This window comes from Perognathus longimembris, chromosome 25, assembly GCF_023159225.1.
Source record: "Perognathus longimembris pacificus isolate PPM17 chromosome 25, ASM2315922v1, whole genome shotgun sequence".
NCBI lineage: Eukaryota > Metazoa > Chordata > Mammalia > Rodentia > Heteromyidae > Perognathus > Perognathus longimembris.
In genome coordinates, this window is record NC_063185.1 from 25375991 (window position 1) to 25448079 (window position 72089).

A 72089-nucleotide genomic window follows, 5' to 3' on the forward strand; every position below is an offset into this window, starting at 1 on the left:
GCATGCTAGGCCGCACACAGGTGGCCAATAGATTTACAGTCTGTCTCATAATATCTATTTGAAGTAACCTATCATTCTAAGCCTACTCATAGCAGGTTCCCTTGAAGCTCCCAGGCCTCAGGTGGTCAATCTACATAACTTAACATAGTAAAGGGGAGCTTCCCTGAATTGGGTGGGGAGGGCTTAGTAGAGATGGAGTTGGCTTCTGCTCTTATCTGAGCTGGAGTCAACCTGAAGTCCCTCCACAGTTAATGATGGCACTGGGCAGATCTGGCCTCCCTATTACAGAAGGCACTTTGAAGATTCCTCGAAACACTAAATATAGAACTTCCCTATGACCTAATGATAGCACTTTGGGGGCATCTACCTAGAACATTGCAAGTCAGGATATGGTAAAGACATTTGAACATGCATACTCTTTTTTTTTTTTTTTTTTTTTTTGCCAGTCCTGGGGCTTGGACTCAGGGCCTGAGCACTGTCCCTGGCTTCTTTTTTGCTCAAGGCTAGTACTCTGCCACTTGAACCACAGCGCCACTTCTGGCCGTTTTCTGTATATGTGGTGCTGGGGAATTGAACCCAGGGTCTCATGTACACGAGGCAAGCACTCTTGCCACTAGGCCATATCCCCAGCCCCATGCATACTCCTTATGGCACTATTCATGACAGCCAAGGCATAAAACTAGACCAGATGCCCTACAATGGATCAATGAGTCAAGAAAATAAGATACTTGGATACATACAGATAGATAGATACAAAGTTTACTCATCTGCTAGAAGGAAAAATGTTATGTCATTTGCACTATTTACTTCTCAAGTAATCCTCTCAGTGTAAGCATTCATTTGCTCTGGTTTATTCAGATAGGCTTGGTTTTGGTTCTGAAACCTTGTAGTGCTTATCCTGTTGGAATATTTTTGGCACTGGGCATGTAAAATATGAAAAATATGAATAAATTGTTGCAGCAGGGTCTTAATAATTTAAAGGAAAAGATCCTTCCCAGCTTTACCACAGTTGTTCTGTGAATGAATTTCTAGTAATGCTTCTTGGAATTTTCCTGAAACAGAATCTCTCAATGTAAGGGGATTGTCCTTGGGAATGTAGTTGTGTGCCTGGTGATATGTTACTTTATGTGGTTGGGGCTGTCTTGAAGCGTCTCTAGTAGGGTAAACAACTGTAAATCAAAACAAAACAAAAACAACTGTAGAAAACTGCAAGGTTCAGCTGACAGCTCTTAAACGGAAGTAACCGAATTGTCTTTCCTTCTTATACACATTACCAATGAAAAAGGATTTCTACAGCTCAGATGGTTTTCTGGACTTGAAAAGATCATTTGAAACCATTAACGGGTTCGAGAAATAACAGTCACCCCCCACCCCCTAAGATTTCCCACCACAAAAGTACTGAGCAGTATGGAGAGACGCTGTGGATATGTTTCTAAACTAGAAATGTCTTCTGAAGGCCAAGCCTTCCTATAGTTGGAAGAGCAATGCCTGCCCCACACTTTCTCTGCTTGCACTGAACATGGAAAGAGACTTTGCTCTCCATGGGGATTCTTACTTCTTTCTCTGTTACAAACCCATCTTCTTCACCACGGGTATTAATATTTGTTTTCACCTGTTTTGCATAAAAGGTAGGACAAAGTACTATGGGGTAATCAATGCACAGTTCACAGCTGTAAGGTCCTCCCCCGAGGGCTACGTGCTGATAGAGGCCCCACCTGGTTGTCTCCGCCTGGTTACCTAGGTGACCCGCACACCTGGGGGCGGTTGCCTCCCCGCCCCTGAGGTCACATCCGGGCCCCACCTCCCCATCCGGGCCCTACAGAAGGCCTCGCCCGGGGGCGGCTCGCTCTCAGTCCCACTGCGTGCACCGTGCGCGTGGGCGCCGGTCAGCGGAACGAGCTCTCCTCGCCGGCCCCAGACCGCGTGGCGCCCTCCATTCTGGCTCCTGCTCTTCACACCCAGCAGCTATCAGGTAAGGAGTACGCCGAGACGGAAGGCGGAGGTCCTCATCCTCCTTAGAGGGTTCTGGAACTTCCGGGCGGTTCGTGTCTGGGGGAGGTGGAGTGAACTTAGTTTCACCGAGGCTCTGAGCTCCAGGTGGGAAGCCCACACGGAGCCGCCGCGGCTTCTCCCGCGTTGTCCCGGGTGTTCACCCGCCGCCTCCCCGGCCCGGTGTCTTCTTTATGACCCGCATTTGCACAGCGGGTGCCGCCGGGCGGGGCGCGGGGACCCGGGTCTGGAGGGGCGACCCCCACCCCCATCCCCACCCGGACCCGGGGAGATCAGCCCTCCCCTCGCCGCGCTTCCAGCCAACCCCCCCGCACCCGGCTCCTGGCGGTCGCGCGCCCCGAGCCGCCGGCACGGACCTGTGGGACGGCGCGCGCCGCACCGAGTCCGGGTCCTCCCGGTTCCGGGGCGCAGGCTCGGGGGTGCTGGCCCTGCCCACCCGAAACGCGCCTGAGAGTCGGGCGGACGCGGGAGCGGACGGTGCGGATCCCGCTCAGGGACGGGCGGCGCCGGGCGAGGGCGCACCGCCCCGGGACTGGAGGCCTCTGGGCGCCGGGCGCCGCCCCTCCCCGCCCGGGGCCGGCAGGTGCGCGCGCCTCCTCCACCCGCCCGGCTCTCCCGGAGCCGAGCCCAAGGCCGGCGCCGCCCGGAGCCGCGCTCCTCGCCTCTGGCGCCGGCCACAGCTCCTCTCCCTTCTGCCCGCACAGCAGGCGGCCCTGGCCTGGCGCGGGGGTCCCGGGCCGCCCCGAAGGCAGCGCCGTTGACCACCGCCGGGGAGATGGAGATGAGACGGAAAGATGGAAGATGGAGAATGAGACGGAAAGGGGGTGAAGTGGACGTCTGCTTTTGGTGAGTCAACACGCTGCCTAAAACCATATGCTCTTGAAAATGACCTTTGGCTAGATAGGCAATATTTGGGTTGCGCTTCAGGCGTAGGGCTCGGTGTTAATGGTAGGGTTAAAATTTGATTAGGGTAACCATACCCTAATCCATACCCTAAGCCACTCAGGAATTCTGTGCCTTACTTGAAACTTTTCATTAACTAAACCCACACGTTAACTGTGCCTAACACAGCAACCCTAACCCAGTCCTCAAAGCTGGGAGAGGGAACTGGTTTGCTGGTATGGTTGTTGTTCTTTACTCCCTCTCTGGCCTGTTTCCCGACAGTGTTGAGGGTATGTGTGGGCTGCAGGCCTTTGTAACAGCTGGCTGGCTGCCTGCAGACTGCTAATGCTCTGATAAACACTCCAAGATTCCCTCCTTCAGTATGTGGCTTCTTAGATAATTTACACATATCTAACAGTATGACTGGGGTTAGGGGTCCGTTGTTGATGTCAATAAGGACTGGTGTTAGTAGGGCTACTCAAGAGTGAGCGTTAGCATAAAGATTTAGTTATGGTTTGGAAATAGATTAGGCAGGTGTTGGGTTTTCCATTAACCTTACAGAGCAGGTTAGTGTTAGGGACTAAGTTAGGGTCAGGCTCACTATTACAGAAAGACAGTAAATGATGGTTGAGGAATGGGTCAGGCTTAGGGAGTGGGTTAGGGAAGGGGATAGGGAATGTGGTAGACAAAGGATGAGGTTGGGTAGCCTGTTAGGGAAGATTTTAGGATTAGGGTTTAGGAAGGGTTGAGGGTTAGGGATTGGGTGAGAATTAACTTTGTGGAATGAGTTTGAGTTATGAGATGTGTTATGGAGTGGTTTACAAAACAAGTTATGGAACAGGTAAGTATTAAGAACGTGTTAAGGAAGGGGTTAGGGGAAGAGTTAGGCAATGTGTTCAATATGAATGTGTTAGGTACACAATTGTATGGATTTTGGTTAGTGAATGGCTTAGGGTGAGGCCTAAGGTTGGCGAGTAGCTTAAGGTGTGGGTTTGGGGTGGAGCACGTTAGGGTGTGAGTACTGGCTAGAGTTAGTGTGCATGATGGGGATCCATGTTAGGGTATGGGTAAGGGAGGTAGGGTTAAGGTTGGATTGAAGCTGTATTACATTTAGGGTACATGTGAGTTATGGTTAGGACATGTGTTTTGGTATGGGGTAGGAGATAGGGTAGGGCTTAGAGTCTGAGTGGCCTCAGTATCCTCCCCAGGGTCTTGGTTTACTAGCCCTGCTCTTTCCCATGCCCTCCTTTCTGGTGTCCCAGGGTTTGTCTTCTCCCTGTATTTGTCTTCATCTTGTGTTTCCCACTTATTATGGAAAAAAGTCCATTTCCTCTCACTGGAAGGCCTATTTTTGTGTAAGCATACAATTTAAAGCTTAAGTCCAGCGTTCTAGTTTTGAACAAAGCCCATCTGTACTCTCATAAATACCTCGGAAGAACCTAGATAGGTGAGGATGAAGCTGTGAGGACAGGTTGTGGTTTCCCCTGGACACTGTCATTATGTTTAAAGGCCCTGTACTCTTCCCTATGGTAATATGGCACCTTCTAGGGTGTCCTGGACCCTTGGGTGGTCTGGTTCTCTATGGTTCACCTCTCAGGAACAGTACAGTGATGGAGGGTTAGGTCTGTGGAGAATATTTGGTGGAGTTGCTGGTACCCCGAGGGACCAGCTTCCTTTTTGTGGTATGGCCTTATGTGCCCCCACGGAAGGATCCCGAATTTGTTTCCTGTCCTGTGTGTATATTGGCATAAGTATCCACTGTCTGTTGCTGCTTCTACAAGGCTGTGGGAAGCTCTCCATCTGGTGTCTTCCTTGTCTTTGGCACCTGTAAACGTTTGCACCCTGGTACAGACTACTGAGCTAGGGCTGGGGAGCAGAGAGGGACTTGAAGGGACTCCAGTTCCTGGACTGAGACCAGGCTGACATCTTGAGTATATAGAGTCTTGTGGGTATTGGTGACACTTGTGTAGTGGATTTGGACAGACATGAAAAGAGCTTCCTAGAGAAGAGATGGCTGCTGTTGTCAGAGTGGGTGGGTCTAAGCATGCTTCCTGAATCCTAACCTGCACCCTGTCATCTGCTTCAGGCAGGGGCTGATAGAGCCTCTCTACAGCCTGCTAGGAACACCCGGCCAGGAACCTGGGAGGCCATCACTGCTTACCTATAGCCAGTGCACCCCTGGCAGTCCTCTGTCCTGGATGAGGAGGAAAGCACTAGACCTGCCCACCCAGGGGTTCCTGAGCTCCAGGGATGTGTTGGTAGCAGAGGGCAGGTATGGGTGGGGCAGGAGAGGTGGGAAGTTCTCTTGTCTGCCTGCCCCAGGAGGACTGGATCCCTTTCTCCCACTATGCTGGCTCCTCCAGAGTCAGAGGGAGGCAGCAGTGACTACTGCATTTTAGGGTGCGGTGGTGAGTTCCATCTGTCTGTGTTCCACATGGAGAACCCCAGGCCCATTCCATGCCTGTGGTCTTTCCTATATACAGCAGAGCCCAGATACCCAGTAAAGTGCTACTTGTAAGGAAGCTGCCCACAGTCAGAGATGCAGACTGCTTGAGGACACAAAGTGCATTTTGCTCTATCCTATTCTGGACAGGCAGCAGGCTCTCCTGAAAGTTCCAGAACTCTGACCTGGCCAGCTGCTTCATGTCCACATTGAGGTGTTTCTGTGCCTGGGCCTCCTGAGAAGGATCACTTGCACACTATATAGAAGCCCTTTTGTTGATGGAGTAGGAGCCCCTTATCAATCCTCAGTTCTGTGGGGAAGGGTCCCTACCCCTAACATCCTGATACCCAGCCTCTTTCCTCCCTTTCTCCCTTCTGATTTGGCCCCAGGCCTTTCTGAGAAGACTGTGGATACACATCCTGTTTTATGTTTCCCCCCTTTAAAGGCCCAGCCCAGGCTCTGTGAAAACAGGTGAGATGACATGACTAGGTGGAACAGCCTCTTCATGCATCTTCCTGTGTCACATTCCCAACTGAATTTACAAGGGATGTCTTGGCTCTTCCAAACCATAGATGATCAAGCACTAGGTCCTGCAGACACAGCATCACTAGGGTAGAGGCTGGCGAGATTCAGAGAGTTATACCTCTTACTTGTCTTAATTTTCCCACTGCCCCTGAGATTGAGAGCTGAGGCCAGGGATGGCAGACAGACTGAAACAACCCCCTGGCAGTAGCCATGGCCTGTGAAGGGCCCTGCTTCCCACAAAACCATATTGGGTGATCTAGAGGGAGGCACCCATGGCCTGGAGAGAGTGTAGAAAGAAGACGACATTTCTGTGTTATTTCCCTAGGGTTGCTATGACAAGGCACTGCACACTGGGAGCTCTGGAGCTCTGGGAGATCTTTCATAGCTCTGTAGTCCACCAGTGTGGAAGCCAGGTGTGAGGTGCAAGGGCATGGTGTGTTCCAGGTCTTGTCCAGGTTTCTAAACCTGTGAGAGAATATTTCTAGAGTACTTCTTCTGTTTGTATTTCTGTGACTGAGTTTCCACCTGTTTTTTTTTTTTCCAGTCCTAGGCCTTGAACTCAGAGCCTGAGCACTGCCCCTGGCTTCTTTTTGCTCAAGGCTAGCACATTGCCACTTGAGCCACAGCACCACTTCTGGCTGTTTTCTATATATATGGTGATTGAGGAATCAAACTCAGGGCTTCAAGTATATGAGGGCAAGCTCTCTTGCCACTAGGCCATACTCCCAGCCCTAGTTTCAGACTTTTTTTTTTTTGCCAGTCCTGGGCCTTGGACTGAGGGTCTGAGCACTGTCCCTGGCTTCTTTTTGCTCAAAGCTAGCACTCTGCTACTTGAGCCACAGCGCCCCTTCTGGCCATTTTCTATATATGTGTTGCTGGGGAATCGAATTCAGAGCTTCATATATATGAGGGCAAGCACTCTTGCCACTAGGCCATACTCCCAGCACCAGTTTCCACCTTTTAAGAGTCTATGCAATTACAGGATCAGGGGTCACTTCACCTGGACTTCATCTTCCATTGTACACGTGGGATTAAACACACATAGCAGGTTGTTGTGAGGTTTTTATTTTTTTGAGCAGGACACTTGCTCATGGTTTGTGCTGACAGAACACTGATTTCCATTTATTGAGAGATGACAACCATCAGAAACCATTCTGAAGTTGGCATCACTGTAGGTCAGGGACATTGAGCACTGTAATCACAGTCATCTGAGGAGGCATCAGGGAGAAGGTGACAAGGACGTGGTATGAAAAGATGGTAACTGAGTTTATGTTAGGAGCTGAGTAAACAAGGTGTGTGGGACACAAAAATGCTGACTGCCTGGCCATGCTCCAGGTAGCACTGGGCTGTGGAGGGAATTGGAAGCTATGCTGAGGTGGCACCATGGTGTCACCAGGCAAATGACTTCTTAACCTCCAGGAGTTATCCTGTGTTAGCCAGTGCTCTGTTTCAGACAAGATCCCCACCTAGGCAGCCACACAGACACCTGTGTCCTCCTTGGCTCCCATGAGGCAGGATGCAGAAGGAGATGTGTCAACACCCATTTTAGCCATAAACGATGCCACTTCGCTGGCTGTTTACTCATTTCCTGAAAAAAGGTTATGAGTGATCCTACTCAGTTAAAATGTCTCTTTTGACCTTAGTCATAAAAGGACCCCATGTGTTAGATGAGAAACGGGGTTCTGTTTTCTCCCACCGATTTTCCTTATTTTCTGGCTGACATAAACTCTGCCATCACTGCATAACCAGCTCTTGGTTTTGTTATTGGTTCCATAATTTGTAGAGGGAGAAAGAATCGCATTTGTGTCAGATATGAGTAACAATGGGAAGCAAATTCATCCTCTGTGTATTCTGGGAACTCAATTTTTTCAAAGATTGAACTAAAGTTCACATGATACAGAAGGACTTGAACACTTTAGTGATGCACACTGCCCATGTTGTGTGTCTATTTGTGGTAGACACTTGGCTTGTTTCCATTGAATTGCTGTTGTGCTTAATGCTGCTAAACATTTATCTATTCACACATTTCTGTGTGAATGTTTTCCCTTGTGTCAGTATATGTAGAAATAGAATTGTTGGATCCTATGTAAATTCAAGTGTTAGCTTTTGTTTCACATGTGCCAAACTGTTTTCCGCAGCTGCTGCACATTTTCTCATTTCTATGATCAATATCCACGTCTTTATTTTTTGTCACCAATACTTGATCATTTTTACATGTTTTTTCTGTTTATGAAGTGATGCCTTGTGGTTTCGATTCTTATTTACCTCATGGGTAATGATGTTGACCAAGTTCTTTCTTTTGGATTTTGGGGGTTAGGGTTTCACTGTGTGGTCTTGAACTCATGATCTTCAAGGCACACTAGATGGCTGCAATCAACCAGCAGAGCATGGGGCAACTTGATTTTGGAGTTCTGCTCACCTTTGGTGTTGCTAGGGTTATATGAAGGCTTGTGTGAAGCCACTGGTGTTGGAGGGCAACTGAATCTGTGCAGAGAGGCTCACCATATCCAATGGAGGTGCAGGTTCACAGAAAATCCACTAGCCATCAAAGAAGAGTCCAGTAAATTGAACTGCTTCAAAGGAAATCAGTACAAACCTCCTAAGATTTCCAAGAGAAGCTCCCAAAATCTCCAAAGCACCCAAGATAGGCTGCCAAACTCTCCAGAGACAAAACACCCATTAATTCCTAAGATCCGAGATTCAATAAATTTATAATAAACCACTGAATGACCTGAGAGACACAGTCCAAAGATGTGAACAAGGAAAGAAATGTAGAATGGTTGAATCTCCATAGTGTATTTTAGGTATTAGTAAGGAAACTGCCCAGTAGTTCTGAGTTCATCTACCATTTCTACATTCTAAAATATATTTTAGTGTTTGCTATTGAATCATGGCCACTCAGACGTGCTAGCCAAGTCTTGTTGAATGACTTTTATATTTTGTTAATTTCCACATTCTCAGTGTAAAATTTGGGAAGCCATTGTAGAATTAAAACAGATATCTAATGCTGTGACCCATTTGTTCCACCTTGTATTTCCCCAATAGTTTGACTCTGCCCTATGCTCAGTGACTCCCTCAGTGCTTCAATGAGAAGGCACCCAAGAGAATATCAGTAGGAACCTGTGGAAATTGTCCATACAGAGTCAGAGTGGGGCTCTATGGCGCTGTCCCAAGTGATAGGGCGCCCTCTGCTGTTTACTTGGGAAATGACAGGTGTGACATGTGAACATGTGTGGAACAGTGTTTTTTTTTTCCTTAATTCTGTGTGGTTGCTGTTGATAGGGATTGAATTTAGGACTTGGGTGATGTTCTTTAGCTTTTCTACTTAAGATTGTGCTGCACTGCTTGACCCACAGCCCGTCTTCTGGCTTCATTTTGTCTAAGAGTGTGTGTGTGTGTGTGTTTGTGTGTGTATTTGTTATTTTGTCTCTGTGTTTTCCAGCATGAATTTCATCTTTAAAGATCTCCTTACTCTGTTTCTAGAGTATTATTTGGGCAAGCAGGGATGAGGTCAGAGTGAGGGATGGAAGAAGGCAGGGAGGGAGAGTACAGGTTTTTCATTCGTTTTTTGTAGTTTACAAGGGAGCATGAAGCTCCCCCATAAACTAATCTTGGATGGAAGCTTTTTGTGAAGATAGCGCTTGTTGCCTATGAATTCCTGGCTGTTTTCCATGGCTGTTTGCCTGTCTTCGTGTTCTAGATTTATGAAAGGAAAGAAATACTGGTTGATGAAGTCAGGAGAAGATTGAATGTTTTAATTTAAATTCATCCTTCACCAACTAGATTGCTGTAAAGGTCTGACAGAGTCCCATATGATAAAAAAGGTATTTCCCCCTTCTACCTGGAAAACAGAGAAATGAATAAACATCACTAAAAACCCAGCCTGCTTATTCTTGTTTTGTTTTGCTCTCTGGTCTTGTCTGTCCTCTTCTCTCTTCTCTTTCCCCTTGCCTCCTCATCTGCCAAGTCTGATTGTGACAGTAATCTGGGATGAATGGAAGTGGCCATGTGGTGCCCTTAGCCGCCGTCCCTAGCAGGTGTCCCCTCAAGCCTGTTTGTGCCCGTGGGTTCGATAGTTCTAGGGTTTGGAGAGACCCTGAAGGCTTGTGGACTGTCCTGCACCAGGCCCTGGGTTGGAGCAAAGGCCTTCTGCTAGGCAGGCTTGGCAGGAGGTCCGCTGGTGGGGCCTCAGGAAGCTAGAGGTGCAGGGGCGGGGCTTATGGGGCATCATAGCAGGAGAAAGGTGGGGCAAGAGCCAGGGAGCTAGAGGTGCAGGCCTGGAGCTTATGGGGCATCACAGCTGGAGAGGGGAGGGGCAAGGGCAAGAAAGCTAGAGGTGCAGGGGCGGGACTTACAGGGCCTTACAGCAGGAGAGGGGCAGAAAAAGCTGAAGGAAGTGAGAAGTCAAGGGGCATGGCCCTGGCACTGGACTGGTTTAGGTGGGTTCTGCCTGGGATTGGCAGTCCTGCCAGTAGCCCCCATCTTTGGGTTTGGGCCTACAAAGCTGGTCAGACTCACTGTGGTTTGGTGGTGGGTCTGAGCTTCTGCACACTCGTCCCATCAGGCACCATCCACTTTTCTGTGTGGGGAAGCCTGGAGGAACGCTGACCCTGCACAGATGCGGCTTATATGTGGAGAAGACCTGACGCCGGTGCACTGAGTTGACCTTGAGGCAACTTCGGAAGACAAGCAGAGCTAAGCCAAGCTTCCTGCCAGGTGGGGCCCAGGGCATGGTTGTGGGGTGGGTGTGAAAGTGTATGGAGAAGCGCGGCCTGTTCCTCCTGTTTGCTTGTTTGTGTCCTTCCTGATGTGGCTTTGGTGAGGCTAGGCCTCTGGAGCCGACTTGGAGTCAGTGCAGAACTGTTAGCTGGTGCTTTTACTCTTGGCAGGCCCAGGCCACGGTTGTTGGGTGGGTGTGAGAGTGTGTGGAAAATCGCGGCCTGCCTCTCCAGTTTGCTTGTTTGTGTCCTTCCTGAAGTGGCTTAGGTGGTGTGGCTAGGCCTCAACCCACGCCTCCAAAGCAGGCTTCCAGTCAGTGTAGAGCTGTTAGCTGGTGCTTTCAGTCTTGGCAGGCACAGGCCATGGTTGTGGGGTGGCTTATGGTGTTGAGCTTATGGGCCATCACAGCAGTAGACAGGTCTGCTAAAGCAAGGAAGTAGAGGTGAAGGGGCGCTGCTTATTGGGCTTCAATGCAGGAGAGGGGAGGGGCAAGGGCCAGGAAGTGATAGGTGCAGGGGTGGGGCATATTGGGCATCTTGGCAGGACAGGGGTGGGGAAACCGGAGGAAGTGAGCGGTCAAGGGGCGTGGCCCTGGCACTGGACTGGTTTAGGTCGGTTTTGCCTGGGACAAGCTAGTCACTCAGCTCCTTACTGTGAGGTCCTATTTAGGCCTACAGAGCTGGTCAGGCTCAGCGTTGTTTGGTGGTGGGTCTGGGTTTCCGTACACCCGTCCCATCAGGCAGCAGCTGATTTTCTGTGTTGGGAAGCCTGGAGGAATGCTGCACTGATGGGGCTTGTTTGTGGAGAAGGCCGGACCCAGGTGCACTGAGCTGACCTTGAGGCAACTTCGGAAGACAAGCAGAGCTAAGCCAAGCTTCCTGCCAGGTGGGGCCCAGGGCATGGTTGTGGGGTGGGTGTGAAAGTGTATGGGGAAGCACGACCTGCCCCTCCTGTTTGCTTGTTTGTGCCCTTCCTGAAGTGGCTTAGGTGAGGCTAGGCCTCAAACCAGGCCTCCGGAGCTGTCTTTGTCAGTGCCGAACCTTTCTTTAGCTGGGGCAGGCCCAGGCCATGGTTGTGGGGTGGGTGTGAATGTGTGGAGGAGTGCGGCCTGCCTCTCATGTTTGCTTGTTTGTGCCCTTCCTGAAGTGGTTTTGGTGAGGCTGGTCTCAAACTAGGCCTTCGGAGCCTTTAGCTGGTGCTTTCAGCCTTGGCAGGCCCAGGCAATGGTTGTGGTTGGCTGTGAAAGTGTGTGGAGGAGTGGGGCCTGAGGTGCACGGGGCAGGGCTTATGGGGCATCACAACATAAGAGTGGAGGGTTAAAGATGAAGTGAGAGGTGAAGGGGCAGGGCCTATGGGGCTACACAGAATAAGAAGGGAGGGGAAGTGAGGTCAAGGGGCGTGGCTTGGGCGCTGGACTGGTTTAGGTCAGTTTTGTCTCCAACAAGCAGACCTGCCAGGTAGCTGGGAAGAGTTTTCTCTGAGGGTCCTCTAGTTGTGTTTGGGCCTACAAAGGTGGTCAGGCTCACTGTGGTTTGCTGGTGTGCCTGGGTTTCAATACACCCATCTCATCAGGCAGGAGCCACTTTTCTGTGTGGGGAAGCCTGGAGGACAGTGTGCAGATGTGGCTTGTGTGTGGAGAAGGCTGGACCCAGGTGCACCAAGCTGACCTTGGGGCAACTCCGGAAGACCAGCAGAGCGAAACCAAGCTTCCTGCCAGGTTGGGCCTAGGGCATGGGTGTGGGGTGTTTGTGAAAGTGTGTGGAGAAGCGCAGCCTGCCTCCCCCATTTGCTCGTTTTGTACCCTTTCTGAAGTGGCTTTGGTGAGGCTAGGCCTCAAACCAGGCCTCCGGAGCTTGCTTCGCCAGTGCTGAGCATTTAGCTGGCTTTCAGTTTTGGCAGGTCCAGGCCATGGTTGTGGGGTGTTTGTGGAAGTGTGTGGAGGAGTGTGGCCTGCCTCTCCTGTGTGCTTATTTGTGCCCTTCCTGAAGTGGCTTTGGTGAGACTAGGCCTCAAACCAGTTTTCTGGAGCTGGCTCCCAGTCAGTGCAGAGCTTGTAGCCAGTGCTTTCAGTCTTGGCAGGCCCATGGCATGGGTATGTGTTTTTATTGCCTGCCTGCCCCTCTGTGTTGGTTTGTGTCCTTCCTGAAGTAGCTTTGGTGAGGCCAGTCCCCAAACCAGGCTTCTGGAGCTGGCTTTTAGTTGGCACTTTCAGTCTATGCAGGCCCAGTGCATGGATACAGGTGAGGGACAGTGTGGAGAAATAAGGCCTGCTTCTCCTGAAGTGGCTTGGGTGAGGCCAGTCCCCAAACCAGGTCTCCAGAGCCGGCTCCAGTCATTGTCAAGCTTTTAGCTGGCGCTTTCAGTCTATGCAGGCCCAGAACATGGGTGTGTTGTGTTTGTGGTTGTGTGTGAAGTGCGGCCTTTCCCTCTTGTTTGTTCATTTGTGCCCTTCCTGTAGTGGCTTCAGGGTGTCTAAGCCCCCCACTAAGGAGGTCAGTTCTCTCCGGTGCCATCTTGGCCACATGTTGAATTGTATAGGGTCTGGCATCTCTTCTTCATGGTGGAGGGAGGGAATTCTGACCCCTTGTTGATGGTTGTGTCTGAGTTCCTGGAGACAGGTGTGAGCACTTCCCTTATAGGATGACAGGAGTCAGCCACATTTTATTAGGCATACAAAAGTATTTCACTTTATTTTTTGTGAGTTCCAGTGGTGGTGTGTTCCAGAGCCTTCCACAAGCTTGGCAAGTACCTCAGCTCTTAGTCCTGGTTGTTTTTATGTCACCTTTGGTTTTCATGATTTCCAGCCTTTGTAGGCATTTTGGAGAGAAAATGTACAGAGTGTCAGAATAAAAACTATAGTGCTTGGAAGCTTGGAATCATGAATAGAGGTTCTGGCTGTATAGCCCAAGGTAGAGCAGTGTGGATGGCCCCCATTAGAACCTGCTCTGGTGAACTCATGCCTTGCCAAGACCCCTGGCCTCTGTTCAAGTCTGCATCAAGTTTTCATTTATACTTTCATGTCCATCCTGGGGCCTGGGTCTGGGGTCGGATTGGGTTGCAGCGAGGGTGGCGGGGTTGTGTTAGGGGTCAGGGCACTGCTGGAACGTTGCTGATGCACAGGCCTCCCCGCACGTGCCGCCTGTGACATCACCAGCCCCTTCAATCACACATTCGCGGGGGAACACTGAAGTGGCTCAGGCAGCAGCGAGGGCTGGCTGGGGGTGGAGCGCAGCCTAGCACGCACGCGGGAACCCCGTGTTCCATCCTCACCTGCCTGTGCATGCACGCGCACTGTAGGCCAGAGACAAGCTGCGGCTCAGCGGTGGGGCCGGGGACAGTGAAGGCCTGGTCTGAGCGCCAGATCCCTGCCGGAGAGCGAGGCCCCGCGGGGTGAGTTCCCGGCCCCGGAGCATGCGTCCCTGAGGGCAATGGCAATGGGGATGGTGATGGCGTGGACAAGTGCATTTGCACAGGTCAAGGGTGGAAAGTCCTAGCCCCAAATGTGGAGATCCCTGCCCTGACAGTGTCTAAGCCCTGCCCCACAGTGCCCGCACAGCCCCGCCCCATGCCGTCTTTCTGGCCCCGCCCCTGAAGACGTCACAGCCCCGCCCTATGCCTTCGACACGGCCCCGCCCCCGCTGCAGAGCGTGGGAGAGGCCCGGTCTCCACCCTGGGAGGGCGGGACTTCCCGGAAAGGGAGCCGAGGCGTGGGAAAGCCACAGCCAGTGGAGCCTCCTGCAGCTGAGCTGCCACAGGCGCGATCCGCAGGCCCGCGGGCGCGAGGAGAGCGAGCCCCCGGGCCTGAGGACAGAGGACCGGAGGTGAGCAGGGGCCTGCGGACAGAGGAGGCCGGAGCCCCGGGCCTGCGGAGAATGGAGGCCGGGCAGCCGGGCTGTAGGCGGGAGGTCTGCGGAGCCGAGGCCGCGGAGAGCAGCCTGGGAGCCCTGGGCCTGTGGACCTTGAGGCGACTGGGAGACGATCTGAGCGCAGCCAATGAAGAGGAACCTCCTGTCAGGTGTGGCCCGGGGCGTGGGCGTGGGGTGGGTGTGACTGTGTGGAGAAGCGCGGCTGCCTCCCTGCTTGCTCGCTTGTGCCCTTCCTGTGGTGGCTTCAGGGTGCCAGAGCCCCGCAGGAAGGAGGTCAGGTCTGGCCGGCGCCATCTTGGTCACACACATGTTGAATGGTAGGGTCTGGCATCTGTCTTCATGGTCGAGGGAGGGAATTCTGACCCCCAGGTGATGGTTGTGTCTGTGTTCCTGGAGACAGGTTTGAGCACTTCCCTTATCGGTGACTGAACCTGTCAGTCCAGGGCTTGGGAATAGCAGCTTCCTATTACCCTGCCCCCTGACTTTATTTAGGAAGGACTTTATTTAGGAGTTGCAGGGCTTATTTGGGTATCACAGTATGAGAGGGGAGTGGCAAAGTGGAGGAGGTCAAGGAGCTAGGCTTATGGGGCATCCCAGCATGAGAGAGGCAGGGAAAGAGCCAGGAAGGTAGAGGTGCTTGTGGGGCATCACAGCACAAAAGGGGAGGGGCAAGGAGGAGGAAGTTACAAGTCAAGGGGTGTGTCCTGAGCACTGAACTGGTTTAGGTCACCTGGGGGGGGGGGGGGGAACAAACAGGCCTGCCAGAAAGAAGCTCCTTTCTCTCAGAGTCCCGTCGTTGGCTTTGGGCGTACAAAGCTGGTCAGGCTTACTGTGGTCGGTGGTTGGGCTGGGCTTCTGTACACCCATCCCATTTGTCACCAGCAGCTTTTCGGTGTGGGGAAGCCTGGAGGAATGCTGACAGTGTGTAGATGCTGCTTGTGTGTGGAGAAGGCCAGATCCTGGTGCACTGGGCTGATCTTGAGGCAACTCTGGAAGACAAGCAGGGCTAGCCAAGCTTCCTGCCAGGTGGGGCCCTGGTCATGGTGGTGGGTGTTTGTGAAAAAGTGTGTGGAGAAGCGTGGCCTACCTCTCCTGTTTGCTTGTTTGTGCCCTTCCTGAAGTGTCTCTGGTGAGGCTAATCCTCAAACTAGGCCTCTAGATCCAGCTTCCAGTCAGTGCCGAGCCTTTAGCTGGGGCTTTCAGTCTTGGCAGGCCCAGGCCATGGTTGTGGGGTGTCTGTGAAAGTGTGTGGAGAAGCGCGCCCTGCCTCTCGTGTTTGCTCCTTTGGGCCCTTCCTCAAGTGGCCTCAGTGAGCCTAAGGCCTCAAACCAGGCCTCCAGAGCCGGCTTCCAGTCAGTGCTGAGCATTTAGCTGGCTTTCAGTCTTGGCAGGCCCAGATCATGGTTGTGGGGTGTTTGTGAAAGCGTGTGGAGGAGCGCGGCCTGCATCCCTGTTGGCTTCAGTGAGTGTAGGCCTCAAACCAGTCTTCTGGAGCTTGCTCCCAGTCAGTGCAGAGCTTTTAGTCAGTCTTTCAGTCTTGGCAGACCCATGGCATGGGTATGGGTTTTTATTGCCTGCCTGCCCCTCTGTGTTGGTTTGTGTCCTTCCTGAAGTGGCTTTGGTGAGGCCAGTCCCCAAACCAGGCTTCCGTAGGTGGCTTTTAGCTGGCAGTTTCAGTCTATGCATGCCCAGGGCATGGATACAGGTGAGGGACAGTGTGGAGAAATAAGGCCTGCTTCTCCTGAAGTGGCTTGGGTGAGGCCAGTCCCCAAACCAGGCCTCCGGAGCCTGCTCCAGTCATTGTCAAGCTTTTAGCTGGCACTTTCAGTCTATGCAGGCCCAGAACATGGGTGTGTTGTGTTTGTGGTTGTATGTGGAGAAGTGCGGCCTTTCCCTCTTGTTTGTTCATTTGTGCCCTTCCTGTAGTGGCTTCAGGGTGTCTAAGCCCCCCACTAAGGAGGTCAGTTCTCTCCGGTGCCATCTTGGCCACATGTTGAATTGTAGGGTCTGGCATCTCTTCTTCATGGTGGAGAGAGGGAATTCTGACCCCTTGTTGATGGTGGTGTCTGAGTTCCTGGAGATAGGTGTGAGCACTTCCCTTGTAGGTTACTGAACCTGTTAGTCCAGACCTTGGGAATAGGAGCTTCCTATTACCCTGTCCCCTGACTTTACCTTATTTAGGCCCAGACAAGCAATGGTGCCATTGCACCATACCACACATCTCCGAGTTTGCATCCGGTATCCTGTCTTCTGGCTTATCTCTGGTCATCATGGTGTCCCAAATCAGCTCTTGGAGCTGAATTGGTTTGTTAGTATAGTTTTTGTTTTTTCTTTCCTCTCTGGCTTGTTTCCGAACAGTGAAGAATATATTTGGTGGCAGCAGGCCTTTGTAACAATTGGCTGCCTATAGACTGCTAGCATTCTAATAAAGACTCCAAGATTGGATCCTTCAAAATGTGGTTTCTCTGATAATTTACATTATAACAGGCCCAAACCAGGCTTCTGGATCCAGCTCCCAGTCACTGCAAAGACATGAGATGGTGCTTTCAGTCTAGGGAGGCACAGGGCTTGGTTGTGGGGGTATTTGTGAAAGTGTGTGGAGAAGTTCAGCCTGCCTCTCTTGTTTATTGCACATTTTACTTGGAATACCAAGGTATTTTGTGTATTTTTTGGAGCATGCCTTTGCCTTACCAACCAGGCAAGCACCTTTATACTGAGTTGTGTCCCCTGGTGGTCTCAGTGGACCATCACTGCCCCCAGGCCTGGCGTGAGATCTGTTTCATTAGGAGCTGGGTGGAGGTGGCAGAAGGCAGGAGCAGAAAGTGTGGTCTAAATGGCCTTTTCCTGTTTTTGCTTCCATCAGCCATGGCTCTGATCCCACTCAACAGAGGAGAGGCCTAAGTGCTGAGGATTGGAATGGTAGGTGTTGGATCTAGGTGTCTAGTCCAATGTAGGATGGGCTCAGTGGACCCTAACAAATCTTGTTTAGGAGAACATAGACCCCAATCCAGGTCTTGCATAGGGCACAGAGGTTATGGTGGAGGGGATGTGTGGAAAATGTTTTTTTCCAGATGCCTGTAGTCCTATGTACTCAGGAGGCCAAAATCTGTTGATTGTAGTTCGAAACCAGCCCTGGTAGGAAAGTCCATGAGGCTCTTTATCACCAATCAACAATAACAACAATCCTCTAGTAGATGCTGAGCTGTGTCTCAAGTGGTAGAGTGCTCATGCCTGAGTTCCAGCCCCAGGACCAGCACAAAAAGATTTTGGGGGTGGGAATGTGGCTTAGTGGTATGGTGCTCCCCTAGCACTCATGAAACTCTGTGTTTGATTCCTCAGCACCACATACACAGAAAAAGGAGGAAGTGGTGCTGTGATTCAAGTGGTAGAGTACTAGCCTTGAGCAAAAGAAGCTCAGGGACAGTGCTTAGACCCTGACTTCAAGCTCCAGGATTGGCAAAAAATAGATTTTCATTTTTATCATATAGGTCTTACACACATTTATTTTTAAACCTTTATTCATTTAAAATGTTGCTCTTGGCCGGATGTGGGAACTTTGTGCCTGGGTTCTGTCCTTGAGGTCTTCAGCTGAAGACTAGTGCTTTACCACTTGAGCCACAGCACCACTTCTGGTTTTCTGGTGGGTCATTGGAGATAACAGTCTTATGAACTTTCCTGCCTGAGCTGGCTTTGAACCTGGATCCTCTTGTCTCAGCCTCCTGAGTAGCTAGGATGACAGGAGTGAGCCACATTTTATTAGGCATACAAAAGTAATTCACTTTATTTTTGTGAGTTCCAGTGGTATTTGGTTCCAGAGCCTTCCACAAGCTTGGCAAGTACCTCTGCTCTTAGCCCTGGTTGTTTTTATGCCTCCTTTGGTTTTCATGATTTCCAGCCTTTGTAGGCATTTTGAAGAGAAAATGCACAGAGTGTCTGGATAAAATGTGTAGAGCCTGGACGCTTGGAATCCTGAATAGAGGTTCTGGCTCTATAGCCCAAGGTAGAACAGGATGGATTGCCCCCATTAGAACCTGCTCTGGAGAACTCATGCCTTGCCCAGGCCCCTGGCCTCTGTTCCTTTCATGTCCATCCTGGGGCCTGGGTCAGGGGTTGTGATTGTATTGAGTCGCGGCAATGGTGGCGGGGTTGGGGTCAGGGCGCTGCTGATGCATACGCCTCCCCGCACGTGCCACCCGTGATGTCACCAGCCCATGCTTATGCCTGAGTTCAAGCCCCTGACCAGCACAGAAAGATTTTTGGGGCCAGAATGGGGGTTAATGGTAGGGTGTCCCCCTATCATTCATGAAACCCTGTGTTTGATTCCTCAGTACCATATACACAGAAAAAGCAGGAAGTGGTGCTGTGGCTCAAGTGGTAGAGTACTAGCCTTGAGAAAAAGAAGCTCAGGGACAGTGCCTAGACCCTGACTTCAGGCTCCAGTATTGTCCAAAAAAATTTTTTTTTCATTTCTTTTTATCATATATGTCTTATGTTTATTTTTTTTTATCTTATATAACTCCATAGTTTTTTATTTTGAAAATAATCTTTTCTGAAATATCCTTATAATTTGAGGTGAGCTAATTGATGGTACACCAAAGTTACCTGTTTGCCTGGAAGTTACTAAATGCTGATGAAAGAATAGTTATCATTATAGTACACCAACCTAATGGCACTTGGCAATTTTAAAAACTTAATGGCTGGTCAGTTTTGGTTGGACACTTGAGTTGCATGTGTATGGAAAACATTCTTTCCACTGACTGAAGGTTACCTGCATACAAGTGTACTTCCAATATAGAATTCAATTCTTAAAGGCAAAGTGGCTCAAATTGGAGCAAATAAGCTGACTCCCATGAAATAAACTAAATACAGAGCAACAAGTAGTAAGAATACTATAGATTTATTACACCAGTCTTTCTCTTGTTTTGTTTTGTATTTTGAGGCATGTTATAGCCAGGCTGCCTCAGCCTCTCTAGTGCTAGATTTACAGCCACCACCATTCCTTGCTTCTATCTTTAACATTCTATGAGTAAACTGAGTTAAAACATTTCTGAGAGCAGAGGAGCTGCTGTCAGTAGAGCTATTGTGACTCTATAAGAGCCCAAGTCAGCAAGGTACAACAGTACCTTGAGAAGGTAGAACAGTGTGATGGCCCCATAAGAACTTGCTCTGGAGAACTCATTCCTTGCCCAGGCCCCTGGCCTCTGTTCAAGTCTGCATCAAGTTTTCATTTAATACTTTCATATCCATCCTGGGGCCTGGAGAAGGAGGTGAAGGCATGTGTCAGGAAAGGCAGCATATCTTTTCCTGCTTGGTAAGTTGGTGCTGATCAGAACAACTTCAGTTCTGCCCAAGCCTCTGAGTCTTTGCTATGCATTCAGTTCTGCTTTTGGTCATGTCCTGCTCTGTGATTGTGGGTTAGGGGCTGAGGGGCTGTGTGGAAAATAGTTTATTTTTATTACATCAGTCTTACACACATTTTATTCAGCATACCAAGGCATTTAAATTTCTTCTTGGTGAATTTAAAATTTATTGTTTCAGGGCCTCCCACAACCTAGGCAAGCAACTCAACACTGAACCTCACCCCTTTAATATAACCCAGTCAGTTCCTTAAGACTGGTTTTATTCAATATTTCTAGTAAGGAGCGTCTGTGTGACTTTCTGTTTTTTTCTTCCCCTGTTGCCTATATAGGATCCCGCTTCCCTGTGGAGTAGTTCCAGCATGCCCATCCTTTGTTGACTGTTGATTTCTTCTGACTGTAAGTACTTTGAGGGCAAAATGTGTCTAGTTTCAAATGAAAACATGGAGTACATACACTTTGAATTTTGATTGTAGTATCTGGAAGTATGGCCCAATGTAGAAAAGTGGCTTGAATGACACCCCCTCCCGTGAAGAAGTGACACCCATTCAAAAACATTCTGAAGTTGGTATCACTGTAGGTCAAGGATCTAAGACCCTCTAATCATTGAATCACAATCCTATGAGGAGGCATCAGGGAGAAGGTGACAAGGACCTGGTATGAAAAGATGGCCACTGGGTTTAATTTAGGAGCTCAGTAATCAGTGTGGCTGGGGCTGAAGCACCCAGACCCTGGCTGGTCATGCTCCAAGGTAGTACTGGGCGATGGAGGGACTTGAAAGCTATGCTGAAGTAGTGCCATGGTGTTACCAGGTAAATGGCCTCTCAAACCCTGGGAGCTATCCCTTATGCTCATTAGTGCACAGTTTCAGACAGGAATTCCACCTAAGTAGCCACACAGATACTTGGGGCCTCAATTCCTGCTATGAAGCATGATGCAGAATGAGACTTGGCAAAACACACATTTTTGCCATAAAGGATGCCATGTGGACTGGCTGTTTACTCCTGGTACTTGAACTTGGCCTGGGAGCTGTCCCTGAGCTGCTTTTTGCTTCATGCTAGCACTCTACCACTTTAACCACAGCACCATTTCCGGGCTTTTCTGTTTTTGTGGTACTGAGTAGTTGAACTCAAGGCTATATGCATGCTAGGCAAGCACTTTACCCCTAAGCCACATTCTCAGCCCCAGTCTTGGGTTTTGAGATGACCCTTTAGGCACATCTGAGGATCAGACATTGTTGCCTTTGAGGCAACAGAAGCAGGGGCCTCACTTGATCAACACGAGGGTTGTGTGATGGTGGAGAGTGGGGTATCCCAGGCATGCTCTGAGCACTGTAGAGTCAGGCTGGAAAGGCCACCATGATGCTTGTGCTGGAAAGACTGATGCCTGGAGATTAGTATGTGTTATCATGGGTGACAGAAAATCCACAAGCCACTAAAAGAAAAGTCTGATAAATTGAAATCTTTTAAAGGAAATCATCATCAACCTCCTAAGAAACCAAAATTAATTCCTAAGAGTGTCAATAAATCAAGAAGAGAACCAGGCACCAGTGGCTCACACCAGTAATCCTCGCTACTCAGGAGGCTGAGATCTGAGGATCATGGCTCAAAGCCAGCCCAGGCTGGAACATCCTCGAGTCCCTTATCTCCAATTTAATGCCAGAAAACCAGAAGGGGCACTGGTTCAAGTACAGCCCACGATGGACAACAACAAAAGAACAGACTAATGAATAACCTGAGAGACACATGGTCCAAACATGTGAACATGGAAAGAGATGCAACTTAACTGTTGAATCTCCATAAATTGTATGTCATTGATTTTTCAACAGTGGCACAAGTGACTGTTCATTCTTTTTGTGATTCATATGTGCAAATCCCTTGTGTTGATGGTTATTCTTAGGGACAATTATGGTGGTTCATTATTTCTAGGATTGGCTTTATTTGTGTAAGTGTTGGAATGTTGCCATGCAGAATACCGTTGATGTTGGATTCTTCTAGACCAGCAGCTTTTATGAATTAGTATGCTGAAGAAAACTGCACTTGTGCCACCTAGTGGCTCATTTAAGTGGTTCTCTCCTCTCCCCTTTTCCTCTCTTCTCTCCTTTTCTCCTCCTCTCCTCTTTTTTCTTTCTCCAGACATTGTATTGTTGCATTAGACCAGGCCGGTCTCGAACTTGTAGTCTTCTGCCTCAGCTTCCCAAGTGTTGGGGTTAACTGCATTTACCACCCTACCAGGCTCAATTTTATGACCTGAAAGTTCCTGAAAAGTCATTCTTTTAGGAGATGGGAATATGGCCTAGTGGCAATAGTGCTTGCCTTGTATACATTTAGCCCTGGGTTCGATTCCTCAGCACCTTATATATAGAAAAGGCCAGAGGGGTTGCTGTGGCTCAAGTGGTAGAGTGCTAGCCTTGAGCAAAAAAAGAAAACCAAAAAACCCAGGGACAGTGCTCAGGCCCCAAGTTCAAGTCCCAGGACTGGCACACACACACACACACACACACACACACACACACACACACACACACACACAGACACGGCACTCTTTTAGTTCTGTTTTAATAACAAGAGACTTAACCTGTAGAATAAAATATAATGGGTTTTCATTCCCCTTTGCATCTGAAAACTTGTCTCCGCCCCCTCCCATTCCTTCCCCTCCCCTCTCCTCCCCTCCTATTCTCAGTGCTCTCTTTTCTCCAGAGATTTTATGTTTGCAGTACATGTTAGCATTCATGCTTCCAAACCTGTGTGGTTTAGAATGTGTGTCAGGCCACTTTGATGTCCTTCAGTAGTTGTAGGGGTTGCTCGATCAGAGACCTTCCCTACCATGCCTGATGGTGTGTTCCCACTGCGCCTAACTTGGGGTGACAATGGAGACTTGAATAAATGGTCAGCTGTGCTTTCACTGACTTCATGTACCTGCTCTGCATACACATGTGAGGGTATGGGTGGGGAATCGAGTGCTGTGTGTCTTTGTGTATAAACTTGGACACTCCTTAAGCATGCTTGATAAAAGAAGGCCACCTACCTCCAGGGATGCAGAACACTGTCTAGTAAGTCATGGATTGGGTTGGGGTTGGGCATTGGTTAAAGGAATTGGGTTGTTAGGTGTCTGGTTAGATGTAGGGGTTTCAAGTGTTAGGGCTACTGTTTTCAGGGATGGTATGATTGAGATAAGGGTTCAGGTATAGGGTTGTCGATGTTAAGGATAGGGTTAAGGTCTTAATGATACTCTGAATTACAATTTTTAGTTAAGCTGCAGAAAATTAGATTACATCCTCACATCATGTCACATCACATCACTGCATCACAGTACGCCATCACATCATCACATCACATAATTACACATGTCTCATGACATCACGTCATCACATCACACCATCACGTCACATCACCAGATCATGTCACACCATCACGTCACATAGCAACTCACAGGACTCCATCACATCATCATGACATCACAGCACATCATTGCAAGTCACATCTTCACATCCTTACATCATGTCACATCATAATACATCACATCATTCCCCTTTTCACTTGAAAACTGCCTGTCTTCTCTGCTCCCTCCCTCCTCCCTTCCTCTCCCTCTCCTCCCCCTCCTCCACCTCCATTCCTCCTCCTCCTCCTCTCCCATCCTTCCCTTTTCTATCTTTTTTTCTTTTTCTTCCAGACATTGTATTTCTTAAGACCAGGCCGGTTTTCAACTCTTAATCTTCCTGCCTCAGCCTACTAACTGTGGGGCTTACCTGAATTTGCCACCCTAACTGGCTCAATTTTATGATCTGCAATGTCCTGAAAAGGCACCTTTTTAGTTCTGTTTTAGTAACAAGTGACTTAGCTGTAGAATAAAATAGAATGTGATTTCATTCCCCTTTTCACTTGAAAACTTTATTCTCCCCTCTTCTCCTTCTCATCACCCTCCCCTGCCTCCGCCCCCCCATGCCCTGCCTCTACCACCTCCACTTCTGCTTTTGCTCCCTCCTCCTCTCCTCTGTTTTCTACAGACATTCTGTGTTTGAGGCACATGCTAGCATTCATGATTCAAAACCCGTGTAGTTTAGAATGTGTCTGTGGGTGTTGTTTGATCAGAGTCCTTGCCCTGCCATGCCTGATGGTGTGTTCCCGTTGCACACACATGTGAGGGTATGTGTTAGGTGTCTGGGGTTAGAGGTAGGGGTTTCAGGTCTTAGGGCTACTGTTTTCAGGGGTGGAATGATTGAGATTAGGGTTCAGTTGTAGGGTTCTCGATGTTAAGGATAGGGTTAAGGTTGGGTGTTGTTAAGTATACTCAGGGTGTGAATTACACTTAAGTTTTTAGTTATGCTGCAGAAAAACATGTCACCCATCACATCACCACATCATGGCACATCCTCACATCACACCAACCTTACCTGAATGTGCCACCCTACCTTGCTCAATTTTATGATCTAAAAGTTCTTGAAAAGGCATTTTTTAGTTCTGTTTTATTAGCTACAGACTTACCTGAAGAATAAAATAGAATGGGATTTCATTCCCCTTTTCATTTGAAAACTTTATTCTCTTCTCCCTCTTCTCTCCTGTCCCTTTGTCCTCTCCTCCTCTTCTCTGTTTTCTCCAGACATTTTATGTTTGAGGTACATGTTAGTATTCATGATTCCAAACCTATATGGTTTAGAATGTGTGTCAGGCCACTCCTGTGGCCTGCATTTGCACTGCTGGCGCCGCAGGGCAGGGCTCAGGGACTCTGCTCTGGAAAGGGCGTACCCCGCCCCCATTGCCACCTGTACCTGGGGAGATCTGCCCTTCCCTCACCGTGCTCCCAGCCCCCACTCCTGGCTCCTGGTGGCCATGCGGCCCCAAGCCACCGGCACTGACCTGTGGAAAGATGCGCGCCACACCGAGTCCGGGTCCTCCCGGCTTCGGTGCGCAGGCTTGGGGTGCTGGCCTTGCCCTTCCCCCCAAAGAAAACGCCAGCTCTGGGACAGTCGGCGCCGGGCCGAGGGCACACTGCCCCGGGACTGGAGGCCTATGGGTGCTGGACGCCGCCCCTCCCTGCCCTGGGCCCTGTAGCCCAGCTGTTCCAGAGCCGAGCCCAGGGCCAGTGCTGCCCAGAGCCACACTGTAGCTCTTCTCCCTTCTGTCTGCATAGCAGGCAGCCCTGGCCCGGTGCGGGGTGGGGGGGGGGTGTCCTGGTGCTGCCAGGACGGCAGGCCGAACCACACACCGCACCACACGCCCACCGGGGAGGAGCGTAGGCCTCTGAATGACTCCTGGCCCTCAGTGCTCTGAAGATGGAGAATGAGACGGAAAGCGGGTGAACTGGATGTCTGCTTTTGGTGTGAGTCACCGTGCTGCCTAGAGCCACATGCTGTTGAAAATGAACTTTGGTAAGATAGGTGATATTTGGGTTACGCTTCAGGCGTAGGGCGCGGTGTCAATGTTAGGATTAAAGTTTGATTATGGTAACCATGCCCTAATAGGTACCCTAAGCCACTCAGGAATCTTATGCCTTACTTGAGACTTTTCATTAACTAAACCCACACAATAACTGTGCCCAACACAGCCAACCTAGTCCTCAAAGCTGGGAGGGAGAACTGGTTTGCTGGTATGGTTTTTGTTCTTTCCTCCGTCTTTGGCGTGTTTCCTGACAGTGTTGAGGGTATGTGTGGGCTGCAGGCCTTTGTAACAACTGTGCCTGCAGACTGCTAATGCTCTGATAAACAAAGATTCCCTCCTTCAGTATGTGGCTTCTCAGATAATTTACACATATCTAACAGTAGGATTGGGTTAGGGGTCGGTTGTTGATGTCACTAAGGACTGGTGGTTGTGGTAGACAAAGGATGAGGTTAGGGAGCCTGTTAGGGAAGATTTTAGGATTGGGTTGAGAAAGGGTTGAGGGTTAGGGAGTGGATGAGAATTAACTTTGTGGAATGAGTTTGAGTTATGAGATGTGTTATGGAGTGGTTTACAAAACAAGTTATGGAACAGGTAAGTATTAAGAACGTGTTAAGGAAGGGGCTAGGGTAAGAGTTAGGTAATGTGTTCAATATGTGTTAGGTGGATTTTGGTTAGTGAATGGCTTAGGGTGAGGCATAAGGTTGGTGAGTAGCTTAAGGTGTGGGTTTGGGGTGGAGCACGTTAGGGTGTGAGTGCTGCCTAGAGTCACTTGTGTGCACGATGGGGGTCCATGTTCGGGTATGGGGTAGGGTTAAGGTTGGGTTGAAGCTATATCACAATTAGGGTACGTGTGTGTAGGGTTATGGTAACGGTTAGGACATGTGTCTTGGTATGGGGTAGGAGATAGGGTAGGGCTTAGAGTCTGAGTGGCCTCAGCATCCTCCCCAGGGTCTTGGTTTACTAGCCCTGCTCTTTCCCATGCCCTCCTTTCTGGTGTCCTAGGGTTTGTCTTCCCTTTATCTGTATTTGTCTTCATTTTGTGTCTCCCACTTATTATGCAAAAAAGTCTATTTCCTGTCACTGAAAGGCCTATTTTTGTGTAAGCATACAATTTAAAGCTTAAGTCCAGGGTTCTAGCCTTGAACAAAACCCATCTGTACTCTCATAAATACCTCGGAAGAACCTAGATAGGTGAGGATGAAGCTGTGAGGACAGGTTGTGGTTTCCCCTGGACACTGTCATTATGTTTAAAGGCCCTGTACTCTTCCCTATGGTAATATGGCAGCTGCTAGGGTGGCCCAAACCCTCGGGTGGTCTGGTTCTCTATGGTTCACCTCTCAGGAGCAGTACAGTGATGGAGGGTTAGGTCTGTGGAGAATGTTTGGTGGAGTTGCTGGTACTCCAAGGGGCCAGTTTCCTTTGTTGTGGTGGTATGCCCAGAATTTGGGTCCCCTAAGACCACCAGGTAGCTGATTCTGATGCAAACGCAAGCTCCGGCCTGGACTCTCAACCTGGTCTCTCAACTGCCACCAACACAGTAGATCTGCTTTGAGAGCCCAAACACTCAGATAAATAGTTTTTTTTTTTTTTTTTTAAATTGTGATTACTACAGGGGCAGGGTATTTCCAACTTGGCAGATACTTGATTGTATGGCATTTAGCAAGCAAGTCTTTTCATATTTCCATTGGCTATCTACCCATTTAGTTATCTATTTTGGCTTTGATAATGGGAACTGGCCTTGATATCAGGAACTGACAGCAGGGGGTCACATAGCACTGATGCAGGGGGTTAATGCTTGGGGTAGAGCAAGTCACAAATGGGTTAAGCAAGCCATTTACAGAAGCAGAATTCTGCTGTCAGGCTGACCTAGTACTATATTTTAACAATTGCCACTGTGTTTTCCCATGACCAGTAAGCAAGCTTGAGTGGGCTAAAACAATCCAGTACTCAGTCATAAGTAAACTAACCCAAAAGTTACCATGGTATTTCTGCTGCTATTATGGTTATTTCTGTAGTCTCTGACTGATCATTTTTTACTGTCCATTACCATGGTTGCTACATAGGTACAGAGGGGAACAATGGCTCCCTATATTTTAAAATGTCAAACTACAAAAAACTAGTCTCACGGGTAGGGGTCTATCCCTCTTGCATGGATTCATCACCAGGGTTTAGAAGCTGTTATAATTTTAACACTAAAACTTACATTTAGTCACTCAGGTTCTCAGATAGCCCTTATAGTGGCAGGGCCTCATACGACTCCACAGAAGGATCTTGACTGTTTCCTGTCCTGTGTATGTCCTGTGTATATACTGGGATAGGTATCCACTTTCTGTTGCTGCTTCTACAAGGCCGAGGGCAGCTCTTCATCCAGATTCTTCCTTGTCTTTGGCACCTGTAAACGTTTGCACCCAGGTACAGACTACTGAGCTAGGGCTGGGGAGCAGAGAGGGACTTGAAGGGACTCTAGTTCCTGGACTGAGACCAGGCTGACATTTTGTGAGGGATATAGAGTCTTGTGGGTATTGGTGACGCTTAAGCAGTGGATTTGGTCATGGAAAGAACTTTCTAGAGAAGAGCAGGTTGCTGTTGCCAGAGTGAGTCGCAGCATGCTGTCTGAATCCTTACCTGCACCCTGTCATCTGCTTCAGGCCTGGGCATGGTCTGATAGAGCCTCTCTACAGCCTGCCAGGAACACCCGGGCAGGAACCTGGGAGGCCATCACACTGCTTACCTATAGCCAGTGCACCCCTGGCAATCCTTTGGCCTGGATGAGGAGGAAGGCACTGGGCTTGCCCACCCAGGGGTTTCTGAGCTCCAAGGATGTTGTGTTGGCAGCAGAGGGCAGGTATGGGGGGGCAGGAGAGGTGGGAAGCTCTATGTCTGCCTGCCCCAGAAGGACTGGATCCCTTTCTCCCACCATGCTGGCTCCTCCAGAGTCAGAGGGAGGCAGCAGTGACTACTGCATTTTAGGGTGCGGTGGTGAGTTCCATCTGTCTGTGTTCCTCAGAAACATGGTGAAACCCAAGCCCATTCCATGCCTGTGGTCTTTCCTATGTACAGCAGAGCCCAGATACCCAGCAAAGTGCTACTTGTGAGGATGGTGCCCACAGTCAGAGATGCAGACTGCTTGGGGACTGCTATTCTGGGCAGGCAGCAGGTTCTCTCTGACCTGGCCAGCTGCTTCATGTCCACATTGATGAAAGTGAATTAATGCCCCTGTTGCTGAGTGTTGGTGGGCCTTGGCCTCCTGAGAAGGTCACTTGCACACTGTACAGAAGCCCTTATGTTGATGGAGTAGGGGCTCTTCATCAATCCTCAGTTCTGTGGGGAAGGGTCCCTACTCTTAACATCCTGACACCCAGCCTCTTTCCTCCCTTTCCCTCTTCTGGTTTTGCCCCAGGCCTCTCTGAATGGGGTATGGATACACATCCTGTTCTATGCTCCCCTTTTAAAGGGCCAACCAGGGCTCTGTTGACAAAGGTGAGATGCCATGACCCGGTGGAACAGCCTTTTCATGCATCTTCCTAAGTCACATTCCAAACTGAGTTTACAAGGGATGTCTTGGCTCTTCCAAACCATAGATGATCAAGCTCTAGGTCCTGCAGACACAGCATCACTAGGGTAGAGGCTGGCGAGATTCAGAGAGTTATACCTCTTACTTGTCTTAATTTTCCCACTGCCCCTGAGATTGAGAGCTGAGGCCAGGGATGGCAGACAGACTGAAACGACCCCCTGGCAGTAGCCATGGCCTGTGAAGGGCCCTGCTTCCCACAAAACCATATTGGGTTATCTTGAGGGAGACACCCATGGTCTGGAGAGAGTGTAGAAAGAAGACGACATTTCTGTGTTATTTCCCTAGGGTTGCTATGACAAGGCACTGCTCACTGGGAACTCTGGAGATCTTTCACAGCTTTGAAGTACAGCAGTGTGGAAGCAAGGTGTATTATAGGCCACATTCCCTTGTGAGGTACAAGGGCATGGTGTGTTCCAGGTCTTGTCCAGGTTTCTTTTTTTTTTTTTTTTTTTGGCCAGGCCTGGGCCTTGGACTCAGGGCCTGAGCACTGTCCCTGGCTTCTTCCCGCTCAAGGCTAGCACTCTGCCACTTGAGCCACAGTGCCACTTCTGGCCGTTTTCTGTATATGTGGTGCTGGGGAATCGAACCTAGGGCCTCGTTTATCCGAGGCAGGCACTCTTGCCACTAGGCTATATCCCCAGCCCGCTTGTCCAGGTTTCTAAACCTGTGAGGGAATAGCGTACTTTGTAGAGTAACTCCCTTGTGTGCATTTCTGTCACCGAGTTTCCGCCTTTTTTTTTTTTTTCCAGCCTTATGCCTTGAACTCAGAGCCTGAGCACTGTCTCTGGCTTCTTTTTGCTCAAGGTAAGCACTCTGCCACTTGATCCCCAGTGTCACTTCTTGCATTTTCTATGTATGTGGTGCTGAGGAATCGAACTCAGGGCTTCATGTATATGAGGCAAGCACTCGTTCCACTAGGCTGTACTCCCAGCCCCAGTTTTCACCTTTTAAGGGGCACAATAATAGTGGTTTAGAGTGGAAGTAAGGGAACAGAAGACACTGTACACAAGAAAGCACAAAAAATGTGACTTAGGGATGACCCTAACAACACTTGCCAAGAGCTCGTTTCTGTATATGGTCACATTCATAGGTACTGGAGAACTTCCACATATGAATTTAGGGGATACAACTATTACAATGCCACTGCTGGTGGTCCCTACCTCTCATTCCCTAGGCAGATCCCTGCTGACCCTGCGTACAGAGCCTAGTCTGTCTCTGGGCACTGAGACATTTGGATACCTCCTTGGGGCTTCAAGTTTCTCTGTGACCTGGGCAGAAAGTACTTGCAGCTACAGGCTCCCTAAGGCCAAAGTCTTTCCTAGCTTAGGTAGGCATTGCTCTGGTGATCTGCAGAGACAACAGAATTTCCTGGTGAACCTCGGTGGCCAGATCCTGGTCAGTGGGAGCAAGGCATGCCCAGAATAGGTCTTTAGCATCCAGAGTGGGAGAGGTATGGGCAGAAGAGAGGAGTAGGCATCCTCATGTGTAACCAAGTGTAAAACACCAGTGTGGATCCACTTCCAGGGCCTAGCCTCTGGGAGGCTTTGGCTAGTGAGGCTCCAGATGCTTCACATAGAATCTGCCACTTCAGAGCCCGACACAGGTGACCGCCCCCCCCATCTGTAGTGCCCCCACCCACCCTGTGTGGCCTGGGCTTATGTTCACAGGACTGTTAGATGCACTGAGTAGTTCTTGAGGTTCTTACCCTGGGTGGGAATCAGAGTGTGAAGCACTAAGAGGCTCTGCAATTACAGGATCAGGGGTCACTTCACCTGGACTTCATCTTCCCTTCTACAGGTGGGATTAAACACACATGGTTGGTTGTTGTGAGGTTTTTATTTTATTTTTTTTTTGGCGAGTCCTGGGGCTTGGACTCAGGGCCCGAGCACTGTCCCTGGCTTCTTCTTGCTCAAGGTTAGCGCACTGCCACTTGAGCCACAGCGCCACTTCTGGCCATTTTCTGTATATGTGGTGCTGGGGAATTGAACCCAGGGCCTCATGTATACGAGGCAAGCACTCTTGCCACTAGGCCATATCCCCAGCCCCAGGTTTTTATTTTTTTGAGCAGGACACTTGCCCATGGTTTGTGCTGACAGAACACTGATTCCATTTATTGAGAGATGACAACCATCAGAAACCATTCTGAAGTTGGCACCACTGTAGGTCAGGGACACTGAGCACTGTAATCACAGTCATCTGAGGAGGCATCAGGGAGAAGGTGACAAGGATCCTGTATGAAAAGTTGGTAACTGAGTTTATGTTAGGAGATGAGTAAACAATGTGTGTGGGGCACAAAAATGCTGACTCTGCCTGGCCATGCTCCAGGTAGCACTGTGCTGTGGAAGGACTGGGCAGCTATGCTGAAGAGGAACCATGGTGTCACCAGGCAAATGACTTCTTAACTTCCAGGAGTTATCCTGTGTTAGCCAGTGCTCTGTTTCAGACAAGATCCCCACCTAGACAGCCACACAGACACCTGTATCCTCCTTGGCTCCCATGAGGCAGGATGCAGAAGTACATGTGTCAACACCCATTTTAGCCATAAATGTTGCCACTTAGACTGGCTGTTTCCTTATTTCCTGAAAAAAGTTATGAATGATGCTACTCAGTTAAAATGTCTCTTTTGAACTTAGTCTTAAAAGGACCCCATTTTTAGATGAGAAATGGGGGCTCTGTTTCTCCCACAGATTTTTATTTCTGGCTGAAGTATAAAGTCTCCATCACTGCATTAGCTCTTGGTTTTGTTATTGGTTCCATAATTTGTAGAGGGAGAAAGAATCTCATTTGTATCAGGTATGAGTAACAATGGGAAGTGAATTCATCATAAGAGTATTCTGGGAACTCAATCTTTTCAAAGATTGAAGTAAAGTTCACATGATACAGAAGGACTTGAACACTTTAGTGATGCACACTGCCCATGTTGTGGGTCTATTTGTCCTAGATACTTGGGTTGTTTCCATCAAATTGCTGTTTTTATAATGCTGCTAAACATTTATCTGTTCATAATGCTGCTAAACATTTATCTATTCTATCATCTATTCACATTTCTGTGTGAATGGTTTCACTTGTGTCAGTATATGTACGAGTAGAATTGTTGGATACTATGGTAATTCAAGTGTTAGCTTTTGTTTCACACGTGCCAAACTGTTTTCCGCAACTGCCGCACATTTTCCCATTTCTATGACCTATATCCACTAATTTATTTTTTATCACCAATACTTGATCATTTTTACATGGTTTTTTCTGTTTCTTGTGGTTTCGATTCTTATGTCTTCCCTCATGGGTAATGATGTTGAACAAGTTTTTTCTTTCTTTTTTTTTTTTTTTTTGGCCAGTCCTGGGTCTTGGACTCAGGGCCTGAGCACTGTCCCTGGCTTCTTCCTGCTCAAGGCTAGCACTCTGCCACTTGAGCCACAGCGCCGCTTCTGGCCGTTTTCTGTATATGTGGTGCTGGGGAACCGAACCTAGGGCCTCGTGTATCCGAGGCAGGCACTCTTGCCACTAGGCTATATCCCCAGCCCCTTTTCTTTCGTTTTTTGGGGCTAGGATTTTACTGTGTGGCCTTGAACATGATGGCTGCAATCAACCCACAGAGGATGGGGCAACTTGATTTTGGGGTCTTGCTCACCTTTGGGTTTGCTAGGGTATATGAAGGCATGTGGGAAGCCACTGGTGTTGGAGGGTGACTGAATCTGTGCAGATAGGCACGCCATGTCCATCTCAGGAAACATGGAGGTGCAGGCTCACAGTATCTGGCTCTAAGGAGAATGCTGTCCATCTGAAGCACATCTGCACAAGGGCATCCATAAATGTCTGGTCTCTTCTGGTACCCACTGAGCACTGAAGCTTCAGAGGCTAAACAGAAGCGATCAGGAAAGGCCACTGTGATGTTTGGGCTGAACAAAGCTGAAGTCTGGAGATTAGTAGGTGCTATGGTGGGTGACAGAAAATCCACTAGCCATTAAAGAAGAGTCTGGTAAATTGAACTGCTTCAAAGGAAATCAGTACAAACCTCCTAAGATTTCCAAGACAAGCTGCCAAAATCTCCAAAGACCCAAGATAGGCTGCCAAACTCTCCAGAGACAAAGCACCCATTAATTCCTAAGTATGGAGATGCAATACATTTATAATAACCCACTGAATAACTTGAAAGACACACAATTCAAAGATGTGAACAAGGAAAGAAATGTAACTGATTGTTGAATCTCCATAGTGTATTTTAGGCATTAGTAAGGAAAGTGCACAGTACTGAGTTCATCTACCATTTCTACCTTCTAAACTACATTTTCGGGTTTGCTCTTGAATCCTGGCCACTCAAACGTGCTAGCCAAGTTGTCTTGAATGACTTTTACATTTAGTTCCTTTCCACATTCTCAGTCTAAAATTTGGGAAGCCATTTTAGAATTAAAATAGATATCTTATGCTGTGACCCATTTGTTCTACCTTTAGTTATTTCCCCAGTTGTTGGATTCTGCCCTATGCTCAGTGACTCCCTTGGTGGCTCAGTGAGAAGGTACCCAAGAGAATATCAGTAGGAACCTGTGCAAATTGTCCATAGGGAGTCAGAGTGGGGCTCTATGGTGCTGGCCCAAGTACTAGGGCGCCCTCTCCTGTTTACTTGGAAAATGACAGGTGTTACATGTAAATGTGTGAAACAGTGATTTTTTTCCCCCCTTAATTCTGTGTGGTTGCTGTTAATAGGGATTGAATTTTGGACTTGGGTGCTGTTCTTCAGCTTTTCTACTTAAGATTGTGCTGCACTGCTTGAGCCACAGCCCGTCTTCTGGCTTCATTTTGTCCGTGTGTGTGTGTATTTGTTATTTTGTCTCTCTGTTTTCTAGCATGAATTTCATCTTTAAAGATCTCCTTACTCTGTTTCTAGAGTATTATTTGGGCAAGCAGGGATGAGGTCAGAGTGAGGGAAGGAAGAAGGCAGGGAGGGAGAGGAAGAGTACAGGTTTTTCTTTTTTGTAGTTAATGAGGGAGCATGGAGCTCCAAATAAACTAATCTTGGATGGAAGCCTTTTGTGAAGATAGCGCTTGTTGCCTATGAATTCCTGGCTATTGTTTTCCATGGCTGTTTGCCTGTCTTCGTGTTCTAAATTTATGAAAGAAATACTGGTTAATGAAGTCAGGAGAAGATTGAATGTTTTAATTTAAATTCATCCTCCACCAACTAGATTGCTGTAAAGGTCTTAACAGAGGCCCATGTGATAAAAAAGTATTTCCTCCTTCTACCTTGAAAAGTGAGTAATGAATAAACATCACTAAAAACCCAGCCTGCTTATTCTTGTTTTGCTCTCTGATCTTGTCTGTCTTCTCTGTTCTCCTTCCCCTTGCCCTCTCATCTGCCAAGTCTGATTGTGACAGTAATCTGGGATGAATGCAAGTGGCCATGTGATGCCCCTAGTTGCCGTCCGTAGCAGGTGTCCCCTTAAGCCTGCTTGTGCCACTGGGTTCGATAGTTCTAGGGTTTGGAGAGACCCTGAAGGCTTGTGGACTGTCCTGAACCAGGCCCTGGGTTGGAGCAAAGGCCTTCTGCTAGGCAGGCAGGGCAGCAGGTCCGCAGGTGGGGCTTCAGGAAGGTAGAGGTGCAGGGGCGCTGCTTATGGGGTATCACAGCTGTAGAGGGGAGGGACAAGGGCAAGGAATCTAGAGGTGCAGGTGCGGGACTTATGGGGCCTTACAGCACAAGAGTGGCAGAGAGAGCGGGAGGAAGTGAGAAGTCAAGGGGCGTGGCCCTGGCACCGGACTGGTTTAGGTGGGTTCTGCCTGGGACTGGCAGTCCTGCCAGTAGCCCCCATCTTTGGGTTTGGGCCTACAATGCTGGTTAGGCTTAGTGTGGTTTGTTGTTGTGTGTGGGGTCCCGTACACTGTCCCATCAGGCACCATCCCCTTTTTTTTGTGTGGAAGCCTGGAGGAATGCTGACCATGCGCAGATGTGGCTTGTGTGTGGAGAAGGCTGGACCCAGGTGCACCAAGCTGACTTTGAGGCAACTCTGGAAGACAAGCAGAGCTAAGCCGAGTTTCCTGTCAGGTGGGGCCCAGGGCTTGGGTGTGGGGTGGCTGAAAGTGTGTGGAGGAGTGTGGCCTGCCTCTCTCGTTTGCTTGTTTGTGCTCTTCCTGATGTGGCTTTGGTGAGGCTAGGCCTCAAACCAGGCCTCTGGAGCTGGCTTCAAGTCAGTGAAGACCTTTTAGCTGCTGCTTTTAGTCTTGGCAGGCCCAGGCCATGGTTGTGGGGTGGGTGTGAATGTGTGGAGGAGCGTGGCCTGCCTCTTGTGTTTGCTTGTTTGTGCTCTTCCTGAAGTGGCTTTGGTGAGGCTGGGCCTCAAACCAGGCCTTTGGAGCCTTTAGCTGGTGCTTTCAGCCTTGGCAAAGCCAGGCAATGGTTGTGGTTGGCTGTGAAAGTGTGTGGAGGAGTGGGGCTTGTGGGGCATCACAGCCATAGAGGGGAGGGGTAAGGGTGAGGAAGTGAGAGGTGCAGGGGTGGAAGGAGCATCAGAGCCGAGTGTGGGGGTGGTGGGGGGTGGGGGGATGGGGGGAGAGGTGGAGCAAGAGCCTGGAAGCTAGAGGTGCAGGGGCAGGGCTTATGGGGCATCACAACATGAGAGGGGAGGGCCAAGGTCTAGGATGTGAGAGGTGAAGGGGCGGGGTTTATGGGGCGATACAGAACAAGAGGGGATGGGAAATGAGAGGTCAAGGGGCGTGGCTTGGCCGCTGGACTGGTTTAGGTCGGTTCTGCCTTGAACAAGCAGATCTGTCAGGTAGCTAGGAAGAGCTCTTTCTCTGAGGGTCCTCTAGTTCTGTTCGGGCCTACAAAGCTGGTCAGATTCACTGTGGTTTGGTGGTGGGCCTATGCTTCCATATGCCAGCCCCTTTTCTGTGTGGGGAAGCCTGGAGGATCGTGCGCAGATGCAGCTTGTTTGTGGAGAAGGCCGGACCCAGGTGCACCGAGCTTACCTTGAGGCAACTCCGGAAGACCAGCAGAGCTAAGCCAAGCTTCCTGGCTGGTGGGGTCGACGGCATGGGTGTGGGGTGCTTGTGAATGTGTGTGGAGTAGCACAGCCTGCCTCTCCTGTTTGTTCCTTTGGGCCCTTCCTGAAGTGGCTTTGGTGAGGCCGGTGCCTCAAACCAGGTCTCCAGAGCCCGCTTCCAGTCAGTGCTGAGCATTTAGTGGGCTTTCACTTTTGGCAAGCCCAGGCCATGGTTGTGGGGTGTTTGTGAAAGTGTGTGGAGGAGTGCGGCCTGCCTCTCATGTTTGCTCGTTTGTGCCCTTCCTGAAGTGGCTTCCATGAGGCTAGGCCTCAAACCAGTCTTCTGGAGTGGGCTCCCAGTCATTGCAGAGCTTGTAGCCGGTGCTTTCAGTCTTGGCAGGCCCATGGCTTGAGTGTGGGTTTGTATTGCCTGCCTGCCTCTCTGTGTTGGTTTGTGTCCTTCCTTAAGTGGCTTTGGTGAGGCCTGTCCCCAAACCAGGCTTCCAGAGCTGGCTTATTTATACCTGGCACATTCAGTCTAGGCAGGCCCAGGGTATGGATACAGTAAGCAAGCTTGAGTGTGCTAAAACAATCCAGTACTCAATCATAAGTAAACCAAACCAACAGTTACCATTGCATTTTTACTACTATTATGGTTATTTCTATAGTCTATGACTATGATCATTTTTTACTGTTTGTTACCATGGTTGTTACCCAGGTACAGAGGGGAACAAGTGCTCCCTACATTTTTAAATGTCAAACTATAAGAAACTAGTCTCACAGGTTGGGGTGCAGCCCTCTATCATGGAGTCATTACCAGAGTTTAGAAGCTGTTATAATTTTAACACTAAAACATATTTAGTTACTCCAGTTTTCAGGTCAGCCTTACACCTACAAAGCTGGTCAGGCTTACTGTGGTTTGGTGGTGGGGCTGGGCTTCTGTACTCCCATCCCATCTGGCACCAGCAGCTTTTCTGTGTGGGGAAGCCTGGAGGAATGCTGACCATGCGCAGATGTGGCTTGTGTGTGGAGAAGGCTGGACCCAGGTGCACTGAGCTGATCTTGAGGCAATTCCGGAAGACAAGCAGAGCTAAGCCAAGCTTCCTGGCAGATGGGACCCTGGGCACGGTTGTGGGGTGTTTGTGAAAGTGTGTGGTGAAGCGCGGCCTACCTCTCCTGTTTGCTTATTTGTGCCTTTCCTGAAGTGGGTCTGTTGAGGCTAGGCCTCAAACTAGGCCTCTGGATCCGGCTTCCGGTCAGTGCAGAGCATTTAGCTGGGGCTTCAGTCTTGGCAGGTCCAGGCCACGGTTGTGGGGTGTTTGTGAAAGTGTGTGGAGAAGCACAGGCTGCCTCCCCTGTTTGCTCATTTGTGCCCTTCCTGAAGTGGCATCTGTGAGCCTAAGGCCTCAAACCAGGCCTCCAGAGCCGGCTTCCAGTCAGTGCAGAGCTTTTATCTGATGCTTTCAGTCTTGGCAGGCCCAGGCTACTGTTGTGGTGGGCTGTGTTAGTGCGGGGAGGAGTGGGGCCTGAGATGCATGGGTGGGGCTTGATGGGCATCACAGCACAAGATAGACGGGGCAAGAGCCTGGAAGCTAGAGGTACAGGGGCTGTGCTTATGGGGCATCACAGCAAGAGAGGGGAGGGGCTAGGGGTAGACGTGAGCGCTGTGGGGGCGGGGCTTATGGAGCATCAACAAGAAAGAGGTGGAGCAAGAGACAAAGTGAGAGGTGTAGGGGCAGGGCTTATGGGGTGACACAGAATAAGAGGGGAGGGGCAAAGGGAGGAAGTGAGAGGCCAAGGGGGTGTGGGTTGGGCACTGGACTGGTTTAGGTCGGTTCTGCCTGGAACAAACTGACTTGCCATGAAGCTAGGAAGCAGCTCTTTGCTCTGAGGGTCCTCTAGTTGTGTTCGGCCTACAAAGCTAGTCAGGCTCACTGTAGTTTGGTGGTGGGCCTGGGCTTTGGTATACCCATCACATCAGTCAGCAGCCGCTTTTCTGTGTGGGGAAGCCTGGAGGACTGCGTGTGCAGATGCCGCTTGTGTGTGGAGAAGGTGCACCGAGCTTACCTTGAGGCAACTCCAGAAGATAAGCACAGCTAAGCCAAGCTTCCTGGCAGGTGGGCCCCAGGGCATGGGTGTGGGGTGCTTGTGAATGTGTGTGGAGAAACATGGCCTGCCTCTCCTGTTTGCTCCTTTGGGCCCTTCCTCAAGTGGCTTCGGTGAGGCTACGCCTCAAACCAGGCCTCCAGAGCCAGCTTCCAGTCAGTGCCGAGCATTTAGCGGGCTTTTAGTCTTGGCAGGCCCAGGCCATGGTTGAGGGGTGTTTGTGAAAGTGTGTGGAGGAGCGCGGCCTGCCTCCTTGTGTTGGCTTCAGTGAGGCTATGCCTCAAACCAGTCTGCTGGAGATGGCTCCCAGTCAGTGCAGTCGTGGCAAGCCCTTGGTATTGGTGTTGGTTTTTATTGCCTGCCTGCCTCTCTGTGTTGGTTTGTGTCCTTCCTGAAGTAGCTTTGGTGAGGCTTGTCCCCAAACCAGGCTTCCAGAGCTGGCTTATACCTGGCACTTTTAGTCTAGGCAGGCCAAGGGTATGGATACAGGTGAGGGACAGTGTGGAGAAATACGGTCTTCTTCTCCTGAAGTGGCTTGCGTGAGGCCAATCCCCAAACGAGGCCTCTGGAGCTCACTCCCAGTCATTGTCAAGCTTTTAGCTGGCACTTTCAGTCTATGCAGGCCCAGAACATGGCTGTGGGGTGTTTGTGGTTGTTTGTGGAGAAGTGAGGCCTTCCTCTCTTGTTTATTTGTGCCCTTCCTGTAGTGGCTTCAGTGTGGCTAAGTCCTGAAGTAAGGAGGTCAGGTCTCTCCTGTGCCATCTTGGCCACATGTTGAATTGTAGTGTCTGGCATCTCTTCTTCATGATGGAGGGAGGCAATTCTGACCCCCTGTTGATGGTTGTGCCTGAATTCCTGGAGACAGGTATGAGTACCTCCCTTATAGGTTACTGAACCTGTCAGTCCAGTGCTTAGGAATAGGAGCTTCCTATTTCCCTGCCCCCTGACTTTACCTTATTTAGGCCCAAACACCGGTGCCTTTACACCAAGCTACACATCTCCGTGTTTGCATCCTGTGTCCTATCTCTGGTCATCATGGTGTCCCAAATCAGCTCTTGGGGATGACTTGTTATCGTTTTTTGTTTTTTCTTTCCTCTCTGGCCTGTTTCCTAACAGTGATAAGTATATTTGGGGGCAGCAGGCCTTTGTAACAATTGGCTGCCCATAGACTGCTAGCATTCTAATAAAGACTGCAAGACTGGATCCTTCAAAATGTGGTTTCTCTGATAATTTACATTACAACAGGCCCAAACCAGGCTTCTGGATCCAGCTCCCAGTCACTGCAGAGACTTTAGATGGTGCTTTCAGTCTAGGCAGGCACAGGGCATGGGTGAGGGGGTATTTGTGAAAGTGTGTGGAGAAGTTTAGCCTGCCTCTCTTGTTTATTCCACATTTTACTTGGCATACCAAGGTATTTTGTCTAGTTTTGGATCATGCCTTGCCAACCAGGCCAGGACCTTTATACTGAGTCGTGTCCCCCTGGTGGTCTCAGTGGACCATCACTGCCCCAAGGCCTGGTGTGAGATCTGTCTCATTAGGAGCTGAATGGAGGTAGCAGAAGGCAGGATGGCAAATTACTGTTTTTCCTTCTGTCAGAGGAGAGTCCTAAGTGCTGAGCATTGGAATGGTACATGGTTGATCTAGGTGTCCAGTCCAATGTCGGATGGTCTCAGTGGCCCCCAACAAATCTTGGTTAGGAGAATATAGACCCCATTCCAGGTCTTGCATAGGGTACGGAGGTTAGGGTGGAGGAGATGTGTGGAAAATGTTTTTTCCAGATGCCTGTAATCCCACCTACACAAGAGGCCAAAATCTGTTGATTGCAGTTTGAATCCAGCCCTGGTAGGAAAGTCCATGAGGCTGTTTATCACCAATCAACAACAACAAATCTCTAGTCAAAGCACAACTGTGTCTCAAATGGTAGCGTGCTCATGCCTGAGTTCAAGCCCCAGGACCAGCACAAAAGGATTTTTGGGGGTGGGAATGTGGCTTAGTGGCAGGGTGCTTGCCTAGCATTCATGAAACTCTGTGTTTAATTCCTCAGTAACACATACACGGAAAAAGCAGGAAGTGGTGTTGTGGCTCAAGTGGTAGAGTACTACCCTTGAGCAAAAGAAACTCAGGGACAGTGCCTATACCCTGACTTCAAGATCCAGTGGTTCATTGGAGATAACAGTCTTATGAGCTTTTCTGCCTGAGCTGGCTTTGATCCTGGATCCTCTTGTCTCAGCCTCCTGAGTAGCTAGGATGACAGTAGTGAGTCACGTTTTATTAGGCATACAAAAGTATTTCACTTTCTTTTTTGTGAGTTCCAGTGGTATTGTGTTCCAGGGCCTTCCACAAGCTAGGCAAGTACCTCAGCTCTTAGCCCTGGTTCTTTTTATGCTGTCTTTGGATTTCATGATTTCCAGCCTTTATAGTATTTTGAAGACAAAATGCACGGAGTGTTAGAATAAACTGTGTAGAGCCTGGAAGCTTGGATTCATGAATAGAGGTTCTGGCTCTATAGCACAAGGTAGAACAGTGTGGATGGCCCCCATTAGAACCTGCTCTAGTGAACTCATGCCTTGCCCAGGCCCCTGGCCTCTGTTCAAGTCTGCATCAAGTTTTCATTTATACTTTCATATCCATCCTGTGGCCTGGAGAAGGAGGGGAAGGCATGTGTGAGGAAGGGCAGCCTATCTTTTCCTGCTTCATATGTTGGTGCTGATGAGAACAACTTTAGTGACCCTAGGCCCCTGCCCACGCATCTGAGTCTTTGCTATGCATTTAGTTCTGCTTTTGGATATGTCCTGCTCTGTAATTGTGGGTTAGGGACTGAGTGGCTGTGTGGAAAATATTTTATTTTTATTACATAGGTTTTACATTTTTTTCAGCATATCAAGGCATTTAAATTTCTTTTTGGTGAATTTAAAATTTATTGTTTTGGGGCTGGGGATATGGCCTAGTGGCAAGAGTGCTTGCCTCGTATACATGAGGCCGATTCCCCAGCACCACATATACAGAAAATGGTTCGATTCCCCAGCACCACATATACAGAAAATGGCCAGAAGTGGCGCTGTGGCTCAAGTGGTAGAGTGCTAGCCTTGAGCAAGAAGAAGCCAGGGACAGTGCTCAGGCCCTGAGTCCAAGCCCCAGGAATGGCCAAAAAAAAAAAAAAAAATATTGTTTTGGGCCTCCCACAACCTAGGCAAGCAAGTCAACACTGAACCTCACCCATTTAATATAACCCAATCAGTTCCTTTAGACTGGTGTCATTCCAGTTTTCTAGTAAGGAGCTTCTGTGTGAGTTTCTGTTTTGTTCTTCCCCTGTCGCCTGTATAGGATCCCGCTTCCCTGTGGAGTAGTTCCAGCATGCCCATTCTTTGTTGCCTGTTGATTTCTTTTGACTGTAAGTACTTTGAGGGCAAACTGTGTCTAGTATTACAAGAAAAAATGGAGTACATACACTTGGAATTTTGAGTGTAGTATCTGTAAGTATGGCCCAATGTAGAAAAGTGGCTTGAATGACACCCCCTCCCCTGAAGAAGTGACACCCATTCAAAAACATTCTGAGGTTGGCATCACTGTAGGTCAAGGATCTAAGACCCTCTAGTCATTGAAACACAATCATATGAGGAGGCATCAGGGAGAAGCTGACAAGGACCTGGTATGAAAAGATGGCCACTCGGTTTAGTTTAGGAGCTTAGAAATCAGTGTGGCTGGGACTGAAGCACCCAGACCCTGGCTGGCCATGCTCCAAGGTAGTACTGGGCGATGGAGGGACTTGAAAGCTATGCTGAAGTAGTGCCATGGTGTCACCAGGCAAATGGCCTCTCAAACCCTGGGAGCTATCCATTATGCTCATTAGTGCATATTGTCAGACAGGCATTCCACCTAAGTAGCTACACAGATACTTGGGGCCTCAATTGCTGTTATGAGAAAGGATGTACAATGAGACTTGGCAAAACGCACATTTTAGCCATAAAGGATGCCATGTGGAGTGGCTGTGTACTCCTGGTATTTGAACTTGGCCTGGGAGCTGTCCCTGAGCTTCTTTTTGCTTAATGCTAGCACTCTACTACTCTTAACCACAGCACCATTTCTGGGCTTTGCTGTTTATGTGGTACTGAGGAGTGGAACTCAAAGCTTCATGCATGCTAGGCAAGCACTCTACCAGTAAGCCACATTCTCAGCCCCAGTCTTGGGTTTTGAGGTGACACTTTAGGCACATCTGAGGATTAGACATTGTTGCCTTTGAGGCAACAGAAGCATGGGCTTCACTTGATCAACATGAGGGTTGTGTGATGGTAGAAAGTGGGGTGTCCCAGACATGCACTGAGCACTGTAGACTTAGGCTGCAAAGGCCACCATGATGCTTGGGCTGGACAAGGCTGAAGCCTGGAGATTAGTAGGTGTTCTCATGGGTGACAGAAAATCCACAAACCATTAAAGGAAAGTCTAAGAAATTGAAATCCTTTAAAGGAAATCAGTACAAACCTCCTAAGATTTCAAACATAAGCTGTAAAACTTGTCAGACAAAGCACCCATTGGTTTCTAAGTACAGAGTGTCAATAAATCAAGAAGAGAGCCAGGCACCAGTGGCTCATACCAGTAATCCTCGCTACTCAGGAGGCTGAGATCTGAGGTTCATGGCTCAAAGCTATCCCAGGTAGGAACGTGCTTGAGACCCTTATCTCCAATTAAAACCAGAACACCAGAAGTGGCACTGGCTCAAGGACAGCCCATCACCGACAAAAACAAAAGAACAAACCACTGAATGACCCTAGAGACACATGGTCCAAACGTGTGTGGGCTCTCTCTCTCGACTTCCCCTCGCTTGGGGGGGGGGGAAGGGGCTTGTCCGCCCCTTCCTGGGTGGTCCTTTATCGCTCTCATGTGGGAGCGATGGCCACAGGTAGCCTGGTCTCTCTCTCGACTTCCCCTCGCTTTGGGGGGGAAGGGGCTTTTTCCGCTCCTTCCTGGGTGGTCCATTATTGCTCATGAGGGAGCGATGGCCATGGGTAGCCTGGGTGGCGTGTGGTCGCAGGGTGCCCCAAAGCCGCCAAGAACGACACGGACTCGTGGGCCCCTGGAGAAAACCTCTATGGCTTCTGTTTATTCGAATGAGGAGCCTCTCAGATATACCCCAAAGGCGGGCACAAGAGAGGGGCCCCTGATTGGTCCCAAGGGGCTGTCCCTCAAATGATGTCAGACTTCCTTCTCTTCCTGTTAAAGACAGGAAGGGGAGGGACAGGCTGAGGTCAGCTGTGGCCCCTTAAAGGTGCAGCTGACCCCAACACATGTGAATATGGAAGGAGATGGAACTAACTGTTGAATCTACATAAATTGTATATCATTGATTTTTCAACACCGGCATACGTGACTGTTAATTCATTTTCAGATTCATATGTGCAAATCCCTTGTGTTGATGGTGATTCTTAGGGACAGTTTTGGTGGTTAGGTATTTGTATGATTGGCCTTATTTTACTAAGTGTTGGATTGTTAACATGCAAATACAGTTGATTTTGGATTCTTCTAGACCAGCAGCTTTTACAAATTAGTACACTGAAGAAAACTGCACTTGTGCCACCTAATGGCTCACTTACGTGGCTCTCTCCTCTCCCCTTTCCCTCTCTTCTCTCCTTTCCTTCTCTCCTTCTCTCCTTCTCTCCTCCCCTCCTCTCCTCTTTTTTCTTTCTCTAGCCATTGTATTGCTGCATTAGACCAGGCGGGTCTTGAACTTGTCTTCTTGCCTCAGCCTCCCAACTGTTGGGGTTACCTGCAATTACCACCCTACCTGGCTCAATATTATTGTTTCCTCCCCCTCCTCCTCCTCCATTCCTTCTCCCCCTCCCTCCTCCCTCCTCCCTCCTCCCTCCTCCTTCCACCTCTCCCCCTCCTCTTTTCTTCTTTTCCCTTTCTTCCATACATTGTATTTCTACATTAGAACAAGCTGATTTTGAACTTTCAATCTTCCTGCCTCATCCTATCAACTGTGGAGTTAACTGAATTTGCCACCCTACCTGGCTCAATTTTATGATCTAAAAGTTCCTGAAAAGGGACTCTTTTAGGGACTGGGAATATGGCCTAGTGGCAAGAGTGCTTGCCTCTTATACATGAAGCCCTGTGTTCGATTCCTCAGCACCACATATATAGAAAGGGTCAGAGGTGGTGTTGTGGCTCAAGTGGTAGAGTGCTAGCCTTGAGCAAAAACCCAGAGACAGTGCTCTATCCCTGAGTCCAAGCCCCAAGACTGTCCCCCCCCCAAGGCACTCTTTTAGTTTTGTTTTAATAACAGATTTACCTGTAGAACAAAATAAAATGGGATTTCATTCCCCTTTTAATTTGAAAACATCATTCTCCTCTTTTTTTTTTTTTTTTTGGCCAGTCCTGGGTCTTGGACTCAGGGCCTGAGCACTGGCCCTGGCTTCTTTTTTGCTCAAGGCTAGCACTCTGCCACTTGTGCCACAGTGCCACTTCTGGCCATTTTCTGTATATGTGGTGCTGGGGAATTGAACCCAGGGCCTCATGTACACCAGGCAAGCACTCTTGCCACTAGGCCATATCCCCAGCCCCTATTCTCCTCTTCTTATCTCCTCTGTGTCCCCACCTCCTCTGTTTCCGCCTCCGCCTTCTTCCCCCCTCCACTCCATCGCTAACACGAGAACATACCTCAGTTTTGCTTCACTTAATGCCACTCATTCTTCTTACAATTTACCCAAGCCCTATTCTTGACCCTACATGCTGTAATTATCGTTTAAACAACACATTAGACTGTGAATCTAGAAACATAGAATTATAGTTCTTTTAATTACCTGAAAAAGTAAAGAGGAGCTGCTAACTCCTCCACCCATACATAAAAGTATGGCTTTTTTTTATTAACTTTTTTTAGGATAATAGTAATCCAGTGGCCTTAGGTGCCAAAAGTGTGGTGCAAATCCAAGATAAAGTAACCTATAATGCTTACCCCATCATTTATATTCATTTTAGCTATTCTTCTAAAACCCCTAACAAAAGTTTTAATAGGTCTACCAACACTAACGTATTCTGATCAAATTAGTAAATCTATAAAATGAGCTTTAATTATTAGTCTGATTCCACTATTCCTATTCATCTATATAAATAGACAGTCATCTCTAATTATCACTGAATAAGTATTCACTCCATAGAATTATACATAAGCTTTAAGTTAGATATTTATGCTGTTTTTTTTAAATTTTAATCTACAGCCCTATTCGTCACTTGGTCTATCATAGAATGTTCTACATGATATATACATTCAGATCCAAACCTAAACTGATTTATGACCTACCTCCTTATATTTCTTATCACTATGATCATCCTAGTCACAGCTAATAATATGTTCCAACTCTTTATCGGGTGGGAGGGTGTAGGAATTATATCCTTTCTATTAATCGGATGATGGTATGGTTGAACAGATGCTGACACTGCAGCTCTCCAAGCTATTATCTATAACCACATTGGAGACATTGGCTTTTTTTTTATCTATAGCATGATTTTATAATTGTAATTCATGAGAACTTCAACAATTTTTTTAAATAAGTAATGAAACTGCCTTACCCTTACTAGGTTTAATTCTAGCAGCTACTGGTAAATCAACTCAATTCTGCTTCCATGTGCCATAGAAGGTCCTACACCTGTATCTGCTCTACTACACTCAGGCAATATAGTTGTAGTAGGAATATGTCTGCTAATTAGTTTTTATCCCCTTATAGTCAATCACCCAAATATTATATTACTGTATTGGGGCCATTACAACCTTACAGCAATCTTGTACTGACCCAAAACGATATTAAAAAAATTGTTGCATTCTGTATCTCAAGCCAATTAGGTCAGATAATAGTAACTCTAGGCATTACTCAGCCTTATTTATCATTTCTTCACATCTGTACACATGCATTCTTCAAAGCTATCTTATTTATATGTTCTGGCTCAATTATCCACAACTTAAACGATGAACAAGACATTCAAAAAAGAGGATGAATCGCCCCATGTCTACCAATTACAACATCTGCTCTAATTGTAGGTAGCCTAGTTTTAACTGGCACACCCTTCCTTACATGATTTTACTCAAAAGACCTAATCATTGAAGCAATAAATCTATCATATACTAATTCTTGGGCCCTAATTGCAACATCTTTTACAGCTATCTACAGCTCACAAATTATTTTCTTTCCTTTAATATGACATCAACGAATTTTACCAATTAATTCCATCAATGAAAATAATCCAAGCCTAATTAATCTGATCAAAAGCCTTCTAATAGGAAGCATCTTCGCTGGTTTCCTATTTTCCAACCTTATTAATCCTACCAACACCCAAACTATAACTATGCCTATTATAATCAAATGAACAGCTCTAACAGTAACTATCGTAGGGTTTATTACTGCAATAGAACTAAACATTATATCATCTTATTTAAAATTATCTCCAACATCGTATTCATTCAACTTCTCTAACCTGCTAGGATTTTTTCCAACCATCATACATCGACTCGTTCCTAATATAGGTCTCACATTTATCCAAAAATTAGCAACATCAACTATAGAGTATACATGGACTGAAAAAATTATACCTAAAATCCTAGCTACCATTAATACATCTGCTTCTAGCTCTGTGTCAAATCATAAAGGCCTATTAATTTATTTTTCATCATTCATCTTATCCACCCTACTTCTACTAGTTATTATTAACTAAACGCCACACGTAATTTCAATAATAAGATAAACAGCTATAGAGTTCAACCACCAACTACTATAATTCAACTCCCATAACTGTAAATAGCCGACACCCCAAGTGAATCTTACCGAACTTTTAATACATCATCTTCACCAAATGCTAAAATATCATCTAAATTATATAATCCACCTACACCTTCTAACTCCTCAAAATGCAGAACAGTAATTACTAAAACGACTTCTAGTAAGATTCCTGATAATAGTAAAAATCATAGTCATAAATTTGAGCGTCAAGTTTCATGATATTCATCAGTTGATATAGCAGTTGTATAACCAAATACTACTAACATCCATCCTAATTAAATATACAATCATACCATTATAAGAGCTATCATTTAGAATTATTAGACCACACCCAACAGCCCCACTATCAATCCTACACCTGCGAAAATAGGTGAAGGTTTAACAGCCACCCCAACAAAACCTAAAACCATTATGATTAAAGTTAAAGTAAATTTGTCATAATTTTCACATGGACTTAAACCACGACCAATGACATGAAAAATCGTTAATTCAACTATAAAAACAGTTTATAAGACAATCATATGAAAGTATCATCCTCTCATAAAAATAGTAAACCACGCTTTCATTGACCTTCCAACTCCCTCTAACATCTCAGGATGATGACTTTGGATCCCTTCTTGGAGTATGCTTAATTATCCAAATTTCTACTGGCCTATTCTTATCTGTGCACTACACATTTGATACACTCACGGCATTTTTTTCACTTGCCCATATTTGCCGAGATGTTAACTATGGTTGATTAATCCGATATATACTCGCTAAAGGAGCATCATTATTCTTCATTTGCCTTTATCTGCACATTGGATGAGGTATTTATTATGGCTCATACCTCTACAAAGAAACCTGACATATCAGAATTATTCTTATATTTCTAGTAATTGCTACAGCCTTTATAGGATATGTACTTCCATGAGGACAGATGTCATTTTGAGGAGCCACTGTAATTACCAATGTATTATCTGCAATCCCTTATATTGGGTCAGACCTACTAAGAGTGAATCTGAGGGGGGTTTTCAGTTGATAAAGGCATTTTAACTCATTTCTTCGCATTCCATTTCATTCTACCATTTATTATTGCAGCAATGTCCATAGTTCATCTTTTATTTCTTCACAAAACAGGATCTAATAATCCACTAGGCATCCTGTCTGATTTAGATAAAATTCCATTCCATCCTTACTACTCGTTCAAAGATCTATTAGGAGGTGTAGCATTGCTAGCCGCCTTCTTTATGATCGTATTATTCTTCACAGATGCCTTAGGAGACCCAGATAATTATATAGCTGCTAACCCACTCAATACAACAGCTCATATTAAACAAGAATGATATTTACTATTTGCCTATGCTATTCTATGCTCCATTCCAAATAATCTAGGAGGAGTAATTGCCCTGATCCTATCAATCCTAGTCCTTGCCCTATTCCCACTCCTCCATACATCTAACCGACATGGATTAATATTCCGACATATTAGCCAAATCTTATTTTGAATTTTAGTCTCAGATTTATTTATTCTAACCTGAATTGGAGGACAACCAGTAGAACCACCCTTTATCATTATTGGACAAATCGCATCCATTGTTTATTTTTCTATTATCCTTCTCTTTCTCTCAATTGTCGGATTGATAATAAAATACTTAAATGAAGACTGCTTTAATAGTATAAGGATTATATAGGTCTTGTAAACCTAAGACGAAGATTTTATCTTCTTAAAGCATTCAGGGAAAGAATACAATCCTACTTCCAACCCCCAAAGCTGGAATTCTTAATTAAAGTATTCCCTGTACTTATGAGACTTAATAAATTTAAACTGTTTCATCAGGCTTAATCTTAAACTCTCCCCCCCCAAATTACCGTGCATATTATGATTAATCGTTCATAAACTGTAAAATGCTTATGCCACATTAAATTAATACATACATGCTTATGAGCAAGTAATAACCCCCATAAAGTACGTTTACATCCTATGTTATATCCACATTAAATGCTCCACAATATGAATATTGTACAGTATAATCAGCTAATGCTTGTAAACAATAATACAATACCCACATTAGTCCATTAAAGTTTGTTAGTCCTTGAACACGTGGATATCCCCTACTACTTGTTGTCTCTTAATCTACCATCCTCCGTGAAACCGTCAACCTGCCTACTTGGCCTACCCTTCTTGCTCCGGGCCCATAAAACTTGGGGGTTAGGTATTGTGAAACTATACCTGACATCTGGTTTGTACCTCAGGGCCATAAAATTAAGATCACCCACACGTTCCCCTTAAGACATCTTGATGGATTAGTGACTAATCAGCCCATGACCAACATGACTGTCATACCCTTGGTATTTTTTTTATTTTCTGCATGCTGTGACTCAACTAACCTGTCAAGGCATGGACGCAGTCAATTGATCTGTAGCTGGATTTATTAACATTCTCCAACCCCATAATTATCAAGCCATTGACATATTAATTAATGTTCGAGGACATGAAAAAATTTTATACTAAAATAGTACTCTAATGCACACACAGAACTAATATTTTTTCTTCCCCCCTTAGGAGATTAGCACTTTGTTAACACCCATTTCCCTAAACACATTAATAGATGCAAATACCAACATAGTCCTAATCTGAACTTACTAAAAGCTTAGTGGACACTCAAAACTTCTAAGGCCACCGGGTTAATGTAATTGTTTAATTCAATAAACACAAAGGTTTGGTCCTGGCCTTTTTATTTGCTGTCAGTAAAATTATACATGCAAATATCCATACGCTGGTGAGTTTTACCCTAAAATTCAGTTATAATAAAAGGAGTAGGTTTTAAGCTCTCAATATAACAATTGAAGCTCATAATGCCATGTTTAACCACATCCCCATGGGTTACAGCAGGGATAAAAATTAAGCTATGAACAAAAGTTCGACTTAAGTTATACTGACATAGGGTTGGTAAACATCTTGCCAGCCACCGCGGTCATACGAATGACCCAAATAAATAAAGTTCGGCTTAACGAGTGTTGAATTAAATATCCATTAAAATTAAAGTACAGGGCTGGGGATATAGCCTAGTGGCAAGAGTGCCTGCCTCGGATACACGAGGCCCTAGGTTCGATTCCCCAGCACCACATATACAGAAAACGGCCAGAAGCGGCGCTGTGGCTCAAGTGGCAGAGTGCTAGCCTTGAGCGGGAAGAAGCCAGGGACAGTGCTCAGGCCCTGAGTCCAAGGCCCAGGACTGCCCCCCCCCCCAAAAAAAAAATTAAAGTACAGCTAAGCTGTAAGAAGTCCTAGCATTTATGAAAAACAATGTGGAAAGAAATTTTATGTAATTAAAACACTAAAAGTCTAACACAGACTGGGATTATATACCCCACTACATATAGTTGTAAACATAAATAGGTTTAAAACAAGCATATTCACCAGAGAACTAGCCACAGTTTAAAACTCAAAGGACTTGGTAATGCTTTATATCCATGTAGAGGAGCCTGTTCTGTAATCAATAAACCCCAATAAACCTCACTATTTCTTGCTAATTCAGTCTATACACCAACATCTTCAGAAAACCCTAAAAAGGTCCTCAAGTAAGCCCAATTATATTATATAAAAAAGTTAGGTCGAGGTGTAACTCGGGATGAAATGCTCTACATTTCCTGGTCCAGAACATAGGAAACCTTGTCTGGAATAGACAACATAAAGGATGATTTAGCAGTAAACTAAAAACAGTGTTTACTTGAATAGAGCAATGAAGCACACACACACCGCCCGTCACCCTCCTCAATATTCGATGCTGATAAGTACATAACTTTTAACTACAAGAATTAAGAGGAGATAAGTCTTAAGAAGCTAAGCGTATTGGAAAGTGCACCTGGATTAATCAAAGTATAGCTTAAATAAATTCTGACTTACGGTCAGAATACTTCAAAATACTTGAATGCTTTGAACTATTGCTAGCCTAGCCTTCCATAAACTAAATTATTCTTAATGTATAAATAAAGACTACTGAGCCCGATGATAGCTGGTTGCCCAGCCAAAGAATTTTAGTTCAATTTAAAATTTACCTAAAATATTAATAAATTAAATGTAAATTTTAATGTTAATCTAAAGAGTTACAGCTCTTCAGAATTAGGATTCAACCTTTTCTAGTGAATAAGTAATCATAATTGGCCTGAAAGCAGTCACCAATTAAGAAAGCGTTCAAGCTCAACACGAGTTAAATATAAATATTACTAAAACCTATAACAATTTCTACAAATACGGTGGTCCAATTATATTAGATGCACCAAAGTTAGTATAAGTAATAAGAATAATTTCTCCTGACATAAGTGTATATCCGCCCGAATAAGTCACTGATAATTAAAATTAACATTTTAAAAACGCCATATTAATCTTAAACCCATACAAATCAATGTTAATCCAACACAGGTATGTCACCAAAGACAGATTTAAAAATTATAAAAGGAACTCGGTAAACACAAGCCCCGCCTGTGTACCGAAAACATCACCTCTAGCATCACAAGTATTAGAGGCACCACCTGCCCAGTGACTAACGTTAAATGGCCGTGGTATCCTAACCATGCAAAGGTAGCATAATCACTTGTTTCTTAATTAGGGACTAATATGAACGGCATAATGAGGGCTTAACTGTCTCTTACACTTAGCCCATGAAATTGACCTTTCTGTGATGAGGCAGAAGTTAAATAATAAGACAAAAAGACCCTATGGACCTTAAATTAACTTTCTATTAAAAACTTAAACTCGGGGCTGGGGATATAGCCTAGTGGCAAGAGTGCCTGCCTCGGATACACGAGGCCCTAGGTTCGATTCCCCAGCACCACATATACAGAAAACGGCCAGAAGTGGCGCTGTGGCTCAAGTGGCAGAGTGCTAGCCTTGAGCGGGAAGAAGCCAGGGACAGTGCTCAGGCCCTGAGTCCAAGGCCCAGGACTGGCCAAAAAAAAAAAAACTTAAACTCACTGTAGCAGAGGTAAACGGTAACAAGCTAGAAAGAAAATTTTGGTTGTGGTGACCTTGGAGAAAAAATAATCCTAGACCTGGACTTAAAAGTCAAAGTTAAGGTATGTCACCTTTGATCCAGAATTTCTGATCAATGGACCAATCTCATGTAATAGTCCATATGGATGATGAGGTTTACGCCCTCGATGTTGGATCAGGACATCCAAATGGTACAGCAGCTATTAGAGGTTCGTTTGTTCAACGATTAAAGTCCTACGTGATCTGAGTTCAGACCGGAGAAATCCATGTCGGTTTCTATCTATTTACTATTTTTCGTAGTACGAAAGGACCAGAGAAATAAGGCCAACTTTTCCCAGAGCGCCTTAATGCTTAATGATTTATTTCTTCATTAAATTAGCATGCCCAAAATAAGTTCCAAGATAAGGAACTGTTAGGATGGCAGAGCTCGGCAATTGCCTATGATTTAAAACTTTATTATCAGAGGTTCAACTCCTCTTCTTAACAGCTTGTTTATTTTAAATTTACTTGTATTTATTATTCCAATTTTATTAGCAATAGCCTTCTTAACCCTACTGGAACGCAAGATCCTAGGCTATATACAATTACGAAAAGGTCTTAACATTGTATGTCCATACGGTGTTTTTCAACCATTCTCGGATGCTATAAAACTTCATTAAAGAGTCTATTCATCTTAGCAGCATCAAGCATATCAGTATATTCAATTTTATGATCAGGCTGAGCATCCAATTCAAAATACGCTATATTTGGAGCATTACGGAGCTATAGCTCAAACCATTTCATATGAAGCCTAGCAATCATCCTCTTATCAATAATACTATTAGCTGGACCATTCTCAATATTACCCCTATCAATGTCTCAAGAATATATCTGAATAATTCTCCCAGCATGACCCCTAGCTATAATATGATTTATCTACACACTAGCTGAAACAAACTGAGCTCCCTTTGACCTAACCGAAGGTGAATCTGAAGTAGTTTCATGCTTCAATGTTGAATATGTCACAGGACCGAATGCCTTGTTCTTATTTTTTATTATATATATTTTTGTAATTTATACATGTGTTTATTATAATTTAGTCAAATTAACATGATCTATTGCTCTCTCTTCCTTGGTCCTCCTACCATCTTATTGTTTTTTTTTTTTCAAATTTTTATTATCAAACTCATGTACAGAGAGGTTACAGTTTCATATGTTAGGCATTGGATACATTTCTTGTACTGTTTGTTACCTTGTCCCTCATACCCCCCTCCCTCATCCCCCTTTCCCTTCCCCCCGCCCTGGAGGTGTTCAGTTCACTTACACCAAACAGTTTTGCAAGTATTGCTTTTGTAGTTTTTTGTCTTTTTTTACCCTGTGTCTGTCATTTTGGTATTCCCTTTCAATTTCTTACTTCCAATACCAGTATACACGGTTTCCAATATACTCAGATAAGATTACAGAGATAGTGTAGGTACAACCACAGGAAGGTGATACAAGAACATCATCAATAATAGAAGCTACAGATACACATGGGACGTTGAAAGTATTTACAACTGTGATATAACAATTGTCTCCATAACGTGGAGTTCATTTCACTTAGCATCATCTTATGTGTTCATAAGGGTATAGCTATTGGGCCTTGTGATGCTCTGCTATGACTTGCCTAAACCTGTACTAATTATTCCCAATAAGGGAGACCACAGAGTCCATGTTTCTTTGGGTCTGGCTCACTTCACTTAGTATAATTTTTTCCAAGTCCTTCCATTTCTTTACAAATGGGACAATGTCATTCTTTCTGATAGAGGCATAAAATTCCATTGTGTATATGTACCACATTTTCCTGATCCATTCATCTACTGAGGGGCATCTGGGTTGGTTCCAGATTCTCGCTATGACAAATTGTGCTGCGATGAACATTGTTGTGCTGTTTGCACCAAATGCCTTATTCTTTATGGCAGAATATATAAATATTATCCTAATAAATTCATTAACCACTATTTTATTTTTTGGTCCAACCTACTCAACACTCAATGCAGAAATGATAACTTCAAACATAGTTGTAAAAGTATTAATTTTAACTTCTTCGTTTCTATGGATCATTTTCGATATGACCAACATATGCATTTTCTATGAAAAACTTCCTTCCCCTAACCCTGCTGTATGTATGTGGCACATTTCACTACCTATATGTATGACGAGCATACCACCGCTGATATAGAAATATGTCTGACTAAAGTTATTTTGATAGAGTAAAATGTAAAGGTTGTATTCCTTTTATTTCTAGAATTATAGGACTTGAACTCAACCTAATAACTCAAAATTCTTCGTGCTACCTATTACACTAAATTCTACTAAGGTCAGCTAATTAAAGGTCTCGGGCCCATACTCGGAAAATGTTGGTTTTAACCCCTCCCATACTAATTAATATTGTTGTATATTCACTAGTTACATTTACTATCTTTATAGGATCCATATTATTTCTCACAACCTCACAGTCAATATACATATGAATAGGACTAGAAATTAGCATACTAGCAATTATTCCTATAATAATTTACAACAGTAACCCACGTTCAACAGAAGCCGTCACAAAATATTTCCTAACAGAAGCAACAGCATCAATAATCCTTATATATTATATCCTCAATAACCTTGATTCATCTGGACAATGAAACATAGTTGACTTAAAAGACAACCTATACCTATATATACTACCAATTGCCCTAGCCATAAAACTTGGATTAGCCCCATTCCACCTTTGAGTATTAGAAGTTACTCAAGGCATTCCATTACTCTCTGGTATAATCCTACTAACATGACAAAAACTGGCCCCAATTTCAATTATATACCAAATGGCCAATAACCTAAATACAAACATGATATTTATAGCTATATCAGCAATTCTTATTGGGGGCTGAGGAGGTCTTAATCAGACTCAAATACGAAAAAGCCTAGCATATTCATGCATCGCCCATGTAGGATGGATAGCAGCAATAACAATCTATAATCCCACTGCAATAACCCTTAACTTACTTACATCATACGTACAATTAACATGTTCATCTCCTTAGACTTTCTATCAGCCAGTAACACTACATCTCTAACCATAGCATGAGATTCTACCCCATTAATTATTTTAATTATGCTGGTCACACATATCATTAGGAGGACTACCCCCACTAACAGGCTTTCTACATAAATGGCTTATTATCCAAGAAATAGTGTCAAACAAAAATATTATAGCAAGTATATTTATAGCCATATCAGCCCTACTAAACCTTTACTTTTATCTTCGACTAATCTATTCATCTGCCCCTACATTATTCCCCTTCCAAATAATAAATTGATATGAGGACTAAATAATCACAAAAGCTTATGACCCATCCCGACTCTTCTTTTTCTATCCTCATTTTCACTCCCCCCATCCCCATTATTGTACTCAATATTCTAGAAATTTAGGTTAACCAAAGACCCTAAGTAAACACTCAAGTTTAATTTCCGTCTTTAAGGACTGCAGAACAAATAGTACATCTTCTGGACGCAAACCAATCGCTTAAGCTAAATCCTCACTAGATTGATAGGTATCAAACCTATAAAATATTAGTTAACAGCTTAATATCCTAAATCATCTGGCTTCAATCTACTTCTCCCGCCAAGAAAAAAGGCAGGAGAAGTCCTGGAAGGATTGAAGCTGCTCCTTTGAATTTGCAATTCAATATGAAATTTCACCTCAGTACTATGATAGAAAGTGGTCTACCCCTGTAATTAGATTTACAGTCTAATGCCTTACTCAGCTATTCTATCAATAATTATGTTCATTAATCATTAATTATTTTCAACGAATAAAGAAATTGGAACCCTATACTTTATATTCGGAGCATGAGCCGGAAGAGTAGGCGCGGGTTTATGCATCCTCATCCGAGCTGAACTTGGTCAACCAGGAGCTCCATTAGTGGATGATCAAATCTGTAATGTAGCTGTCACCGCCCACACATTTGTTATAATTTTCTTTATAGTTATACCAATTATGATTGGAGGGTTCGCAAACTGATTAGTGCCATTAATGAGTGGAGCACATGATATAGCATTTCCTTGTATGAATAGCATAAGCAATTCTATGATCTGAAAGCTCTTGAGAAGGCACTTTTATAGTTGTTTTAGTAACTCTCCTTTTCTCCTCCCCTCCTCCACCTCTGCCCCACCCCCTCCTCCATTTCTCCTCCTCCCCCTCCCTGCCTCTTCCTCTCCTGCTGCTCCTCTTTCTTCTCCCCACTCCCCTCCCTGCTCCTCCTTCCCCTCCCATCTTCCTATTTTCTGTTTCTTCTCTTTCTTTTTTCCCCAGACATTGTATTTGTATTTCTACTTTAGAGTCGGCTGGTTTTGAACTCTAATCAGCCTACCAACTGTGGGGCTTATCTGAATTTGCCACCCTACCTGGCTCAATTTCATGATCTAAAAGTTCTTAAAATGGCACTTTTTTAGTTCTGTTTTAGTAGTTAGAGACTTAGCTGTAGAATACAACAAAATGTGATTTCATTTCCCTTTTCATTTGAAAGGTATTCTCCCCTCTTCTCCTTCTCCTCTCCTCCCCCCCCCCCCCGCCTCTACGGCCCCTGCTTCCGTCTCCTCCTCCTCTCCTCTATTTTCTCCGGACATTCTATGTTTGAGGCACATGTTAGCATTCATGATTAAAAACCCATGTGGTTTAGAATGTGTCTTCTACGTCCTTCATCAGTCCTAGGCATGTTTGATCAGAGTCCTTGCCTTGTCATGCCTGATGGCGTGCTCCTGTTGCACACACATGTCAGGGTATGGGCGTGGACCTAGTGCTGTGTATCTCTGTGTAAACTTGGACACCCCTTAAGCGTGTTTGACAAAAGAAAGCCACTTACCTCCAAGGATGCAGAGCACTGTCTGGTAAGTCACCGAGTGGGTTGGGTGGGCTTCAGTTTAAGGAATTGGGTTGTCAGGCCCCTCCAATTTCCTTCAGCTGTTGTGTGGTTGTTTGATCAGAGTCCTTGCCCTGCCGTGCTTGATGGTCTGCTCCCACTGTGCCTAACTTGGGGTGACAATGGAGACGTTGATAAATGGTCAGTTGTGCTTTCACTGTGTTCATGCACCTGCTCTGCACACACATGTCAGGGTATGGGTGGGGAATCGAGTGCTGTGCACCTCTGTGTGTAAACGTTGGACACCCCTTAAGCATGTTTGACAAAACACGGCCACCTACCTCCAAGGATGCAGAATACTGATAAGTCACGGAGGTGGTTGGGTTGGGCTTTAGTTTAAGGAATTTGGTTGTTAGGTGTCTGGGGTTACAGGTAAGGGTTCGAGTTCTTAGGGCTACTGTTTTCAGGATTGGTATGATTCAGATTACGGTTCAGGTGTAGGGTTGTCAATGTTAAGGATAGGTTTAAGGTTGGGTGTTAAGAAGACTCAGGGTGTGAATTATAACCAAATTTTTAGTTGTGTTGCATCACCACATCATGGCATGTGCTCAAATCACATCACATCCTCAGATCACACCACAGCATTACTTCACACCAACCTTACCTGAATTTGCCACCCTACCCTTTTATGATCTAAAAGTTCTTGAAAAGGCACTTTTTAAATTCTGTTTCAGTAGCAAGAGACCTACTTATACAATGGGATTTCATTCCCCTTTTAATTTGCAAACTGTATTCTCTACTCTCCGCCTCAGACCCTTCCTCTTCTTCCTCTTCTCTGCTCCTTCTGTACTCTCCAGACGTTTTATGTTTGCGGTACGTTAGCATTCCTGATTACAAACCCATGTGTTTTAGAATGTGTGTCAGGCCAATCCAATGGCCTTCAGCAGTTTTGTGGGTTGTTGATCAGAGTCCTTGACCTTCCATACGTGATGGTGTGCTCCTTCTGGTCTTAACATTGGGTGACAATGGAGACTTGAAAAAATGGTCAGCTGTGCTTTCACTGTGTTCATGCACCTGCTCGAGGGTATGGGTGGGAGATCCCGTGCTGTGTGTCTCTATGTGCAAACTTGGACACCCCTTAAGCATGCTTGACGATAGAAGGCCACCTACCTCCAGGGATGCAGAACACTGTCTGGTAAGTCACAGAGTGGGTTGGGGTTGGGGTTTAGTTTAAGGAATTGGGTTGTTAGGTGTCTGGGGTCAGATGGAGGGTTTTCAGGTTTTAGCTGGTATGATTGAGATTAGGTTTCAGGTGTAGGGTTGTCAGTGTTAAGGATAGGGTTAAGGTTGAGCGTTGTTAAGGATACTCAGGGTGTGAATTACAATTAAGTTTTTAGTTATGATGCAGAAAAACATCACATCATCACATCACAGCACCACATCATGACATATTCTCACACCATATCACATCATCATAGCATGTTATATCATCCCTTCACATCACGCCAACCTCACCTGAATGTGCCACCCTACCTGGCTAAATTTTATGGTCTAAAAGTTCTCAAAAAGGCACATTTTTAGTTCTGTTGTACTAGCTGCAGACTTACCTGAACAATAAAATAGAATGGGATTTCATTCCCTCCACCCTATTTTTTTTTGGGCCAGTCCTGGGCCTTGAACTCAGGGCCTGAGCACTGTTCTTGATTTCTTTTTGCTCTAGGCTAGCACTCTTCCACTTGAGCCACAGCGCCACTTCTGGCCGTTTTCTGTATATGTGGTACTGGGGAATCGAACCCAGGGCCTCATGTATACAAGGCAAGCACTCTTGCCACTAGGCCATATCCCTAGCCCCTCATTCCCCTTTTCATTTGAAAACTTTCTCTCCTTCTCCTCTACTCCTCTCCACCTCTGCCCCGCCCCCTCCTCCATTTCTCCTTTTCCTCCTCCCCCTACCTTCTGCCTCCCCTTCTCCTCCTCCTCTTCCTCCTTCCCCCTCCTCTGTGCTCCTTCCTGCCATTCTCGTTTTCTGTGTCTTCTCATTACTTTCTTTTTTCTCCAGTCATTGTATTTGTATTTCTACATTAAACCCAGCCAGTTTTGATCTCTCAATCTTCTTGCCTCAGCCTACTTACTAACTGTGGGGCTTAAGTGAATTTGCAACCCTTCCTGGCTCAATTTTATGACCTAAAAGTTCTTGAAGTGGCACTTTTTTAGTTCTGTTTTAGTAGCAATTGACTTAGGTGTAGAATAAAACACAATGGGATTTCATTGTAATTTTTATTTGAAAACTTCATTCTCTCTTTACCTTCTCTTCTCCTTTTTTTTTGGGTCTTCTCCTCTCTCCTCTCCTCTGTTTTCTCTCTTCTCTGTGTGGTTTACAATGTGTCTCTGACAGCCTTCAGCTGTTGTGGGTGTTCTTTGATCAGTGCTTGCCTCATGATGGCTGATGTTTTCCCCTCTGCACACACATGTGAGTGTTTGGGCAGGGACCGAGTGCTGTGTATCTCTGTTTAAACTTGGACACCCCTTAAGCATGCATGACAAAAGAAGGCCACCTACGTCCAAGGATGCAGAACACTGTCTGGTAAGTCACGGAGTGGGTTGGGGTTGAGCTTTAGTTTAAGGAATCGGGTTGTTAGGTGTCTATGGTTAGTGGTAGATGTTTTCAGTTCTTAGAGCTACTGTTTTCAGGGTTGGTATGATTGAGATTAGGGTTCAGGTGTAGGGTTGTCGATGTTAAGGTTATGGTTAAGGCTGGGTGTTTTTAAGGATACTCAGGGTGTGAACTACAATTTTTAGTTACGCTTCAGAAAAGTACATTACATCCTCACATCACATCACATAACATCACATCATCAGATCACACCTCATCTTCAAATCACCGCACATCAACACATCATGTTTTATCCTTTTGTATGACAACATGTCACACCGTCACTTATCACATCAAATCATGTCATCATATCGCGTCATACCATCACTTCACGTCATACCATCACTTCATATCACCAGATCACGTCACATCATCACGTCATGTCACCAATTCACAGGACTCCATCACATCATATGACATCACATATCTAGTCACATCTTCACATAACAGTATCATATCACATCACATCCTCAAATTACGTCATATCATCACATTACACCATCATAACTTGTCACATTACATCACATCACATCACACCACCACATTCGGTCACTTCATATCATCACAACCCATCACATCATTCCATTGTCACTTGAAAACTGCCTCTGTGCTCTCCGCTCCATCTTCCCCTCCCCTGCTTTCTCACTTCCCCCTTCCTCTCCCCCTCTCCTCCTGCCTCTCTACCTCTCTCTCCTCCTCTACTCTTTCCCCTCCTCCCCTCTTCTTCCTCCCTTCCTCTCCCCTCTCCTCCCCGTCCTCCTCCTCCATTCATCCTTCTCCTCCTCTTCTATGTCCTCCCATCCTTCTATTTTGTATCTTTTCTCTTTCCTCCATATTGTATTTCCACACTAGAGCAGGCCTGTTTTGAACTCTCAATCTTCCTGCCTCAGCCTACCATGTGTTGGGCTTACATTAATTTGCCACCTTACCTGGCTCAATTTTAACTAACAAGAGACTTACCTGTAGGACAAAATAGAATGGGGTTTCATTCTCCTTTTCATTTGAATACTTTATTCTCTCCTTTCCTCCTCTCCTCTTATGTCCCTGCCTCCTCCACCCCCTCCCCTCCTTCTCTTTTCTTTTTTTTCTCTCTTTTTTCCAGACATGTTTGCAGTACATGTTACTATTGATGTTTCCAAACCCATGTGTTTTAGAATGTGTGCCAGGCCACCCCAATGGCATTCATCAGTTGTGGGGTTGTTTGATCAGAGTCCTTGCTCTACCATGCTTGATTGTGTGCTCCTGTTGTGACTAAGTTTGTGTGATAATGGAGACTTGAATAAATGGTCAGCTGTGCTTTCACTCTGGGCATGTACCTGCTCTGCCTACACATGTGAGGGTATGGGTGGGAGATCCTGTGCTGTGTGTCTCTGTGTGTAAACTTGGACACCCCTTCAGCATGTTTGACAAAACAAGGCCAACTACCTCCAGGGTTGTAGAACATTGGTAAGTCACAGAATGGGTTGGGGTAGGGCTTTACTTTAAGAAATTGGGTTGTTAGGTGTCTGTGGTTAGAGGTGGGGGTTTCAGGGCTTACGGCTGTTTTCAGGATTGGTATGATTGAGAGTAGGGTTCAGGTATAGGGTTGTTGATGTTCAGGATAGGGTTAAGGCGATGTCAAGGATACTTGGTTTGAATTATAATTTTTAGTTATGCTGCAGAAAAGTGGATTCCATCCCGAAATTATGTCACATAATTACACATCACGTCATCACATCATCACTTCATCATACCCTCACTTCACATCACCAGATGCCATCATATCACCAGATCACACCACATCACCAGATCACTTCACATCATCATGCCACATAATCTCATTCCCCTTTTCACTTGAAAACTGCCTCTCTCCTCTCCGCTCCTTCCTTTCCTCTCCCTCTCCTCCCCCTCCTCCGCCTCCATTCCTCCTCCTCCCCTCACATCCTTCTTTTATATTTTTTCTCTTTCTTTTTTTTCCCTCCAGACATTGTATTTCTATATAAGACCAGGCCAGTTTTGAACCCTCAATCTTCCATCCTCAGACTATCAACGGTGGGGCTTACATGAATTTGCCACCCTACCTGTATCCATTTTATGATCTAAAAGGTTCTGAAAAGGTGCTTTTTTAGTTCTGTTTTAGTAGCAAGAGATTTACTTGTAGAGTAAAATAGAATTTGATTTCATTCCCCTTTTCATTTGAAAACTTTGCTCTCTCCTCATCACCTCCTCCACCCTGGCCTCCTCCAGTTCCTCATCTCTGTTCCTTGTCTTCTCTCTTTTTTGCAGGTTTTTTTATGTTTGCGGTATATGTTAGCATTCATGATTCCAAATGCATGTGGTTTAGAATGTGTGCCAGGCCACTCTGATGGTCTTCAGTTGTGTGGTTGTTTGATCATAGTCTTTGCCCTGCCGTGCTTGATGGTGTGCTCTGGCTGTGCTAAGTTTGGGTGCCAATGGCGACTTGAAAAAGTGGTCAGCTGTTCTTTCACTGTGTTCATGCACTTGCTATGCCCACACATGTGAGGATATGGGTAGGGGATGGAGTCTTGTGTATCTCTGTAACTTTGGACACACCTAAAGCATGCGTGACAAAAGATGGCCACCTACCTCCAAGGATGCAGAGCTCTGTCTGGTAAGTCACGGAGTGGGTTGGGTTGGGCTTTATTTTTAGGAATTGGGTTGTTAGGTGTCTGTGGTTAGAGGTAGGGGTTATGCTGCAGAAAAACAGATCACATCATCCCATCCCATCACCACATCATGGCACATCCTCAGAGCACATCACATCCTCAGATCACGCCACATCATCACATCACATCAGGCCAACCTTACCTGAATGTGCTACCCTACCTGGCTCAATTTTTTGACCTAAAAGTTCTTGAAATAGCACTTTTTTTGTTCTGTTTTAGTATCTAGAGACACCTGAAGAATAAAATCGAATGGGATTTCAGTACCCTTTTCATATGAAAACTTTGTCTTCTTAAGGTATTTGTTTTTTAGGTGTCTTGGGTTAAGAGTTCTTAGAGCTACTGTTTTCAGGGTTATGATTGAGATTAGGGTTTTGGTGTATGTTTGTTGATGTTAAGGATAGCGTTAAGTTGTGTGTTGTTTAGGATACTCAGGGTGTGAATTACAATTAAGTTTTTAGTTATGCTGCCAAAAGATATATCACATCACCCCATCAAGTCATCACATCATGTCTCATTATCACATCACATCACATCACCGCAGCCTTATCTGAATGTGCCACCCTACCTGGCTCAGTGTTATGATCTAAAAGCTCTTGAAAATGCACTTTTTAATTCTGTTTTAGTAGCTACATACTTACCTGTATAATAAAACAGAATTGGATTTAATTCCCCTTTTCATTTGAAAACTGTATTCTCTCTTCTTCTCCTCTTCTCCTTTCCTTTTGTCCTCTCCCCTCCCCTCCGTCTCTCCTTTCCTTCTCTTCTCTGTTTTCTCCATACATTATATGTCTGAGGTACTTGTTAGTTTGAATGATTCCAAACCCATATGTTTTAGAATGTGTGTCAGGCCACTCCGATGGCCTTCAGCAGTTATGGGGTTTCTTGATCAGAGTGCCTGACCTAGTATGTTTGATGTTGTGCTCCCTCTGTACACAACTTTGGGTGACAATGGAGACCTGAGTAAATTGTCAGCTGTGCTTTTACTGTGTTCACGCACCTGCTATGCCTACAAACGAGAGGGTATGGGTGGGGGATTGAGTGCTGTTTATCTCTATTTGTAAATTTTGACACACCTTAAGCATGCTTGACAAAAGAAGGCCACCTACCTACAAGGATGCAGAACACTGTTAAGTCACAGAGTGTATTGGGGTTGGGGTTTTCTGTAAGGAATTGGGTTGTTAAGTGTCTGGGGTTAGAGGTAGGGGTTTCAGGTCTTAGGGTTACTCTTTTCAGGATTGGTATGATTGAGATTAGGGTTCAGGTGTAGGGCTGTCGATGTTAAGGATAGTGTTAAGGTTGCGTGTTGTTAAGGATACTCGTGAATTACAATTTTTATTCATGTTGCTGTAAATTAGATTACATATGTCACGTCACACCATCACATCATTTCACAACCTCCACTCATCACAACACATCACTTCTCATCAAACCTGTAAATATCACAGCACGTGACATCCTCACATTACATCATATATCACATCATCTCATCACATCATCATTTCACATCAGATCACATCATGTCACACCATCACTTCATTTCATCAGATCAAGTCACATCATCACATCACATCCCCAAGCCACAGTACTCCCTCACATCATATGACATCACATATCATCGTCATATAATGTCACATCTCAACATCACACTATCACATCACATCCTCAAATCATGTCACAACACATCATATAACAGTATAATATGTCACATCTTCATAATACACTATCATATCTTGTCACCTCACATCACACCATCACGTCAGGTCACATCATATCCTCCATCATCATAATACATCACATCATTCCCCTTGTCACTTGAAAACTGCCTCTGTCCTCTCTGCTCCCTCCTCCCCTCCCCTGCTCTCCCATTCCGCTCCCTTCCTCTCCCCGTCTCCTCTCTCTCCTCTTCCCCCCTCCTCCCCTCTCCCCCCTTCTCCATTCCTCCTCTCCCTCCTCTCCCATCCTTTTCTTTTCTATCTTCTCTCTTTATTTTCTTTTTCCTCCATGCGATGCATTTCTACATTAGACCGGGGGTGGGGTCTGAATTATTAATCTTCCTGCCTCTGCCTACCAACTGTGGAGCTTACCTGAATTTGCCACCCTACCTGGCTCAAATTATGATTTAAAAGTTCTTGAAAAGCCAGTTTTTTAGTTATGTTTCAGTAGCAAGAAACTTATAGAATAAAATAGAATGTGGATTTCATTCCCCTTTTCATTTGGAAACTGTATTCTCTCCTCTCCGCCTTCGATTCCTTTTCTTCTTCCTCCTCTCTGCTCGTTGTCTTCTCTCTTTTCTTCAGATGTTTTATGCTGTGGTACATGTTTGCATTCATGATTCCAAGTCCGTGTGGTTCATAATGTGTGTCAGGCCAATCCGATGGCCATCAGCAGTTGTGGAGTTGTGGGTGTTGTTGGTCAGAGTCTTTGACGTACCATCCCTGATGGTGTGCTCCTGCTGTGCCTAACTTTGGGTGACAATGTAGACTTGAAAAAATGGTCAGCTGTGATTTCACTGTGTTCATGCACCTGCTCTGCATACACATGTTAGAGTATGGGTGGGGGATTGAGTGCTATGTATCTGTGTGTAAACTTGGAAACCCTTAAGCATGTTTGAGAAAACAAGGCCACCTACCTCCAAGGATGTAGAACACTGTTAAGCAATGGAGTGGGTTTGGTTTTAGTTTAAGTACTTGGGTTAGTGTCTGGGGTTAGAGGTAACGGTTGGCATTCTTAGGACTACTTTTTTCAGGGTTGGTATGATTGATATGAGTGTTCAGGTGTAGGATTGTTGATATTAAGGATAGGGTTAAGGTTTGGTGTTAAGGATACTCAGGTTTGAATTACAATAAAGTTTTTGGTTATGCTTCAGAAAGATCACACCATCCCGTCACCTGACCACATAACATTTTCATATCACATCACATCCTCAGAACATGCCACTTCATCACATCACGTCAACCTTACCTAAGTGTACTACCCTACTTGGTTCAATTTTATGATCTAAAATTTAGTTCTTGTTTTTTTTTTTTTTTTTGGCCAGTCCTGGGCCTTGGACTCAGGGCCTGAGCACTGTCCCTGGCTTCCTTTTGCTCAAGGCTAGCACTCTGCCACTTGAGCCACAGCGCCACTTCTGGCCGTTTTCTGTATATGTGGTGCTGGGGAATCGAACCCAGGGCCTCATGTATACGAGGCAGGCTCTCTTGCCACTAGGCCATATTCCCAGCCCTAAAATTTAGTTCTTGAAAAGGCAGTTCTTTAGTTCTTTTTTAGTTGCAAGAGACCTATAGAATAAAATAGTATGGTATTTCATGCCCCTTTTCATTTGAAACCTTTATTCTCTCTCCTTTTCCTTCTCTTCTCCTGTCCTTTTCTCCTATCCTCCCCTCCCCCCTCCTCTCCTACTCTGTTTTGTCCAGACATTTTATGTTTGAGGTATATGTTAGTATTTATGATTACAAACAGAATGTTTCACAATGTTTGTCAGGCCACTTCAATGGCCTTCAGCTGTTGTGGGGTTGTTTGATTAGAGTGCTTGACTTACAATGTTTGATGGTGTGCCTCCCGCTGTACCTAACTTTGGCTGACAATGGAGATTTCAGTAAATGGTTAGCTGTGCTTTCACTGTGTTCATGTACCTGCTATGCCCACACATGTTAGGGTATGGGTGGGGGAATCAAGTGCTTTGTATCTCTGTGTGTAAACTTGGACACTCCTTAAGCATGCTTGAGAGAAGAAGGTCACCTACCTCCAGGGATACAGAACACTGTCTAGTAAGTCATGGAGTGGGTTGGGGTTTTCTGGGTTATCATTGAGATTAGGGTTCAGGTATGGGGTTGTCGATGTTAAGGATAGGGTTTAGGTTGGGTGTTACTAAGGATACTCGGTGGAATTACAGTTTTTGGCTATGCTTTAGAAAATTAGATTAAATCTTCACATCAAATCATCACATCACCACACAACGCACCGCCTCACAACACATTATAACATCATATAATTACACATGTCACATAATCACACCACATTATCACATCACACCATCACTTCACATAACCAGATCAGGTCACATCATCAAGTCTTGTCACCAAGTCACAGGACTCCATCACATCATCATGACATCACATCACGTCATAACAAGTCACATCTTCACAACACATCCTTACATCATGTGACATCATAACACATCACATTCCCCTTTTCACTTGAAAACTGCCTCTCTCCTATCAGCTCCTTCCCTACCTCCCTTGCTCTCCCATTCCCCTCCCTTCCTCTACCCCTCTCCTCCCCCTCCTCCGTTTCTCCTCCTTCTCCCCCTCCCTTCCCATCCTTCTCCTTTGTCTTTTCTCTTTCCTCTAGACATTGAATTTCTACATTAGACCAGGCCCCTCAATCTTCCTGTCTCAGCCTACCAACTCTGGGGCTTACCTGAATTTGCCACCTTGCCTGGCTCAATTTTATTCTCTAAAAGGTACTGAAAAGGTGCTTTTTTAGTCCTGTTTTAGTACCAAGCCTTAACCAGAAGATGGAAAGAGAATGGGGTTTCATTCCCCATTTCATTTGAAAACTTTATTCTCTTCTCTCCTCTCTGCTGCCGTTACCCCCTCATCTGCCCCCGCCCCCTTCACCCCCACCTCCTCCACCTCCTCCACTTCCTCCCCTCCTTCTCTTGTCTTGTTTTCTGCAGACATTTTATGTTTGCGTTATATGTTACCATTCATGGTTTAGAGTGTGTGTCAAGCCACTCCGATGGCCTTCTGCTGTTGTGAGGTTGTTAGATCAGAGTCCTTGATCTACAATATCTGACGGTGTGTTCCCGCTGCGCCTAAGTTTGGGTGATAATGGAGACTTGAATAAATAGTCATCTTTGTTTTCACTGTGTTCATGCTCCTGCTCTGCACACACATCTGAGTGTATGGGTGGGGGATCGAGTGCTGTGTGTCTGTGTGTAAACTTGGACACCCCTTAAGCATGTTTGACAAAACAAGGCCACCTCCCTCCAGGATGTGGAACACTAATAAGCATTGGAGTGGATTGGGCTTTAGTTTAAGGAATTGGGTTGTTAGGTGTGTGGTGTGTTCTTAGGACTACTGTTTCCAGGTTTAGTATGATTGAGATTAGGGTTCAGGTGTAGGATTGTCGATATTAAGGATAGGGTTAAGGTTGGGTGATGTTTAGGATACTCAGGGTGTGAATTACAGTTTTTATTCCTGCTGCAGAATATTAGATTACATCCTCATATCATGTCAAATCATCACATCATTTTATATCCTCCATCACTTCAACACATCATTTCTCATAATTCTTTTCATATCACAATATGTCACATTCTCACATTACATCATATCATTCCACATCATCCCCACACATCATCGTATCCTGTCACATCCCAACACATTAAACCATCACATCACGTCAACAAGCCACAGGACTTCCTCACATCATATGACATCACATCACATCTTAATATAAAGTCACATCTTCACATCATACTATTACATCCTCAAATCATGTCACAATTCATCACGTCTCAATATATCACGTCACGTCGTCACATCACACCATCCCACATGTCACATCATATCAATCTCAATACATCACATCATTCCCCTTGTCACTTGAAAGCTGCCTCTGTCCTCTCTGCTCCCTCCTCCCCTCCCCTGCTCTCCAATTCCCCTCCCTTCTTCTCCCCATCTCCTCTCCCTCCTCCATTCTCCTCTTCCTCCTTCATTCCTCCTCTTCCTCCTATTGTCTCAGCTTTCTCTTTTCTCTTTTCTCTTTCTTCTAGACATTGTATTTCTACATTAGACCCAGGTGGGTTCTGTACTCTCAATCTTCCTGCCTACCAACTGTGGAGCTTACCTGAATTTGCCACCCTACCTTGCTCAATTTGTGATTCAAAAGTTCTTGAACAGGCAGTTTTTTAGTTCTGTTTTAGTAGTTAGAGACTTAGCTGTAGAATACAACAAAATGTGATTTCATTTCCCTTTTCATTTGTAAGGTATTCTCCCCTCTTCTCCTTCTCCTCTCCTCCCCGCCCCCGCCTCTACGGCCCCTGCTTCCGTTTCCTCCTCCTCTCCTCTATTTTCTCCGGACATTCTATGTTTATTCTATAGAATAAAATAGAATGTGATTTCATTCCCCTTTTCATTTGGAAACTGTATTTTCTCCTCCCCGCCTCTCACCCCTTATCCTCTTCCTCCCCTCCGCTCCTTCTCTTCTTTCTTTTCTCCAGACGTTTTATGCTTGTGGTATATGTTTGCATTCATGATTCCAAGTCCGTGTGGTTCATAATGTGTGTCAGGCCAATCCGATGGCCATCAGCATTTGTGTAGTTGGCGGGGGGGTTGTTGATCAGAATCTTTGACTTACCATGTCTGATGGTGTGCTCCTGCCGCGCCTAACTTTGGGTGGCAGTGGAGACTTGAAAAAATGGTCAGCTGTGCTTTCACTGTGTTCATGCACCTGCTCTGCATACACATGTTAGAGTATGGGTGGGGGATTGAGTGCTATGTATCTGTGTGTAAACTTGGAAACCCCTTAAGCATGTTTGAGAAAACAAGGCCACCTACCTCCAAGGATGTAGAACACTGTTAAGCAATGGAGTGGGTTTGGTTTTAGTTTAAGTACTTGGGTTAGTGTCTGGGGTTAGAGGTAACGGTTGGCATTCTTAGGACTACTTTTTTCAGGGTTGGTATGATTGATATGAGTGTTCAGGTGTAGGATTGTTGATATTAAGGATAGGGTTAAGGTTTGGTGTTGTTAAGGATACTCAGGTGTGAATTACAATTAAGTTCTTGGTTATGCTGCAGAAAGACCACATCATCCCGTCACCTGACCACATAACATCATCATATCACCTCACATACTCAGATCACGCTACGTCATCACATCACGTCAACGTTACCTGAATGTGCTGCCCTACTTTAATTTTATGACCTAAAATTTAGTTCTTGAAAAGGCACTTCTTTAGTTCTGTTTTAGTAGCAAGGGACCTATAGAATAAAATAGTATGGGATTTCATGCCCCTTTTCATTCTTCCCCTATTTTCCTGTCATTTTATCCTATCCTCCCTTCCAAACCTGTATGGTTCACAATGTTAGGCCACTTCGATGGCCTTCAGCTGTTGTGGGGTTGCTTGATCAGAGTGCTTGACTTACCATGTTTGATGGTGTGCTCTCGCTGTACCTATGTTTGGCTGACAATGGAGATTTCAGTAAATGGTCAGTTGTGCTTTTACTGTGTTCATGTACCTGCTATGCCCACACATGTTAGGGTATGGGTGGGGGATCCAGTGCTTTGTATCTCTGTGTGTAAACTTGGACACTCCTTAAGCATGCTTGAGAGAAGAAGGCCACCTACCTCCAGGGATACAGAACACTGTCTAGTAAGTCATGGAGTGTGTTGGGGTTTTCAGGGTTGGTATGATTGAGATTAGGGTTCAGGTATGGGGTTGTCAATGTTAGGGATAGGGTTTAGGTTGGGTATTATTAAGGATACTCAGTGGAATTATAAGTTTTAGTTATGCTGCAGTAAATTAGATTACATCCTAACATCACATCACCACATCACCACATCAACGCATCACCTCACAATACATTATTATATAATTACACGTCACATAATCACACCACATTATCACATCACACCATCACTTCACATAACCAGATCACGTCACATCATCAAGTCATGTTACCAACTCTCAGGACTCCATCACATCATCATGACATCCCACATATGAAGTCACATCTTCACAACACATCCTTACATCACTTGACATAATCAGAACACATCATATTCCCTTTTTCACTTGAAAACTTCCTTTCTCCTATCATTTCCTTACCTCCCCTGCTCTCCCATTCCCCTCCCTTTTTCTACCACTCTCCTCCCCCTCCTCCATCTCTTCTCCTCCTCCCCCTCCCTTCCCATCTTTCTGTTTTCTGTCTTTTCTCTTTTCTTTTTCCTCTAGCCATTGTATTTTTACATTAGACCAGGCCTCTCAATCTTCCTGCCTCAGCCTAGCAACTCTGGGCCTTACCTGAATTTGCCACCTGCCTGGCTTAATTTTATTATCTAAAAGGTCATGAAATGGCGCTTTTTTAGTTCTGTTTTAGTACCAAGACTTAACCGGAAGAATGAAATAAAATGGGATTTCATTCCCCATTTCATTTGAGAAGTTTATTGTCTCCTCTCTGCTGCTGCTCCCTCCTCATCTGCCCCGCCCCCTTCAACCCCACCTCCTCCACTTCCTCCCCTCCACTCCTTCTCTTGTCTTGTTTTTTCCAGACATTTTATGTTTGAGTTACATGTTAGTATTCATGGTTTAGAGTGTGTGAAGCCACTCCGATCGCCATCAGCTATTGTGAGGTTGTTTGATCCGAGTCCTTGATATAGTATATGTTATGGTGTGTGGCTGCTTCGCCTAAGTTTGGGTGATAATGGAGACTTGAATAAATGGTCATCTGTGTTTTCACTCTGTTCATGCAACTGCTCTGCACACACATGTGAGGGCATGGGTGGGGGATCGAGTGCTGTGTGTCTGTGTAAACGTGGACACCCCTTAAGCTTGTTTGACAAAATAAGGACACCTTCCTCCAGGATGTAGAACACTGGTAAGCAATGGAGTGGGTTGGGCTTTAGTTTAAGGAATTGGGTTGTTCGGTGTGTGGTGTGTTCTTAGGACTACTGTTTTCAGGTTTGGTATGATTGAGATTAGGGTCAGGTGTAGGATTGTCGATATTAAGGATTGGGTTAAGCTTGGGTGTTGTTAAGGATACTCAGGGTGTGAATTACAATTTTTATTCATGCTGCAGAATATTAGATTATATCCTCATATTATGTCACATCATCACATTTCACATCCTTCATCACATCAAGACATCATTTCTCATCTTTCTTTTTCATATCACAATACGTCACATCCTCCCATTACATCATATCGTTACATATCATCCCCACACATCATCATATCACGCCACACTACGTCACATCACACCATCACATCACGTCAACAAGCCGCAGGACTCCCTCACATCACATCTTCATATAAAGTCACATGTTCACATCACACTATCACATCCTCAAATCATGTCACATCACATCATATCTCAATATATCACGTCACATCGTCAAATCACACCATCATATCTTGCTATGTAATATCACACCATCCCACAGGTCATCACAATCATACCACATCACCCCCCTTCATATCATCAATCACAATACATCACATCATTCCCCTTGTCACTTGAAAACTGCCTCTGTCCTCTCTGCTCCCTCGTCCCCTCCCCTGCTCTCCCATTCCCCTTCCTTCCTCTCCCCATATCCTTTCCCTCCTCTTCCCCCTCCTCGCCCTCCTTCATTCTCCTCTTCCTCCTCCATTTCTCCTTTTCCTATTTTTCAATCTTTCTCTTTCCTATCTTTTCTCTTTCTTTTCTTTTTCCTCTAGACATTGTATTTCTACATTAGATCCAGGGGGGTTCTGTACTCTCAATCTTCCTGCCTCTGCCTACCAACTGTGGAGCTTACCTGAATTTGCCTCCCTACCTGGCTCAATTTATGATTTAAAAGTTCTTGAAAAGGCACTTTTTTAGTTCTGTTTCAGTAGCAAGAGACCTATAGAATAAAATAGTATCGATTTCATGCCCCTTTTCATTTGAAAACTTTATTCTCTCTCCACTTTTCCTGTCCTTTTCTCCTATCCTCCCCTCACCCTCTCCTCTCCTCTACTTTGTTTTGTCCAGACATTTTATGTTTGACCTACATGTTAGTATTCATGATTCCAAACAGAATGGCTCACAATGTTTGTCAGGGCACTTGGATGGCCTTCAGTTGTTGTGGGGTTGCTTGATTAGAGTGCTTGACTTACCATGTTTGATGGTGTGCTCCCGCTGTAACTAACTTTGGCTGACAATGGAGATTTCAGTAAATGGTCAGTTGTGATTTTACTGTGTTCATGTACCTGCTATGCCCATACATATGAGGGTATGGGTGGGGGATCAAGTTCTTTGTATCTGTGTGTAAACCTGGACACTTCTTAAGCATGCTTGAGAGAAGGCCAGCTACCTCCAGGGATACAGAACACTATGAAGTCATGGAGTACATTGGGGTTTTCAGGGTTGGTATGATTGAGATTAGGGTTCAGGTATGGGGTTGTCGATGTTAAGGATAGGGTTTAGGTTGGGTGTTATTAAGTATACTCGGAATTACAAGCATTAGTTATGCTGCAGAAAATTGGATTACATCCTCACATCACATCATCACGTCATCACATCAACGCATCGCCTCACAACACACTATCACATCACATCACAACACACTACACATGTCAC

The 72089-nt window shown here is 45.8% G+C and overlaps 1 long non-coding RNA gene across 1 annotated transcript; it reads right to left on the reverse strand.

Annotated features, from left to right (window-relative positions):
* Nucleotides 1-19973: 19973 nt before the first annotated feature.
* LOC125341990 lies at nt 19974-41217 on the reverse strand. The gene is made up of 3 exons (XR_007209122.1): nt 41065-41217; nt 30522-30526; nt 19974-20021 (listed from the first exon to the last, which is right to left on the reverse strand). It is a non-coding gene; the product is annotated as an uncharacterized LOC125341990 (long non-coding RNA).
* Nucleotides 41218-72089: the final 30872 nt, after the last annotated feature.